At 43.0% G+C, this 72,089-nt stretch overlaps 2 protein-coding genes across 2 annotated transcripts; both read right to left on the bottom strand.

The window, feature by feature from the left end:
- Nucleotides 1-5,592: 5,592 nt before the first annotated feature.
- Nucleotides 5,593-18,588, bottom strand: ankef1a (ankyrin repeat and EF-hand domain containing 1a). Its single transcript, XM_069657633.1, has 10 exons — nucleotides 18,399-18,588; nucleotides 17,859-18,020; nucleotides 14,585-14,784; nucleotides 14,287-14,436; nucleotides 13,927-14,050; nucleotides 11,726-12,548; nucleotides 8,943-9,169; nucleotides 8,575-8,714; nucleotides 6,259-6,414; nucleotides 5,593-5,824 (listed from the first exon to the last, which is right to left on the bottom strand). The coding sequence occupies exons 1-10, from the start codon at nucleotides 18,586-18,588 to the stop codon at nucleotides 5,669-5,671; spliced, it is 2,328 nt and encodes a 775-aa protein (XP_069513734.1). The 3' UTR covers nucleotides 5,593-5,668.
- Nucleotides 18,589-20,483: 1,895 nt separating this feature from the next.
- emilin1a (elastin microfibril interfacer 1a) lies at nucleotides 20,484-49,169 on the bottom strand. The gene is made up of 12 exons (XM_069657576.1): nucleotides 48,758-49,169; nucleotides 33,291-33,407; nucleotides 31,136-31,341; nucleotides 29,981-30,080; nucleotides 29,756-29,864; nucleotides 29,476-29,661; nucleotides 26,979-28,256; nucleotides 24,562-24,976; nucleotides 24,076-24,201; nucleotides 23,934-23,951; nucleotides 23,702-23,836; nucleotides 20,484-22,219 (listed from the first exon to the last, which is right to left on the bottom strand). The coding sequence occupies exons 1-12, from the start codon at nucleotides 48,865-48,867 to the stop codon at nucleotides 21,900-21,902; spliced, it is 3,120 nt and encodes a 1,039-aa protein (XP_069513677.1). The 5' UTR covers nucleotides 48,868-49,169; the 3' UTR covers nucleotides 20,484-21,899.
- Nucleotides 49,170-72,089: the final 22,920 nt, after the last annotated feature.

The raw sequence follows: 72,089 nt of genomic DNA on the forward strand, positions 1-72,089 counted from the left end.
CTGCTGAGACAGTGATGATGAAAACCGAGTGGATCCCAGTTTCTTTAAGCAGGTCAAAGCAATCAAGAAAAACTGTAATACACTGTCCAGTGTCTAAATACGCATGCATGGAGAATACAGCCGTGTGATCCAGCAGCACTAATGAGGGAAGAAACATTTAAAGCCGACTTTTCTTTGATGGTCAGCACACAGAACTTTAATAAACATAAGATCCTGCCTGATCCTGACGACGATGCGTCTGCAGATTTAAAAACAGCCAATACGTTAAAAACAGGCTTCCAATAAAAAGGCCAGACCTACACCAGTCATTATGTAGGAGACAGTTTTACTGGTCTTGATGCAGAAATAGCAACATGTTGACATGCTGTTGTGTCAGTCTGTTGACTGTGAGACCTGCTCGAATGGTACAGATGCCCCAGGAACACAGAGATATGCAACAGCTGTTTAACCGATAGTATCAATAGGTCAACATTATATTGTCGGTTTATTATTAACATCCCTTGTTGAAACCATTGCTTTGATTAATCGATTGCCTGAGAATTAATCAGTAACTTCTCTCAGTGACCATTTGAAGTTTCACCTGTAAAATAGAACTCCAACTAAACAGCTCAGCCATAGATTCTACTTTTACACAGATATTAACGTCAGCTTTGATTAATGCTGAATGAGAGGCTCATATTAAGGTTGTGCATTTCAGAGGCCTTGAAATGGACTGTATTTTATAGTCTGGTGTTTTTAACGTTTTATCCATCCCTCTTATAAAAATGAGGGGGGAGAGAGAAAACGACAAACACATTTCAGTTTAATACCGTTCACTAAGACAGCCACTAGCTATGAGCTAAATAACATACATTAAAAAAACACCTCAAGTTTTAAGGAAGACTGGCCATTATATGCTTTGTAAAGGTAGAATATGTTGCAGAGCTGTTGCACTGGATAACATTCGATTGTATGAAGCCCTATGTGCAAAGGATAAGTGCAAAATCTTGTATTCGCATCATTTAAAAATACCTTCCACATTTGCCCACACACAGGTGTCCTGTTATAATAATAGTCCCGTAAAGTATCAGTTGTCTCCACGGCTTCTGCCTTTCCCTTAAGAATCAAGACTTACGGAGGCAGTGCAGCCAATTTAAAATAAACTGTTAAACAGTATTTTTGTTTCCAATTCAGGAGGCTCATCTTTACAGCACGCGGCTTCTCTGAGACAACAGGCTCGACTCCATCGGAGGAGTGAAATCTCCAAATGACTTGTTGGCTGACATGCGTGCGGCCTGTTAAGAGGAACCTTTGTGGATTCCTCAGCAGGCTCAAAAGTATAAATGTTGCAGCCTTGGCGTCATATCCAGGAGATAATGTCAGTTAATTTGTGTACCTCACTTATCCTGTGCAACACCACATGACACGCAGACAAGGTGGGGTAAGATCTAAACCACATGAGGTCCCCGGTTATTACTAGTCCCCTGCGAATCGTTCTTATGTGTACCTATTAAAGCAGCCAGGGAGTGTATTGAAACACACAGTACTGCCCGTGCATCACTGTGTGTGCATGCATGTGTATGTAATGTCTGTGTGTGTAATTATTGGATTATCTGCATGTTTGAGCACATCAGTGCGCATGCATATTTAACATAAGTAATGCTTTATTAGATTTAAATAATAACATACTTTAAGTGGTAAACAGTCATAATAAACTCAGTGTGTGTGTGTGTGTGTGTGTGTCCCAGTGGGTTGTTTTGGGAAGTGAAGGGTTGGAGAGCTGAGTGCTGAGTAAGCGGTGCAGGACCAGAGCTGGGAGACTGCAGTGCTGCTGGCAGCAACGCACACTGATCCGAGCTCAGACTGATACTCAGCAGAGAGGGGGAGGAGAGGGGAGGAGAGGAGACAAGAAGAGAGGAGAGGAGACAAGACGAGACGAGAAAAAAGGTTTCAAAGTTTAAAAAAAACAAAACATAACAGTTAGTACATTTTAGCACAACACACATGCAGTCCTACACACACAGACACATTCTGCAACGTTTTCCTTGATGATGCAGAGCAGAGTTATGAAACAAACAAAAACTACAAGGCCCACATACACATGGGTACAATACAAACACACCCACACCCACCTACACACACAGACCACTACAAGAGACATAATAATTATGTATTCGCAAAGGCAAACTACTCTCTGTGTACGCCACATAACTAATTAATGAGCATTCCTACACATAAAAAAGCCAAATACATCTTTATATTAATTAGACACACGCTTGCACAACAGGAATACCTCAAACCACGCACGCACACAAGCATGCATACTGCAAGACCATATAAGCTGGAGCCCACGCCCTGTCAGACACACTGCGTCATGGCCAGCAGTCACAGCCAGCAGCCTTGTTTACTCCCTCTAACCTGTGTGCCACTTATTGTGCTAGAAAAGCCCTCATCTTCTCCTCCCGCCCACTCCTCCGCTCCCATCTCATCCCTCCGCCGTGCTCCCTCCCCATCCTCTGAGTCACCCTCTGCTGCTCTTTCTGCACCCCACCCCCTCTCCTCTCCCATCTTCATGTCCTCTCGCCTTCCCGTCCCTCGCTGTCAGTCCTCTCCTTCCCCTCGTGTCTCTCGCCTCGTTATGAATGGCTCTGCCGGGCTCACATGGATGTTTCTTACTCTCTCCATTTCTCTTTCTGTGTGTTCATTGCATATGCACGTGTCTCCCTCTGCTTTTATCCCTCTCTCCTCCTCTGCCTCTTTCTCATCCATTGCCTCTGTCTTCACATCCTTGTCATCAATAGTATTATGACCATAAATATTAAAACAATCCCGGCCCTGTAAAACTAACCTCAAAGCCTGTACCCTCCCCCCCCCGCCTCTATATTTGATTATATAACTGCGTCCCCATGGACCTTGAGGACACTGCAATCTAATTTTATCTGGTGATGTTGGTGGTGATGAGGGGAGAGTGCATTAATGTAACATTTAACACAGAAAATGTCTCTTTTCCCAGATGATTCCTGATACGAACGTCAACTAAAATATGACCCAAAAACCGTCAGCCAGCTGCCCTGAGGCCGTTTATGTAATATGTTAATCAAGGCAAAACTAATGCACGGAGGAGAGAGGTGCTTTCTTAAAACGACATCCTCATTAATGTTGTATGTGAGATGCAGATTCCTGTTTCAAAGCCGCCTGAGTGTCTAACATGAGAACAGTAAACACATGGCTGCCATTTTGAAGTCTTTCTGTGCGAGGAAACTCGAGTGCTCCCTCCAAGTTTTTCTGTTCTCCCATCACACAGCAATAAACAACCAAACCCCTGCATTGCTAAGTTTGCCAAACAGCGCCACACGCTGGTCACAACGTGGAACTGCACGGAGCAGTTATTTTGTGCCAGCAGCTTGATGTTCAGCCGTCAGTCTTAGCGACATGAAGGACCACCAGTTGTGAAATGAAACACAAGAATAGTCAAAGGGGGGGGGGTAGTTACAACTGAACTGAATGTATCTCCGGCTGCATAAACAGAAAGTTTGTTATTTGATGATTACAAGTGTTTGTCATGGTGCACATCTAAAGAATGTTCCAGAGAAAGAAAGCTGGTAAACATAAAGGGAGCCACCAGTCAAATGTCTTCTCCTCTCTAATGAATGAACAAGTGTGGTTGTTTGTTTGTCTGTAAGGAGAAAGAAAGGAAGTGAGCGATCAAACGAATGTCTCGTCCTTTCTAATTAATGAAGTGTGCTTTTTTTGTGACTACACAAAGAATGAATGAACGAAAGAGTGGATCCAGGGAAGAAGGAAAGACCAAAACAAAGATATAAATAACAGAAAGAGGGGGGGAGGGAGGAGGCATATGAAGCAGTGCTGACAGAAAGGAAGGAAGAAGAAAACAGAGAAAGCAGCAAAGAGGGAAGATAAAATAGACAAATGAGAGGATGCATGGAACAAAGGAAAGAGAGAAAGAAACACTATGAGAGGGCAGCCTCTGTCTTTCCCTCTCCTCAGCAGCTTCCTCCTGACACTTCTAACAGACTCTCCTCGTCTCTCGCTGCAGCTCGAATCACTGCAGAGTCAGGGGAGGATTTCAACCAACTTTATGACTGCAGTCTGTACTTACACTACAGTTTCTGCCCCTGCACAGTAGAGCACATCTTCTTTGGATACTATAATAGGATATCGATCTATTGGTCTGTAAACTGCTTGGATTACTTGAATGAGTTGCACTAAGCAAGTGTAATGTTATGATATATGTTATAGATGACATGTTTTCCTTGCTGCAACCACTTTGTGTCCACTGAGTGCCAGTGTAAGCGACGGGGGCTGTGTGCAATGAAACATTTCAAAGATTATTTGCAGACGATATGAGGCCTCAGCAGTCTGAGTATACAGTGAGTGACTAATTTATGAAAGTGAGAATTGTTAACTTTTAACTTGAAAACTGTGTAGCTATGCGATTCACTTCGAGGACCGCATGATTTTAGACACCAGTTTTTGGGGGGTTTGAATCAGACCATAAGCAGAGTAAGTACAGCAGCCACTGACTCTTTATTTATGTGCAGTTCTTTATATTCAGAACATGTTCGGCGTAAGAGATACGTTACATTTTTTTCTTATGTGAACAGTTGCCAAGAGACACCAACAGCCCCTGTTGCTGTGCATAGTAGATATACAGTACTCAATAGTTTGTACCTGAGAATGATCTGTATTTAGTTTTTACGTACTTGCATGACTGTCATTTGTTTATTAAGACAGACTCTACCCATACTACATTGCTGCAGAAAAACTATACATGCACAACTGACATGTACTACCTACTAATGATTTTGATATTGAACATTGACTGTATAAAAAGATGGATGACATGACAGCTCCCTAAAAGTGAAGCCAAAACATGTTGAGCGCCCCCTGCTGACTGGCTGCAGTATAGGTCATAAAGCCCGCCTCCTCCATGTTAACAGATGGGACATGAGTCAAACTATAAAATCAAAATACACGCCCAATACATTTTTCTCAAACATGGTTTCTGTCATTATAGTTAGTTCTTATCATGCTGATTTACGTCCAAGTGTTCATTTTTCTGACAAGTTTATTTTTAATTAGTTATTTGATGCTAAAAAGGATGATTGACAGCTCTGTTGACAAATACGGCTCCTGCAGCTGATCTGTTCCTGATTAGCAGAGTAGAGGACGAACGGCGAGAGGAGACGTAACTAAAACAATCACTACAGTCACTGAAGTTTACATACCTGTGAATGTTAACCTCAGACCAACACAAGAAGCTGTTCTGCTGTTAAACACGCCGGCGTGCGGGATCTTTGCTGTTTTTTTCAGTAAGTTAAGTGTGTGTTTTTGTTAGCAGAAGTGGCTACGGTGGCTCCACCAGCCGATCTCTACCGCGCAGCTATGGCTCCAAACGACGTCACCATCGCAAGGGGGCTATTTTGGCATTAATTCCGTACAGTGAGAGCAGATGGAGACGCGACATTATAAACAAACTACATTAACAAAATACAAAAATAAAGGTTTAGTAACATGATGTCCAACTGTTAATTACATTTTCTGTTATAGAAAAATAGATTCAAAACAAATCCAGTGTGCATCATTGTGACAGGTGGCCAGCCAGCTCGGGTTACAGACTATGATCTAAAGTGTCTGAGTGTCTCTCTCTGCCTAACCTCCTCCGGGCCTAGTCTGTGGTTTTGGACAGCCCCAGCGTTTTCCTCTGAACGTTTTGGCTGAAAGGCATCATGAAGTCGTCCAAGTCCACCTCAAGAGATAAGAGCTCCTTCCGTCTCTCCATCTTTGACATTAGCTGGCTGGTGGTTGGCGGCTTCCCCCAAACCTGAAACAGACACACAGATCGCTGTGAAAGAGAACTTTAATTATTGATGAAGGTGGGTACAGTGCGAAACTGATGTGCAGTAGTGGGAATACAGGAGAAGTTTGCTAGAGTTGTTTGTTGAGAAGGCAGACTGCTCGAGCTGAGTTTACCGTGCGTAGTATGCTAATCAACGCTCCTCTGAATGTGATGGTTGTGCAATTACAGTTACGACAGCGCTCAATTCAAGTGTGTCTGTGGTTCATGTTTATCTTGGATGCAATACTTTTTGACAATAGTTTTGATCTTGTACAACAATACGATGCAGAAATTGGAAGGCCAGACTTTCTGCATACAGTACAGCAGCAAAACTCAATGGCATGCTGAAGCAGAAACTAATAGCAAGCAGATGCTAAAGTACATTTAGGCAACCTCCAGTGCATGGTGATGAGCCCTACTGTTTTTGGCACAAAGCTGATATCCACAGTGTTGGTGTTCCCCGTAGTGATCCTGGTGTTTTGCAGGATGACGCTCTTCGAATCCTTCTGGGGGGAGGTGTTTCCTGCTGTTGGGGTCGATGTCTCCGCATGAAGCGCAACTCCTGAAGCAACGCCCTGTAGGGGACACCAAGATTTAAAGAATGTACGCATTTTCATTGGCTGTCCAACGTCTTCAGGTGTCAGATTCACGTCAGTCAGGCGGAGAGAGGTTACGGATCAGACCTGAAGGGTTTAGCTTGCATCGCGTCAGCAGAGACATTAAGAATATTACACAAATAAAGAGAAGGAAATGAGTAAGAATGGAAAAATTGTAACATTTGTCAGTTTGAGGTTTTAAACTCTGGCCTTTCTGATTTTTTGAATAAATCATGCACTTGTTTATCAGACAGCATAAAGCAATGTTAATTACTTAAGACCATTAAAAGTACTGTGGTTTCAAAATTCAAATTTAGAGATGACATGAAAACTTCATAGAATCAGTTCAATCACAAGGCGTCGAGGATAGTGCTGTAGCCCGGTCTCCAATCTCTAAAAAAACACACACACACACACACACACAAATCTAAACGACTAAAAGTGCAGCTGAGACAATATTTACGATTACATGGTGCCGGTTGGACTGCCACTAAAGGTCCTGTGCCTCTCCTGTTGGATAATATAATCCCGTCCTGATTTTGGGTGTTTGATAAATGACGCAAAAAATGTGTCCATGTTTCCGCCATATGCTTTTTCTACTTTTACACTCTCAGAGCAACAGGTGTCTTTCTACTTTATAGCAGATGACATATTATTCAATCAAATATGATGGAAGGTAGTCCAAGAAATGCAGGTTCAGCCAATACAGACATCTCTCTATCACTACCCGTGCTTTACTTTGACATGCACACTTCCTTTTTCAGTCTCGGAAATGTGGCTGGTTTTGAACACTTTAGTTCAAGAAGTATTAAATGAACTTGGTCGATATCGGCCAATGCATATGGCCACCATTTTTACTTTTTTATTTAGAATTTAGATTTTATTTTTAGACTTTATTTAGAAGGCAGTTTTGCCTTTAATGGACAGAGACCTCTAAAGCTAGACAGGGAATGTAGGGGAGAGAGAGGGGGTTCATGCATCAGAGGGCCAGGTTCGGAATCACAAAGAGGACTCAGCCTTAAATGGTGCAAGCTCTACCATATGAGTTCCAAAAATATTTTCAGTTTTAAATAGTGAAGTAAAGTTTGTCTAAATCTGAGGCTCTTTTGTGTGCCCTTATAAAACCCCGTGACATGTAGCTTTTAAAGTAGACAAAAAGTTACAAAAGGTCTAACTAACATTCTTATATGAGGAACCCACCGTCTGTGACATCTGACGGAATGATGGCCATATTTGACATTTATCTAGTTTACAATGTGCCCTAACTACCAAAGTAGGACATTTACTTTGTTATGGTCTAAGGTTTGAAAAGTAGAGCATCAGAATCTCAGAATCACAGGTTCAAAGCCAGAAGCGAGCATTACATTGCAATGAATAGTGTTGCCGTTTGAGCATGCATCCATTATTTACAGCTGTTGACTCACAGTGGATGGAACCTGATAGGCCTATCAGTTTTTATAGTAGCGAGTGAATTTATGTACTTCTTTCAAGACTGTCATTATCCTTTCTCATTCGCTACAGACTCTTCAGCAGAAGCACAAACAGCCAGCGGGCTTGTCCCCAAAGTTTCCTCTTTTATGATACAAAATGCCAACTTAGTAGACAGCTTCACGCTGTATGTGTGTGCAATTTATTCTGTTCTTTCTTGCCCCCCAGAATTGCTGCTTGCTGCTTTATTGAGCTGTGGATATTCCTGAATGTGCTATGGCCCACCTGGGACTTTCAGAGTAGTAGCGACAAAATCAGTACATGTTGTCAGATTTAGGCCTGATTATAGGAAATGCAGATTGAAGCAGCAGCATGCTCTGGTTGTAACATAACACGTCTGGTCTAATTTGCTGACAAGTTGCTACCTTACAGTAATCAGATCTCTTTACGGGCTCGGGTTTCTCGAGCTGAAAGAAGAAGCTGAAGTAAACTGATGAAAACCACGGTGGGAGAATATTTTCAGTCAAATGTTGGTCGAGTTTTACTCTGCCACTGTGTTTCCATTTTAATGACTGGACTAGGAGTGGCAGCAGAAAGGACAGGGCCCGTGTGGAATGAAAGTGAAAGTTAAATTTTCATTTAACACAAATACTCAAACAGGAAAGATTTTAATCAGGTGGTAAATAGATTTTAATGAAGTTACTTGGGTACCTTGTCTTTAGGCTTTTTAGCTTTGTCCCCCTTTCCCTTTGCTGTCTCCTTTGGTTTTGGTAAAGAATCCAGTTTGTCTTTGACCAAGTCAATTACCCTGGAGTCTGCAAAAGCTCTGGCGATGTCAAGGCAGTTTTGTTCTGAGGGAAAGAAAATAGGGTCACAGTGTTAACCATAAATAAGAGACAGCTTGCCACCATCACTTCAGTGTTTTTGTTTGTAAATGAAGGTCAAAGATCAGTTCAATAAACAAATATAAGAAAATACCTGAAACCCTGTTACTAGAATACCTTAAAAATTCTCCAAATTAAATTTACATCAACATTAGTTTAAAAAAACCCAGCTCTGATATATTTCAGATGTCGAACCTTTCTTGTTCTCTGCGTTAACACTGGCACCCGCCTTGATGAGGAAGTCCACACAGGAGGGCCGAGAGCTCTCGATGGCCCTCATGAGGGGCGTCCCTCCACTGAGGGCCTTGGCATCTATGGTGGCCCCGGCCTCCAACAGGAGCTCAATAAGCTCCACTTGGCCAGCGTGAGCCGCATGGTGGAGAGGCGTCCAGGAGAACTGGTCACACACGTTCACGTCCGCCCTGCAGGAACAGGTATGAAATGGCGTGTTTCAATCATGCATTTGTCAGTACTTGTTTTTTGTTGTACACTTGATAACTACTATTATCTACTCTAAACAACTTTTCAGATTTTGCAAACAAATTTTATAGTAAATCAAATAAAGAGTAAGATTTGAAAGACTCTGCTTAGCGTTAATGACTATTCATGAATGTTGAACAAAAGGCTCAATTTTTAATTTGAAATAATTTTCTGAACTTTTAACCTAAAAATCTTAAATGCGTTTTTGTGTTAGCAATCACTCATTATCTTTCTATGTTCTTCAGAGTGAGCATATGGGTTTCATTGTAAGTGACAGCATTCCTGGGCATGAAAGATGTAGGCATTCTATCCAGCATCACTGTTTGTAACTTTATACCTCTGGCACCAGCCTCACTGTCTACTTTTACATTCCTTTGACCATATCAGAGTAGGGATGCACGATATTAGATTTTTTGCCGATATCCGATATGCCGATATTTTACAACTCATTTAGCCGATTACTGATACCGATATTTTTTTCCCGCACACCTAATTGCAGAGATCATCAACCCTCTTCTGTATTGGAATTAGCGTACAGTATAATGGTGATACTCTTATCACATTTGTTACAACGGTCGGGGTGACGGGTCTTGAGATGGTTAATCAAGTTTGTAGTGTTGAAAGACTTTGCCTTGGCTCCTCCTCGCATCACCGAAGCTGAGCAGTCATTGCAAATAGCAGTTTTGCTGTCTATTTCGGACACTTTGAAAAACTTCCACACCACGGACATTTTGGCTTCTAACTCTCTCATGCTGCAGGTAGACACAAGTGATGTCATCACGCTGCGCCGCGCAGGTCGGGCATTTAATCAAGTATGCAGCAGCCCATTATTTTATCGGTTAATTATACCGGCGGATATCGGCGTGTTGGCCGATATCCGATACCGATAACGTGCCGATAATCTTGTGCATTCCTATATCAGAGCTGTATACATTTACTGCTAATGCAAAACCAACCTGTCTTACTGCTGCTGCTTCATATGAAAAGTGTCAGACTGGCGAATGTTGGTCAGATTTTGTAATGAAGCACTCACATGAAAAAGGTATTGTCACTTAGGGTGCTCTCTGACAGTGGTGCTCTTGTGTTGAATTACGAACAAAAGGGCTACCATCCATAACCAGCTTTTTTAAACAGGAAGTAGTTTTTGAGCAGCATTATAATCATGTTTTGGCCATGTGAGTCGTAGTTAGTAGTATAATAGTGGAGTGTAAGCCCTGCGTGAGGCTTCACTTTGCCAGCGTGGAGATAAATATTTACACCCGTCACACCATCCAAACCTACGACTAGGCACATCTATGCTGACACATTCTACTGCAGTTAAAGGCGTCTGCGGTAGATGACTGTTGAGCCACATAAACAAAAAATTACTTACTCAGATAGTGAAAAAAGTATGCTTAAACATATTTTATCATGCAATTAAAAAAATGGCATGCTAGATCGGAAAACAAAACATCTGGCAGATGCAGAAACAGTCAAGCCGACACTAGCATCCCTGCATTGGCTGCCTGTTAAATACAGGATTGATTTTAAGGTTCTTTTAATTGTTTTTAAGGCCACACATGGGCTGGCACCCTCGTATATCTCAGAACTCCTTTGCCCTTACTCTACCACTAGGCCCCTCAGATCCTCAGAGCAACTGTTTTTTTAGCTGTTCCAAGATCAAGGCTAGTGGGTAAGGGAGACCGCGCCTTTGCAGTGGCAGCTCCAAAGCTTTGGAATAGCCTACCATTGTCCATCAGATGTTGCCCCTCCATTGACTCTTTTAAGATAAAACTCAAAACGTACATGTTTTCTATGGCCTTTGGTTGCTCTTAGTGTTTCTAGTGTTTTAGACACATATTATTGCTTTGTATTTTTTCTGTTGTTATATATTGTTGCTTTTGTTGTTTTGGTGTGCCGTTTATTTTAACTTGGACAGCACTTTGGTCAATCTCTGGTTGTTTTTAAATGTGCTATATAAATAAACTTGATTTGACTTAAGATTAAAAAGGAAAGTTTTCAACACGCTAGGAGTTTGAATGAATGTTGCTCTGTTTTAGGTCTCCACAAACTCCTCCTTAGCTGCTAAATGCTCCACTTTGTTTATAAATTAGTCACTAAATGCGTCTGTTTGCCATTTCATGCTGACCAGGTAGTGTACAGTGACAGCTGCTGCCCTCTGTGAGCAGCAACAACACCGTAAGAGCTGTAAGAATCAACCAAAATGCTACAGTTGCAGGCCAGACAGCGGCAATGATCTGATGGAAGCTATAAAGCTCTATAAAAAAAGCAGCAGATTCAGGCAATAAGACTCACTTGGATGGTTCATCACTAAGAACAAACCTTTTTAACACTGCTTTAAATACACAGTGTTGTCTGTCCGTTCCACTTAAGTGTGATAAATAATCGTAACTAAACTATAAGTAAACTGTCAATAAAAAGCATGTTTGTGTTGAAAGTGGTGAAATGAATGTTTCCAAGATGTAAAAGCCCCAAAAGATAAAACACTATTTTCTCACCCACGACTGAGGAGGTACTGAGCCACCTCGTAGTTGCCACTGGAGCAGGCCACCATCAGCGGGGTCTTGTAAAACTGATCTTTCGCATCCACAGGAACTCCCTGACTGAAAGCGAGGTCCAGCGACTCCAGGTCTCCGCTCTTCACACAGTAGTTGATATTGACGTAGATCTTCTCTGGCTTTTCCAAGTACCACCCTGAGTCGTTTATTATGGGATGTTCTGGCGGGTGATCTCGGTCAAATCGACGGGGGTCTGAGCAGTTGTAGTAAGTCTCAATCATAAAGTGGGGAGGTCCTCCATCTGGTCGCCGGGGCATGAGATCTGGGGGGAGTGTGCAAATGGGCAGTGGAAGGACAAACTTAGCCTTCTTTTTACCTCCTTTTCCTCCCTTTTCACCCCTTTTCTTCTTAGGCACATAAGAGGAGAGGAGGAATGGCTTCTTGATGTATTTGACACCTTTGATGAAATCATTAATGTTGACACAGCCCTCTCTGCCCTTGTCATGGACTGAGACGACTGTGTGGAGCTGGTCCAATTCAACTGGAGCTTTTAGATCTTCTAACACTGAAATAAACATTTCCGTGGTAACCGTTTCTGAATTGTCCCCAAAGGCTTGCCGTAATTCTTCCTCGTACTCATGAGACCAGTCATGGAGGGTCAGGGCCCAGAGGTCTGACAGAAGGCTGACACTGCTGGACTTTTTGCCTTTTCCCTGTTGCCTCTCTGCTTTCCGCAGCTCCTTGGCTGCTGCTTTGTGGCCAGCATCTTTGGCAATCTGACGCGCCAGGAAACCGTCCTGGTTCTTCAGTTTTGGGTTACAACCTGAACACAGAGCATTGTTTCAGGAGAAAGATAAACAAATGGTTGGTTAGTGGTCTGCGTTTTCTGATACATACTCTTCTATGACTTTCTTGTTTTTTGTGTGAAATACTGCACAATAAAGAAGAGACCAAAAGACTGGGGTCCGTTTCACAAAGCAGGTTCAACAAACTCTGAGTCTAACCCTGAACTCTGAGTCGATCTACTCTGAGATAGGAAACTCTGAGTTTTCGGTTCCAGAACAGCTGATCAGAGTTAGTTCAATCAACTCTGAGTAGGTTCACCCGGAGTTAAGTGCGTGCACGCTGACTGTAAAAAGTCAGCATTCATGGAGCCCCGACACCACGATTCACCATGGCAACGGTACACAAAAAGAGGTCCTCCTACGTCACACCAGCGGAGCTCGAAATCCTCATGCGGACGTTCAGCGAATACGAGCTTGTTTTTAGAAAAATAAAGTAACACGGCTGCAGCTGCAAAAGAGAGAGAAGCAGCGTGGGAAGAAACTGATGCTCGAGTAAATGCGCAAGTTTGAACTGGTCTATTTATTTAATACTTAATCACAATCGGAAGCTAAAATGTATATTAATTTAGGAGCAATCTAGCGGGAGAAAAACGTACATGGAAGCACTTCAATCATATTTTAAATATTAAACAGATTAAATATCATTCAGTGGCTGTTTTAATGTGCATTAGCTTTATCCCTAACATGATGCTGACTTCACATACATTATAATTCATGTTGATTAAACTGAATGTGTTAGTTTAAAAAAAAAATAATTCCAATAACTTACGGCGTCTTATTTGAGTGCTCTCGGCAGTGGTGGTGGAAAATCTAAAAATGATGACTTTGACACAGATTTGTCTTTTGATTTTTTTTATCATAATTATAAAAGACTTTTGCAAAGCGGTCAGAGCAGCACAGAGACGCAACGTTTCTTTTAATTCGGTAACCGCTCAAACACACGCGTGAGACGGGCTGCATGAACGAGGAAGTCGAATTGATAGAATATAAGAGAATATAAGAGAATATAAAACCGAATCGGTTTTATATTCTAGAAGGAGGAGACAGAGCGAAACTCTGAGTTTCCTGAAGAAAACCTGCTCGCGACCAGGTTAGGTTCATAGAGTCTGTTACTACGGTAACTGACCGAGAGCTTAAATTACCTCCCTTTGTGAAACGGAAAACTCAGAGTTTCCCTCATTTCAGGGTTAACAGACTCAGAGTTTTCAATAAACCTGCTTTGTGAAACGGACCCATGGGCCTGTCTCTACGTTGTGACCACAATCCTTTAGGGATTTTGATTAGTTACTACATAGCTATCCTTTCCTGCCTTTAAAAACTAAAAAAGCCTGTTATTGTTAGACACTCGCACAGCACCTCTCTGTGCCAGGAACTTGCAGCAGTTAGCATTGCCCATGGCTGCAGCGTAGTGTAGGGACGTGCAGTCTTCCAGGTTGATGACGCCCATGTCTGCTGAGTATGCTGACAGTGCCTGAATCACCTGGAAGACACCAAAACACCACAGAGCAACCCACTTAAATCCTTCATCTCAAATCTGTAATATGGATAGGGCCCAAATAAGACATTTAGAAAAAGAGAATCAGCTAACGCTTTGATCATATGGTCAAAACTTCATGCAAAAAGATTCTGGTAACAGCTCTCACGTTTAAACACAACTTCATAGTGATTGGTTATCTTTCAATGGTAAAAAAGTGACTGGGTGAGCTGATACATCACCTCAAAGAAGCCCCCCATGGCAGCATAGTGCACCGCTGTGAGGCGGTTTTGGTCCAGGGAATTAGGATTTCCCCCATTCTTAAGAATGGCTCTGACGAGCTGGAGCGAGCCGGCCCTAGCTGCACCCATCAAAGCTGTGAAGCCCGTTTTCTAAAGGGACAGAGCAGAGAGGGGAAAGGAGTCACACACAAAACAACACAACAAGCATCTCTTTCTGCATCATAATATTGTTTGCTCAGACAATTTACCACACATTTAGTAACACTACCTCAGTTTAGTCCCTTCAAGCAATTTGTACCTGATTTGTTGCATTAGGGTCTGCCCCTCCATCCAGCATGATGAGACACATGAGGGTGCGCCTCTCTGCTTTTTCACACATCAACTGGAAGACATGACTTCCCTGCGCTGACACATTGTTGACGTCTGCCTGGCTCTTTAATGCCACCTGCAGGCAGCGAGTGTGGCGCTTGGTGGGGTACATGCAGTAGAACAGCACACCTTTAGTAAGAGGAGGGGGGGTTACAAAAGATTAGGATAAGTTAATAAATGTTAAGTGATTGAATTGTGCGGGAGTGATACTTGATTTAAACTTGAGCTCTTGAGTTGCAACTGAAGAAAAAAGCTTGATAACGACATTATCAAAATAAATTTGATCGGTTCTGCCCTTGAAGCCGAGTGGTTGGGTTCCAACCAGATCATATTATATACTATGGTACCAGATCTCTGCGGCCTTTAAGGCTGCATTTAACTTATCTCCATCGGCCATATTGAGCCCAATCTGATTCTTGTTTTACAGTCGCTGTCACACACTGACCTATAAAGGTTTTATTCGACATCTCCAACTCTCTCATCCACTCCGCTGAGCTCTCTGTGTGTGTAAGAACAGAGGCTGTAGCCAGCCTGTGGCAAAACAACACACACTATAAACAGCAAAGAACATTATGTAAATGTTTATATATGTGGTCTACCTAGCTCATGTGCACTTGTTTCATTACAACTCAGTGTGAAGGTCTCTTGAACTTTTGCTGTCATCTATGGTGAATGGTGCTTTCCCATGCACTGGCATGGGAAGTGACAGACATTGTGAGGAGCCAACGGCAACCACAATCACCCCGGCATTGCAAATGCAACAAAAGCCCTGCCAATAAACAGCCGATTCCAGTATCTGTATTATCTAAAAAAGTAGAAGTGTTGGATCATAATCGAGTAACCGTATCGGTAGATAACTTTACATAACTTGGACCAGGATTGGGGGCCAAAAAACTTGATCAGGACGTCCCTGTATGGTATAACTAAAACCTCATGTCCCATGGAGTATCTGTGGGCTGGAGGGCTTTAAACAATGGCACGTCACAGTAATCAGGGGTGAGCGAGTTCTTGTCCCTTCCTTAAAACAGGCAAATGTGTGAGTATTGACACTGAGCCGACCGGGGAAAAGACTTGGCTGTGAGTGTTGAGACAGGGCCGAACCACTCCTTGGAGAGTGCAGGATCATATCAGGTTACTCAGCATGTAGCACGGGAGAGGATCACCATTAGTGGTTGATCTGTAATTAGGTGTACCCACACTGCCTGACACACACGTACACTCGCACGCGCCAAACTGTGCACACCAATACACACACAACATACAGTACATACATTATACAAAAGCACGCACACAAGCACGCACTAAAAAACTTTTCTGACTAATTCAACCTCCGCTTCTCTCCCTCCTCCCCTCTCTCGTTCACCCTCTTTTGAAAAGAGTACCGTCTGCAGTAATTGATGCCCCGGATCCACTGTAATTGGGGTCATTATCACAATTGGTTTAAAATGGTCCTGAATAAATGTGTAGTATCACTGATTGGAGTTGTCCAGGATACTGTCTCGCCATCAATATGTAAACAGAAGCAGCATGCATTTTTATGAGCTGTAAGACAAGGCAAGGCATTCAGAATGAACCCGCTGCTCTAACTTGAGATGGAAAACACCTCCGTTTGAGAAATCGACACTTCAAGCTCAAATGAGAATCCGTTAGTGGAAGGGAAGTTGTTCCATTATCCTCTCCTCATTAAAGCCACATACATTATTTAAACTGTAGGTACAAGCTTTATATAAGACTTTTACTTATGGATTAAAATGTATTGTCTGTCTGATATTCGAAACAATATAACAGGAGAAACACTAGTTGCTTTAAATCAGTTTAATAATGCCTTTTGGTATTTAGAGGTAGACTAATGCTCTCTTAAGCATTTAAGGTGGATTCACAGGAAAACATACATATATATTAGGGATGCACGATATTATCGGCACGTTATCGGTATCGGCCGATATTGGCTTAAAAACGAACTATTGGATATCGGCCAACACGCTGATATCCGCCGATATAATTAACCGATAAAATAATGGGCTGCTGCATACTTGATTAAATGCCCGACCTCGGCGCAATGTCCCCGGCGCGAAGAAGACCTGCGCAGCGCGGCGCAGCGTAATGACGTCACGTGTGTCTACCTGCAGCATGAGAGAGTTAGAAGCCAAAATGTCCGTGGTGTGGAAGTTTTTCAAAGTGTCCGAAATAGATAGCAAAACTGCTATTTGCAATGACTGCTCAGCTTCGGTGATGCGAGGAGGAGCCAAGGCAAAGTCTTTCAACACTACAAACTTGATTAACCATCTCAAGACCCGTCACCCCGACCGTTGTTACAAATGTGATAAGAGTATCACCATTATACTGTACGCTAATTCCAATACAGAAGAGAGTTGATGATCTCTGCAATTAGGTGTGCGGGGAAAAAATATCGGTATCTGTATCGGTAATCGGCTAAATGAGTTGTAAAATATCGGATATCGGCAAAAAATCCAATATCGTGCATCCCTAATATATATAGGATTATGACCTTATACAAAGCACTAAACTTAAGTCTATTATACAAGTTCCTACAAATGATGATTTAATTATTAGTTCATCATTAAGACAAACTTATGTCAAAAATAAAGTGCCACATGCAGCTCACAGAAATGTCTTCAAATTGCTTTTAACAGCTTATAACTGTCAGTCCAAAATTCAAAAGTACCCACGTTAGTAGTTTCTTTTGCAACATTGTCATCGACTTTATTCTGACGATTATTGAATGTATATATAATTTAATATCTGCAATTATAAGCACCACCTATTTTTTAAACTTACTGCATGTCCTTATTGTCTGCTGCCTTGTCTCTCTGAGTCTTTTCACCTTATTTGAGTGAAATGGAAATGGCCATAGCGCAGAATGCTGCGGATATTTTTGAATGACTCCTTTTCCTGAAACCGTTTTGAATTACTGTCTCAATCTGAATCAATTTCTCCTTAATCTATAAACATGTCCCTTATCGTTTTTACCCGCTTGCCATACAGTTGTAAACATATTTGACAGTGGCATAATTTGGCATCTCTATGCCTCCTATTGTAATCAGGTCTTCCATCTCAGTAAATTTAAATGATTTAAAGTATCAAATCTTAACAAATTCTGCTCTTCTGTAACCAAGAATCTGCCCAAGTTTAGTTTTTTTGGCCCAAGCGATATGCAAATGGGATTGCTTGCTACTGCTCACCTTTGCCCTCGGTGTCCTGGAGCCTCAGGTTAGCATGGTTCTGGACCAGCAATTCAACTATGACATCATTGCCAATCTCAGCAGCCAACATGGCTGCTGTGCGGCCTTTCTTGTCCTGGAGATCGGGGTGTGCTCCCTGTGAGAGAAGGAAGCTGACCAGGTCTGTAAGAAGTCAGGGAGAGTATGCAAACTGTCAGAGGGATGAAGTAACTCTGAGACAATACTTTGGTTTGCAGGACATTCTCCTGAACTGCCTGATTTGTGTTGCTAAAGCACAAAAAATGGGACAACTGTTCCGTGTGAATGCTCTCTTACTGTACAGAGGGGAAAAAACAAAAAACGTATGATTTTGGAAGTTGTGAACACATAAATCTAACTGCTTAACCTTAAACTGGATGTTTACTGCATTCAAGATACGTAAAAATGCTTGTGTCAAATGGTGGCCACTACCAAATAAGACTTTATTTCGAGAGAATCAGAGTGCTACAGCAGGCCGGTGAAGCCCCTATAACCTGTCAGAGTACAGAGAAGACCCATCACCCTGATTGTTTGCTGAAACTGCAACGTGAAGCACCCCAGTTCCGTCTTTTGGCTCAGTGAGATTGATGAGATTTTCCACTCCGAGATTCACCATCTTCTCTATTTGCCCCTTATCCCCTTCACGGACGCACTGCAGCAGGCGGTAGATCTGAAGGACCTGCAGGCGGCCCTCTGCTTCTCTGCCACTCATTATGGGGTTTGACAAGGGCTGATGGGAAAAAAAGAAAATGGAGATACTGCATGATTAACTCAGTTGGGACACAGCTTGTGTGAAAAATATGCAGGTATTCATTCTAATGACCAACAGTGATGTGTGGCACTTGTGTGGCTTTTTTTGAAAAGTCAGTTATGCAATTCTGGTAGGTTTTTAATGTTTAGGTGTTATGTTGTTAAAGCAATCAATAATATAAAATCAACATGGTCAGAGCACGAACGTTGTTGGTTTTGACACCGCGAGTTATTACTGTGGACAGCCAGAGTACGGAAGCTTTACACAGAACAAAACTTTATTTGTTTTTACTCCGAAAGCAGTAAAGTTCAACCTCAGTATGGGACAAATTCACTGAAGATTACAAAAAATGTAGCATAAAGTAAGCTAAGTTACTTCTCGATACTGCTCATATCAAGAGAACAGCTGTGTGCTCATTATTTTAAATTATACCGTGACATATTAAATAATCGCGTATGACACATTGCTCTTTCACTTTTGACCCCTTGGCCAGTTTCGACTGAATTTAAAAACATGAAGAATTATCCCAAATAAATCATCAAAATGCGGTAAATTGAGCATTTAACGCTAAAACAATAGACCCACATTAAAAGGCAACGTGGACTGATCATTTTTACCCACCTGCACACCTCGGTTGAAGGGATACCGTTAGCTAGCCGTTTCCTTGTTTGGCACGCGCTCCTTACGTTACCGGTCTGGGAAACATTGAAGTCCTTGCACTTTGTTGTTTACATTCACATCACGCTTAGATAGCGAGGACAGTCACATATATCCCGAGTTTCTTCACAGTCGCTTTAACTTTTTTTCAAAGCACAACTTTTCACTTTGTGTGAGCCAGGGGAAGGAAACAAACTCAGCTCCATGGCAACGGAACGCGTGAAAATCCCAGGAAGGACCCACTGAGCTTTGGCGGTGTCTGATGCTGCTTTCAAGTACTGTTGGTAAATCCGTAAATATGACGCTAACGGCTCCAAACATGTGTGCAGCGAGGAAACATGTACTTTACCGTTTCGCACATCATATTTTGATAATCCAACTAAACTGCACGATAAAAATAGAGTAGATACATTTAAAATGTATAAAGTAATCACTTACTTACTTGCTTAATACTTGCCACACTTTAATCCTGAAACTTAACATTCCAACATCAATAAGAAGTGAGTTCCCTTAGGTTGTATTATTATTATTATTTAATTATTATTCTTTTTTAACCCCTTTCAGCCCCTTAGATTGCTGGTCCCCCCGGGATCCACACAAAACTACTAGCGTGAACATGGTACATTACATCCCATCTTACCATGCATCCTTACATTCTTAAGTACCCTAGGTAGAATTACCGCTTCTTTGCCCTTGACCGCCAGTGCTTAGATCATCTTACACAGTCTTGGAGAAGACTTTGTTTGTTTGAGTGACAGTGGAAGGACAGCTATTGATTGCAGAATGGCTTAAAATGAGACCTGCAATCTCCATTGATAAGTAATGAATGCACAAAGAATGGATGTACTTTTTCCTTCAGATAAGTCTTGAAGGTTCTTCAACAGCAACTACACAGCTAAGAGGGTAATGATACTGAACACAAGGTGTCACTGCAGTGCAGCATAAGATATGGAGATTTCAACTTGTTCCTTGACGTCTTCAGTTAATTTTAACCCAGGAAGATAAGAGCCGAGAGAGGTTTAAGTAGGAGCCAGGAACAAAAGTCAACACAGCTGTGTGTATTTGTGAAAGCCAAAAAGTGCCAGTTTAAATAAGTGCAAGTCCAAAAGCAGGCTAAACAGTGGCTACAAACTGGCACATGCTCGCTCATTTCATGAAGGAACACAATCCAGATAAAAGTGAGACTGTTGAAACGCGGCTGTGTAAAACTTGGTTTCTGTATTTGAGGCATACTTGTGGCAAATCATACAAAACATATACAGTACCTGGCAAGGTGAAGTGGTAACTCATAAAAATCTTAAACAGGAAAAACTGCTGAAAAATATTTACATTCCTTCAAGGTTCTACAATGCATAAAAACATATAAAATACAGTTCCACACTGAACACAGAGGAAAGACGTGTTAAACACCTATGCATTGTGAGGAAACCTTCATTTGCTGGTATAAATTCATGTATTACTTCCACAATAATGTAAATATAATGCAGTATGAGGACCATCTGCTGTATCGTCACTGCAAAAAAAATGTGCAATGTTCCTTTTAAGATCCATTTAATAAAATCTACAAGCTTGATATCATGCACGTATAGAGACATTTTAATTAGACTTCTAGAGGCAGGAGGTGTGTGTATTCATGTGAGAGGTGCGATATGTAAAAGGGGTAAGTGTAGCTTCATTATTGGCTATTTTTAGCTCTGAGTAAAAATTCCATTGTACGATGGACTGATAGTAAGAGTTTATAAACTTAAGTTCTTGATCCACCATGAAGTTTAGATGTCCCATATTAGGGAAGAGGAAAAAAATCCCCATTCTTCCCCGTGGCCATCCTCCAGCCTGCCTTGTGATTCTGGGCATAGCTAATGTCCTAAAATGGTCTTATTATTTTGATGTCGTATGATTTATAAAATCCTGTGGTTTTTTTCGACTGATCTGTCAGTGACTTCATTTGTGCGTTTCCTTCTCCTAAAGCAGAGTGGTTTGGACCGTGACCCCTGCATCGCTGGGATTTATTTTTTTTGGCATCCAGCAATTGTGTTTCTGGGAATTTGCTTGGTGGTCAAAGTGAAACAGAAGCACGAACAACAAAAGTAGGAAGAAATGAAACTTCATCAGAAATAGAAAATGAGCAATAACCTCTGAACACTCGATATGCTGTGGGTAGATAGCGCACAAAAGAAACTAAAAGCCCACATCCTTAATCATTTTTCGTAGCACAGAATATCCTTTTGTTAACACAAGAGAGATCTGAAGGATGGTTTAATCAGTCAAGAATTCAAGTTTAGAGCACAGCATGATATATGGAATTATTAGATAAACCTGCAGTGGCGTTTGTACTAGAATAAAAAACAGCATGGCTTTTTGCAGAATTTGTTTCTTTAAAGCTGTGAAACACGCAAACATGTTACTGTGGTTGAAAAGGAGCTGTTTCCCTTCCTTATTAGCACATAAAGTAAAATATAAAATATATCTCTCCTCGCTGAATGAATCCAGTCCAGTTATTTCAGTCTCTCTGACTGTTCCGTCGGCAGCTCCGTCTCTCACAGTCCAGCAAACAAAGTAGATGTTCACATGCTGAAAGTGTCACCAGAGACTTATTACAACGAGTCCTCATCCAATCATACGGTCTCGTACAGCAGCATCCCACTGAAGAGGGTCAAGGGTTCAGACGAGTAGGCCAGTTTGCCAGTGACAAGGTCGATACACACAGTGTCCCCCGCCTCCATGGGCAGGATGATGTTGAAGACGGCCAGAGCTCCAGGGATTTGTTTTGCCTCCGCCATGGGCTTCTCCAGGCCTTCAGGCTGATACCCGGCTGAGTCCACTCGCACCACGCCTGTGTTGGACTTGGACAGCACTGCCTCGATCTTCATGTTCTTGTGGCCTGTAAGGATGCCGCTGAAGAAGTACTTCCCACTCACAGGAGCTGTGAAGTAACCTGGAGGATGGAGGATGGTCACAACAAGAATTAAGTATGGATACAACCTTACTTTAAGGGGGAGGTCAAACTAAAAACATGCCTATTGTCTCCATCTATGAAATATTCATAATTTCTGCTATGACGACAAAAAAATACAGGTGAGAGGAATTATTATTGTGGTGCTCACATCCTTTATATACACTGGCCTGGTCTTGTGCCCATTTACAAAGTTAACCAATCAGAGCTTTGTAGGCGGGACTAAGAATGGGGATGCTGTTTTACCACAATGCTTGTGATTGACGCAGCTCGACAAGCTTTTCAAGTTAGGCAGAGAAATAACTCATAAAGCATTATATTTATAATAAGTGTTAAAGTGATCGTTCTGATTTTTGGAAACCAAGTTGTATGAAATACTCCCTAGTAGTGTGGTGGATGCAAAGCTATTAGCTCACTCAGCGAGTCCCGTCGTTGTAGTTCTGTCCGGTTCTGAACATAGAATAAGTAGCTCCAGTGAGATGCCAGGGTCATGACACCAAGTTTTACCCAACAAAAACATCACACAGGCAATGGTGATCCATTTCAACACAAAATCATGGTCCTAGGATTTCATATACTGCGCCCTTTTTTTGGCACTATTTTCTCTCCTGGCAAATCCAGTATCACTACGCCTGCTGCAGGCCGGTTTCTCAGGTAAGCCGACCTAGTAGCTGTTTCACGTTGATTCTGACTGATTCGCGTCATCGTTGAAGTAAACATGTTGGACTTTGAAAGTGATGAGGAAGATTTATCTTTAACAACAGATCCAACGGGACCTCTAAGGGCTCTATCAGTGTCAGGAAAACCTGGAAATACGTTCGGTGGAATTTTTCTTTATTACTACAGCCAGGTAAATCACAAATTGGCACCATTTAGACATGTACTTTCCTCTGTGACAACAAACTTCATCTCACGTTACCAATTCCAGCGTGTTCTCTTCGAAACAGCTGATCGAACCGGCCTGCCGCAGGCGTAATGATACTGGATTTGTCAGGAGAGAAAATAGTGCCAAAAGAACAGCACAGTATATGAAATCCTAGGACGATGATTTTGTGTTGAAAATGGATCAGCATTGCCTGTTTTTGTAGGGTAAAACTTTTTGGTGTCATGACCCTGGCATCTCACCGGAACTACTTATTCTATGTTCAGAACCAGACAGAGCTCCGACCACAGGACCTGCTGAGTGAGCTAATAGCTTGGTGTCCAAAAATCCAAACTATCCCTTTAAGTTGACTGCTACTGGCAATAGCTAATGCATATTCTGTGTCAAATGCAAAAGGCGTTCACAGGCCTGATACCTGCCCTCTACCAAGAAAAAAATACAACTAATTAATAATAACAAAAAACATGAGTATGATGTGACTAAATCTAAAAAAAATAAGGGTTAACTCTGATGATGTACAAAAAGAGAGTGTCGGTCTTGGCAGAGCTCTATTCAAATGACTGCAGCTGATATAAACTCACCTGTTTTGGGGTTGTAGACGTTATTCTCGTTGACAAAGACATTGTTGAACACTATCGTTCCTGCGCTTCTCATCGGGCGAGTCAGTGCAGCAGAGAAGGAGAGGCGCGGCACGTGGGCGTCAGACCCTGCAGGACCTGATCGTGGAGGAGAGGTGAAAAGTAGAAGTTAATATGACATAAAGATCAAAGGGTAATGGAGCGATTTGACCTGCCGTTTAGTAAGAACACGTACCCTGTTCGCCTCTGAGACCTGAAAAATAAGATGAAGGGCAAAAATTATACAACAGTTTATTATTATTCTAATGAAAGCAGACAGCAGATGTAGTTAAAGAAAGATCTGAGATAGAGTTATTAATATTAAACACTGTCTTTACCTGGGGGTCCAGCCACTCCCTGCCTGCCCTCTCTGCCTGGAGGTCCCACCCTCCCTTGCGGTCCAAGAAGTCCCGGGGGTCCGCGCTCGCCTCTGTCTCCGCGGGGGCCCGTAAGACCAGGTGGACCTGGATCCAGAATCATATTTAATGAGACTTCACAGCTGGAAAACACACTCCTGAAGATCCTCTTTACCAGTAATAGGCTCTCTTGGGAGATTCTAAAAAACACGCACAGTAAGCCAAGAAAGCAAAAACATCTAATCTGGTGTGACTCGAGATGCGCCGTTCACCCTCATGTTTACTTAAACTCCTTTTGGAGAAGGATTGCAGACTTTATAGGCTCTTTAAGTGAGTGCTTCTCAGAACTACAGCCTGGATTCTTTCTTTGGTCTATTTTTCCTTCACCCTGACCTTGCCTCCCTTTCGTCTGAGAGCTATCTCTTATCCAAAAGTCAGATCCCATGCCCTCCGTCCTCTGCGACTCACCCATGAAGTCCTGCTCCATGAAACTGTGGAACTCCTTGGCCAAGTCCACCACTGAAGAGTTCAGTCTGTGTATGTCCGAGTGGACGTTCACCAGCTGTACGTTCTGGATATTGTCGATAAGATCTCCTTGAGAAGTTACCGTGACATTGAGTCCATTAACGCAGCTCCACAGCCCAGACACGTGTCTGTTCAGACCCTCTTTGATCCTCTCCAGGCTGTCTGAAAAAGAGTCGAAGCGTCCGCACACTCCCTCCAGCTTGGAGAGTCTTCGGTCCAGGCCATCGCTGGAGCGCCGGCACTCCCCAACCTCCGTCACAAAGTTGCTCCTTATAACCTGGATCTCTTTGCCCAGACTGCCGAATCTAATCTTTGAATCATCCACGTGCTCCGTCAGCTCCTTCTGCAAATCGTCCACCTTTTAGAGAACGTAGAGACTCGTTAATGTGTGTATGTTGGAAGAGTTCCTTCTGAAAAGGTTGTTATATAAATATACTTTTTTTCCCACCTTTGCTCTCATTTATTTTCACATGGTATCTTGTACACACAAAAATATGTAAGCATATAATCTAAACCGTGTCTGTCAAGAACTCAAATGTTTATAATATAGCTCAAATATTTTTCTAACTATAATAATATTATGTGAAAACACTGCTGCCAAGATAATCATGGGGCATGTTTGACTGACAATGAAGTCCGTGAAGAAAAATTATGTTTCAGTATGTACAGTTTAATAGAACAACAAACTCACATCAGCGTTCAATCACCGTTCTTGTTATCGTAATCATTGTTTGATCTTCTGCTCAGTTCTGAGGGGAGGGTTCTTTGTATCACGGTACAGTGCTTCTCAACCTGGGGCTTGGGAGCCCAAAAGAGGCCACAGGATGAAAGGTGTTCGGGTCAAATCTGACCGTTTTACAACTTTCATCAATCATAAATATTGTGTTTTACATTTGATTGCCTCGAGGTCTTACGATATCCTCCACACGAGGCATTTGAACATATAAAATTGCTGATCACCACTTTCATTAAATTTTGAGTAGTTTAGTTTAGCTTTGTAGCACCTGTGACCGCCAAAGGAAATGAATGTGTAACACGAGATTATGTTCATCCATCAGATGGAAAACATCCACTTTCACACCCACATATAGCCCCTCATGAACCACACATTTCAGACTGAACCAGTTTTGAACCAGAAGAAGAGATGGAGGAGGATGTCTCAGACATGGAAGACAACATTGATAGATTTGGAATACATTTTAAATGTCTATTCTTTATATATTCACTGCAGTTATTCATGTTAACCTCTAGTCTGAGACATTAATTACAGCATAAAAAGGTATTCAATAAAATTTGGTGATGATTAATGTTTTTTGTGTTAATGTGAGAGCAGTTAAAACAGACTGGTAACTGTCATGAGTCATTCTAGTTTAGTTATGTTGCTTTTCATTTAGAGGATTTCCTGTTTTACTTTGTAGTCCTGTCAGTCCTGAGTTTGGTTTCTAGAGTTTCCTGTTTTATTTTGTAGTTCTTGCCCCTTGTATGTCATGTCTTGTTTTACTTCCTTCCTTTGTTCTGTTTCCCGCCTTTCCGATTGTGTGCCCTGCCCTCATTGTGTTCACCTGTGTTAATTAGTCTCACCTGTCCCTGATTACCCTGTGTGTATCTCTGTGTTCCTACCCTTCTGTGCCAGTTCATTTGAGTCTTTGTCCGTGACCTTCCTGCTGTGAATTTGTTCCTCGTGTGTCTACTTTGGATCATCTTCGTGCCTCCCCTGAGTAAGTGTTTTGGAGTTTGCCTTTTTCTCTTTTTGATTGTACTTTCATTTTGCTCCGCCATTTTGGATTTTGTTTTATTTAATAAATCATATAGTCTGCACCTGGGTTCTCCACCTTTTTGGTTAAACCTCAAACCGTGACAGGGAACTCCAAAGTGAGGGGGTAGAAACGAACACCACAGGAGGTTTCTGACATCATGAAACATTATCCAAAGCTAATTATTTTCTCTAATTTCAGCTTTTTTAAACATAATAGCAGCTTGGCTTTATGCACTGTGGTCCGTCAGTCCACCACTTTGACACACAGTGAATTATATCAACAACTACTGGATTGATTCCCATGAAATTTTGCACAGGTGTTCACGGCACCATGGGGATGAATCCTACTGACTTTGGTGATCCCCCGTGAAGCCATCATGTTCCTCAAAAGAACTAAATAGTCTGGTATCAGTTTCAGGTAAAAAATGTTCTGAATAGAGTTTTGTTCAGTTCATACATGCTCTATTGAAAGACCAATATGATTGAACAGCTAACTATGCTAACTGAAAAATACAAATTAGCACTCGCTCTCTGGGCCTCGTGAGAAAAATCTTAAAAGGAAATCTTGCAAAGTTTAAGGGGTGTGGCTATCGTGCTCTCTTACCTCAGACATGATGTTATCCTTGCTGTTGGTCAGGTCAGTGAGGGTGTTCCCGTGCCTCTGCACAGTCCTTCCCAGGCCCTTCAGCGTGTCATTGATGGAGTTGAATGTGACAACGACCTTAGCCAGCTCTCCTTGGATAGACTTCAGATCCCCTCCTAACCTTCCGGTGTGGACGCCATGACCGTCCAGGCGCTTCTTTATGTCATTTATGTTGACTTTACACTGCCCGGTGCACTCCTCCACCTCCTCTCTGAGCCGTCCTACCTCCTCCTGCAGGTTGGAGCACACCTGAGAACAGGCAGATTCTCCTGACTCGACCTTTCTCCGCAGATCTGTCAGTTCAGTCTGGCACTTGCCGAGGCCGACGTTGGTGGAGTTGGTGAGCGAGCGCAAGTCGTCCTCTACGCTGCTGCAAATGGAACAGTCCTCTAAGTCACGGCCCAACGTTTCAACCTCTGTGGCAATGCGGTTGAAATTCTCCCCGTTCTCCCCTGTGAAATCTTTTATCTTTTTGACATCGTTTGTTAAGTCGATCACTCTGTCGACCAGCGAGTCTCCAGAAACAGACAAATCTTTTAACCTCGTGTTAAATTTCTGAATCTCCTCTTCGTTGGACACAACTCTCCACTGCAGGGTTTTCACAGTGTCATCAGTCTTACGGCCTCTTCCGTTCGGCCCGCAGGTCTCATTGCACATGTTTGCAGTCGATGTTAGCCTTCTGTCCAGGAAGGTTGTTATGTTCTCTAACTGACTTAACCGCCGGCTGTGGTCGGTGACTGTATCTCCCAGAACAGACACATCCAGCTCTATCTTGCCAATCTTGAAGCTGTGGTCGTCCAGCCGACTGAGGACCATGTTGCGCAGCTGTGTGACGTCTCTCTGGACGCTGTCCTTCAAATTGTTCCCGGTGTTAGTACACCTCTGCTCTGTCTTCCTCACCGTGCTATTCACCCTCTTCTCCAATTCTCTCAGTCGGCCATTCAACCTGTCCTCCGTCACTCTTCCCTTTCCTCCGCCTGTCCCGGCTAGCTCTTTATCCAGCCGCCCTTTAATAGTGTCGCATTTGTTAGATGTGGAGGTGACTCGGACCTCCACGTCAGACAGCCTCTTCTCCAGCTTAGTGACGGTGTTGCAGCAGGCCCGGGAGCGTTCGGTCTCGCTGCGGGAGATGTCTAGGCTCTGCCTCAGGTGCTGGTCCATGGAGCTGAGCAGCTTCTCCAGGGCTTGGATGCGCTCCCTGTCCTCTTGCTGCTGGCGCCTCAGGTCCTCCACACCTGCCTAACAGAAAGAGGGATTACACGAATGTTACGTTTGTCCAAAGCGACATACATCTGAGAGTTAAAACGACACAAGCAACGATCAAGACAGGACGGAACAAAGTCAGTAAGCAGCTTCAAGTAAGACCGGACATTGGTGCCAACAGGCAGTGCACAGTTCATGAAAGAGCGGGGTCTTTAGCTTCTTAAAGGTGAAAGGGACTCTGCGGACCGAATGGAGTTTGGTAGCTCGTTCCACCACCTGGGGACGACTGAGGAGGAGAGTCTAGTTAGCGACTCAGGGCCCTGTTGTGATGGGAGCACCAGGCGCCTTTCATTGGCAGAGCGTAGCGGGCGGGACGGAGTGTAGACCTGGATGAGGGCATTCAGCTAGGCAGGAGCCGTTTTTGTTGCTGTTTTGTAAACGAGCGACAGGGTTTGAATTTGATGCGAGCGGCAACTGAGAGCCAGCGGAGGGATATGAGCAGTGGAGTGACGTGTGCTGTTTTGGGTTGATTGAAGTCGCGCTGCAGAGCTTTGAATGTGCATGCAGGAAGGCCTGCCAGTAGGGAGCTGCAGTAGTCAATGCGTGATATCAGTGCGTTTTGAATGTTTTGTGATGTTTCTGCATTATTTCTTTTGAAAGTAATTTGTATATTTCCCTCTACATGTGAAGCAAATACATTCAAAGATATATCAATATGTTTCAGTTCCACTTGATACCTTCCAATAATACAAAGGAAAGATTTACAAAAGGGATGATACAGGATCTCTTCAGCTCTTATATTTACTTTATAAATACTGCAATACAACTGTGAGTAAACGGGGCAGAGGGGTATATGTGCCCAGGGGACGAAGATTGTGGTTAAACAGCAAATAAAAACTAAATTCATACAGAAATTGTTGCTCTTATGTTCAATCCTTCATTTCTTCCAAACGGCTGGATAATAGTGTTTGGACCATAGGAGGCATGTAGCCTTTTTATTCTGTGTTGATGTAGCGGTTTATATTGGAATGCAGTTTTCTGCATAGCTGTCTGCAGGTGGTTCATATTTTTCTCTCTGCTTTGGGCGGCGGAAATCACTTACAGAATTCCACACGGAGCAAAGAAAATCCATTTTACAGCTACGCAAACCGCAACTAGAAATGACATATGATGACATCCTTATATAGCGAGAACAAAGGAGAGTCATGTTTGTGCCTGAGGCTCGCAGATCTGATTTAAACATACTGAGCTTTACCTGGCAGGAGGAGCAGGACAAAGACACCCTCCTCTCCAGCTCCGTCAGTATCTCTTCCTTCAGAGTATTCAGCTGGTTCCCCCCGTGTCCTCCTCCTCCTCCTCCTCCTCTGGCCACTCCGTCCAGTTCATTGCCCCCTCCATTCACAAGGTGGTTGTTGATGTTCAGCAGGGTCTGGTCATGGACCTGAACAAGAAAATGTCCACTTACAGTAAAACGCTCTATCCTTGCATTTGAATTCTAAACATAAAGGCTGTGAAAACAAACGCATGATGTTAACCTGTGTCTGGTTGTACAGATGGTCCAGCTTGGTCTGGATGCTGTTGATGGTTTCCTTCATGTGTGGCTGAGCTGAATCAGCAGGGACAATGGCCCCGTTCAGACCAGGCCTACGCAGGAGAAGGGTCAAAGGTTATTTTGTTAAAAAGACGAACCTGATAGATAATTATAACATCAACATCATCACGAAAGACTGAAAACGTTACTGAAAACGACATTCACGTACAGCCTCTGGTTAATGCCGTGAATGGTGGTCTGCATGTTGTTGAGGTCTTTGCTCATGCCGCGGATTGTTTCCTCCAGCTGTCTGATCCTCTCAGTGTCACCTGGAGACAAAGACAAGCAAAGAAGGACAATTTTTGTGTTTAATTTTATATATTTTAATTTTATTTATTGCCAAGGACTGTATGTAAGAAGTGGACCTGGCCTCTGGGTTGGAAAATGAAGCAAAAGCTGAGGCTCTAATTGAATAAAAGTGTGTGAGAAAATGACCCCACTATTCACTTGATTTATTGGCTGACCGCCAGGGTCAGCCCTACACAGGGGTCTGTATGTGACTGATTGACTGACTGACTGAGTGAGTGAGTGACGGTACTTTCACAACCGTAGAGAGAGAGAGTTGCGACATGGCAATGATGGATCATGGAGCATATTGGACCTCCACTGCCGCGACTCTCTGTCTATACAGGTTTGTTCGGGAGTAGGCGGGGCTGCTCCTCCGCGGCTCATCCGCAGCGCACACCTGCTTTCAAACACGTTGTCATCGGCCTCATAAGGACAGTACATTGCCCACAAAAGCGCACATTGACCTGATGCGGTCAGCCACATGCTATGTTTTGACCTGGTCTTGTTGGATCAAAAAACATCCTCCTCATGAGTTTATGGTCTAAATTGCGTGTTTCAAGTCTTCTTCAATACCGCGTGGTGGTAAGTTTGTCCCACGTAGAGTAATATAGATTGCTGTACAGCATGGCTGCCTTGTGATTAACAAGTTGGTGCCATGTTGGCTTGTCAAACAGCATGCAACCTTTCGTTCAAATACGGTCACTTCTGTCTCCAAAATACCAAGATTGGGCTTCAAATGGTAATCCACAGACCAATCGGTACGTCACAGTGGCAGGGTCCACTTTTTATATAGAGTCTTTGTTTACTGCTGGCAATATACAAACTCAAAGTATGGGACATGTACAGGTATGTGTAAGGGCCAAACTTCATCAGCAACCTACAAGTTAGGAGGACCTACGAAACCTGCTATATTAAAGTTTTATACGTTTATTAGTTTTGGTAGTTTTGCGTTCATTTATTAATAAACTATAAAGATTCACAGTGGGATATGTAAAAACCCTAAAACGCATCAAAACATTTCATAGAGCCTTCTTACCATCTCGACCTTCTCCTCTCTGCCCGCCGCCATTGTTGTAGCCCGTCTGCGTGACGCGGGGTCGCCCTCCATTGACCTGAGTGTCTGCGGCTCCCCTCTGCCCATCTTGGCAGTCTTCCCCAGAGTAACCGTGACAACACTTCCACTCCATTTCTGTCACCATTTTGTAAGCTACCTTGTACCTCGGCCTTCTGTATGTCCGGTAGCTGAGGAGGAAATGGGACTTTCAGATTAAATACGTCATGTAGTTTTATTTGTTCTGACGTGATAGGACTTGAAAGCTGACATAGAGACACAGAGACACAGAGAGGCGTGAACCTTATTACCCAGTGAATAATCTCTATTTACAGATTTCCAGGAAGGCAAGTGTTCTGGTTTCCGTTTGAACTACGCTTGTAGTCCGAGTAATATTGACCAATCACGAATCGGCAGGCTGCGGCGTACGCAGGAAAAACAGTCCGTAAGGACAGGAAAAGCAGGCGGAACGTAATCCGCCGTAATGCCATCCCGGCTCCCATCAGCGTGATCTGACGACGATCTAGCTTCTTATTAATATCTATAAACAGACATCTGCATGCTAACAGCTAACAATCTGTTCTAGATTTAAAATTGAACTTGAGATTAATTCCCTTGACGCTGTGTCACGAAAGCCGTTCAGATTTCCCGACTTCCTCGAATGCATCAGATCGCTCCGACCTCCGTCCAACAAACGAGCATTTTAAGTTTTCTTCTCCTCTTGAGGACAGACCTGACAAAGCTTGAATTTTTACTTCTTACAAATCTGCATCACGATGTTGAAATTTGGGCAAAGGTAAGACCCGTTAATAACAAGTCAATCACAAGTTTCTGTTTCTGTAACAATGCAGCACGCGGAAAAGGAAGTCTTGACTGGAAGTCGATTAATCGCTTACCGCCCAGCACGTTCACCGGTGTCCCCATGGGCTGTATCGTCTCAGACTATAGCTGATGGGATCTGAGATTGCCCAGTGAAGGACCCATGAACTCATGACTGCTGTGCACTGTTTATATTTATGTGCACTGAGTCATTAGATGCCTGTAAATGGCTGAAACCATCTGCTGATGATGGAGGGCTTTGGAACTCAAAATGTTATTCCTTTCCCATATTCCAAAAGACATCCACTGCATTTATCTTAATGTCCTGACTGCAGATTATTCCAATGGATATACTATATGTGCGGTTTTATGATGAATGTGTCATAATGCTCTGCAAATGAAAAGACTCACTGTTACGGTAGCTGCAATAAATAGACCAGAATAGGCCGGAAGTCTCAGTAAAGATTTACGGCAGCGTCACAGGCACATTAACAAGCCCTGACTGTGAAAGTTCTGCACGTCGCGCTGCTTTTTGCCAGCCCGCAAACATCACGGTAGGTATCGCTGAGGCCTTTTTCTGTGCCATAGAAAAGACTTCATCCTCCAGCTCCCCGCTTTTCGAGAGCGTGAGAAAAAGGAATCCGACGTACTCTCGGAGGAAAAACAAAAACAAGGCTCGCAGAGATGGCTGGAGGAGGAGTGTGTCGAGTTAGGGAAAATGTAAGAAGGGAGGAGAGTCATAAAAGAAAGAAAGACGGAGTAAGAAGAAGAGATTGTTTTTACAGGACAGGAGACTAGACTGCGGTGCCTGGAACCCCTGTCGGCTTCATTCTTAGCATAGCCCAGGTTTAGGCCAAGGCCCCTGGCAGGCACGGGGATCAAACAGCCAGGCCAGGGTCAAAACCGGTGAGAGCTTCAAAAGAGGTAAAACATCAGGAGCGCTTGATTGATGCTGTTTTGCGAGCATAACATCCACATTTGGAAAAGATATTCAACCGCAATCCAACAGTTGTAACATCAAATATCCTCAGGTCTGTGCCAGGCAAAGTGAATCACCACCACAGTGATGTGTGGGTGTTTTAAAACAGCAGAATAGTGGGTTGTAGTGATGCTCTGTCTGCACACATGCCACAACCGGACCAGACTCCCCTGATATAAAACAGACAGACAATGAAAGCAGCCTTTTACATTCCATATCTAAAGACAGGAAAGGATGGATAGAGGATACGAACGTCTGTGGAATCCAAGGACAGGAAGTTGGAGTGACTAAATTGAAGCATCAGAGGAGACAGAAAATCCCAAAGATGAGACGGATACTCACGCAACTCGAGGACACTGGCCCCAGGTGCAGCGTTGATAGTCTGGTTTGATGTACGTCTCCACTCCATCCTCCATCACACAGCTAACCGTGCGTGTCACCACATAAGCGCACCAGTTCCTGTAAAAATGACACACACAAGCAGGAAGTGACTGATGAATGACTTTGTGATGACTGGCAGTTTGCAGTAAGTTCGGAGTCAGGCGTTGACACAAACACAGCAGGCTTCTTACACACTCAGTTTACAGTCCGCTGCTGCTCTTTGTCTCCAGGCGAAGAGAAGAAAGACTTCTGAAAATAAGAATCTAAATTCATGTCACTTGTTGAATGTTTGGCTCCGCTGCGAGGTCTGAGATACATATCTCAAACCCTGGACTGATTATTTTTCTGTACAACTTTCAAGAGAAATTGTTCCCTTGCATAAATGTCAGATCAGTTCAGGATAACTGCATGATTTCAACAATGGCAACCATTGTATGCCTCCCAAACTCAACACCAACCAACCCACAGAAAGACACACACACTCGCTCACATGGCCTCGTAGGGTTTATACTGCATATCCATGAGAACATCTTACATTCATTCCACGAACAATATGACGCTGAGATCAAAATGTCTTGCCTTCGGATTTGTGCAACTCCATATCAATCTTCAGATTGTTAAAAAGCTTACAGGAAATGTAATAAAGGCGTGTATCTGGAATAGGCCGCTGAGATACATTAATAAGTTGAATATTTTGGGAAATATGATTCTTTGCTGAGGATTGATATCAATCTTATCAGTCTGTTTTAAAGCATAGAGCAGTTGTTTCAAGTCTTTCTCACTAGAGTTTTCACCTGTGCATATGCACATTGAAAAGATATTGGTATCTGTAATTACTATGGTGATTATAGGTTAGTAATTAGCTAAATGGATTGGGTATTTACCAAAGTTATCGTCTTTTTAGCATAAAATTCCTATTTATGTTTCCCCCATTAGTCCTAAGCTATCCATCCATCCATTATCTATACTGCGTATCCTGTTCAAGGTCGCGGGAGCCTATCCCGACTGTCATTGGGCGAGAGTCGGGGTACACCCTGGACTGATCGCCAGTCAATCACAGGGCTGACTTTTATACCCCTTTCCCACCTAAATTTAGCATGTTGATGCAGGTTTTTCAGACCAGGGAAGACCCGTTTATAGATGCCGATTGTCTTTTTTCCCATTGCCAGTGAAGTATACTCCTTTCGGTCTCTTTTCTGCTGCGTCACCGTCTGACGTCACAAACTCGCCCCAAACAGGGTTAGTAAACAGTGACGATGTTACAGTGGTTAGGTCTTTATTGTATCTATTACTTATTCAGTCTGTTTATTAAACTCGGCGCCGACAAATTTGGAACGATGTTCGAGCGCTGCTCGGACGGAGACGGGCGGAATTTGTAGCTGAGATGACGCGGAGTCGCAGAAGTTACCGACGGAGCATAGCATCGTGCCAGAAAAGTTGCGGAGATTAGCGTGTGGACACAGGTTTTGTGTTCCCATCAATGCCGATCGGAGCCGAGGTGATAATTACCCGGGTCTACAGCAGAGTCATTTGACCCGAGTCTGAATGCAGATTGTTTCCCGAAAAAGCCAGATGATAGCTGGTTTTTGACCAGTGGGAAAGCGGCTATCAAGACAGACAACTTTCACACTCACACCCACGGGCAGTTTTGAGGCCCCAGTGAGCATGTCTTTGGACTCTGGGAGGAAGCCTAAGTACCCGGCGGGAACCCACGCATGCATGGGGAGAGCATGCAATCAGAAAGGAGAACACACAGAAAGACCCACTTCGTCCCAACCGGGGTTCGAACAAGGAACCTTCTAGCCGCAAGATGACAGCACTAACCACTGCACCACCGTGCAGCCCAGTGCGAAGCTAAAGGGGAGGGATTTAACAACAACAGCGAGAAGTAGAGTCAGGACTGAGTTTAGTAAAGCTGAGCAAAAGGACTAAAAGACTAGCTGGGTTTTAACCTTCAACATTTGAAGAAACACAGCTCTGCTTTAGAAAATGATTGCAGTGTATGTGTTTTCCAGCTCCTGAGAAAACCCTTTGTGAGCCAACTAAATGTTTCATCGTCACTCGTTTGACTTTGGCTCTCCTGATAGCTGATTTGTCTTCTGTGATCTTTTTTCAGCTAATGAAAGCCGCCTTTGAAAAACGGCCCTTCAAACAACACTGGACGCTTGAGCGCGCCGATAGCTCATCTTAAAGTCTCTGCGCAGCTGGAAAACCGATACACGGAGAGAAAAGTGTAGCGCTGCTCCGCTAATTCTTTGTGCGTTTGGCACAAGTAGCGAATGTGTTGCTGTTTTATACATCCAGACTCACTGAACAACATTAGCAGTTATATGGAGTCGTGTTTCTGGCCGTTTGGCAGATAGAAGTGGAATATTCTTTCCTTTGAAGTCCCCTTTTTTGCCCTCCACCAAATCCTTTGAGAACTATCTCGGCTGTAGCTGCTTAACGTGCTAGCAGCTCGTCTCTTACCCTGTCTGTCCCTGTAGAAATGATCTGTTGACGTACAGTGGAGTTTTTTGGAGCTTGATAACAGAAGCCTGAAGTAGGAGCAACTTTTTATGATACATTTAAACCCTTGTTGACAAAAAACATTGATTATAGCAGCTTTAAGGTTAATGTACAGGTTTAAACTTAATCCTATCTTAAACCTTAACTCAAGTAGAAAATAACCCAGGAAGTAAATTGTCCTCATACTCTAATCACTAAAATTCAAAGGGACTGAATTACACGAGACACGCTCTCCCACATACTCCCCCACGTCTACATGCTTCTCAATTTGTCCTTATCCCCTCTGACCTCCTTGACCCTTAGATATCTTTCATCGCGACCACCGCAGATAGATTTAAGACACAGACGTCCCTCAGTTGCTTTCTATCATCATTTTCCTATTACCCAGAATCCTCATCCACTGCTGTTCCTGCGGTGGTTATTATGGCCAATTAGTGTCACTCTTGCATTCATCTGAGAGGAGCTACGGAGGGTTTACAGATAAAAGTCTGAGCATACAAGGACTTCCTTCATGGTGAGAAGTCAATCAGCAGTCTGTCTGTCTATGTCTTTTATGTCTGTCACTCCTTCTCTTGCTCTTCACGTCGCTTTCCTTTTTTGGCCCTCCTCGCCTGTGTGGAATTCCTTCTTTCCATCTCACTCTTGCTGTCTCTTTTGATTCATCCCTCTCCGTCCGTGTCCATCTCTGTTTAGTATCTCCTTCTTATCCCTTCAGCTTGTTTTCGTCTCGTCCTCTGTGCGACTACACCTCTCCCCTGTTCCCCCTTATACCGCAATCCTCCCCTTCATTCCAGCGCTGGTCTGACTGACAGAAAGAGTTTATCATGTTTCAAGCCTCCCCTGCCCCTGATGACCTCTTCCTCGTGACCTCCTGTTCCTGTTGCTACTGTACGTGGGAAAGAATCACCAGGAATATTCAAAGGGTTGGTTGACCTCAATTACAGACATATTAATGAACATATTTCCTCTATTATAGCTTGTGGTGTTTAGCCATACAGATATATTCTACCCATAGACTGTATAAAAAGCTGGACGACATGACAGCTCCCTTAAAGTGAAGCCAAACCCTCTCTATCGCCCCCTGCTGACTGGCTGCAGTATAGGTCATAAAGCCCGCCTCCTCCATGTTAATAGATGGGACATGAGTCAAACTATAAAATCAAAATACACGCCAAATAAACGTTTCTCAAACATGGTTTCTTTCATTATAGTTAGTTCTTATCATGCTGATTTACGTCCAAGTGTTCATTTTTCTGACAAGTTTATTTTCAATTCGTTATTTGATGCTGTAAAAAGGATGATTGACAGCTCTGTTGACCAATACGGCTCCTGCAGCCGATCTGTTCCTGATTAGCAGAGTAGAGGACGAACGGTGAGAGGAAACGTAACGGGCGTGCGGGATCTTTGCTGTTTTTTCGGTAAGATAAGGGTGTGTTGCGGTTAGCAGAAGTGGCTACGGCGGCGCCACCCGCCGATCTCTACTGCGCAGACTCTGGCTCCAAATGACATCACCATCGCAAGATGGCAGCGCCTATCATGGCGGCTATTTTGGTATCAATTCTGTACAATGAGAGCAGATGGAGACGCGTCGTCCATCTATATGTAAAGTCATTGATTCTACCCTACAATGAAGAAAAATATTAGTTTGAAGGTGAAAGGAATAGATCAGTCACAGTCACAGTCAGGTTACAAACAATGGAGGAATAAAAAATAAAACGATAAAGAGATTCTGGGGGCTGCACGGTGGTGCAGTAGTTAGTGCTGTTGCTTGGTTTGAATCCCGGTTCGGACATAGTGGGCCTTTCTGTGTGGAGTTTGCATGTTCTCCCCGTGCATGCGTGGGTTCCCTCCAGGTACTGCGGCTTCCTCACACAGTCTTTTTACACTGCGGGTCTGCCTCATGCCACCTTTTACATTGGACCACGCAATGCCGACGTAAAGCCACCCCAGTGTGCGTTTTTAAAGAGCGTTCTGCAAATGTGCGCAAGGTGTAAACAAACAGCACGTGCTTCAAATACACACACACTGCGCTCTTCCGCCCTGCCGGCTCTGCTGTTTACACAGACTTCCTCCAACGCATACATAGAAAACGTAAGACGTAACAGAGGCGTAATAATCCCGCCTTGAACTGGCAGTGTAAAAAGGGCTTATGTGTCACCCCTGTGATTGACTGGCGACCAGTCCAGGGGACCCCACCTCTCGCTCAGTGACAGCTGGGATCAGCTCCAGCCCCCCGCGGCCCTGAACAGAATTAGCGGTAAAGATAATGGATGGAAGAATATAAGTCGGTATCAGATTTTAGCCCCAAAAAAGTATGTTTGTAAGTACATTGTTGATCATTTGGATGAAATAATTAAGGATAAAAAGGAACAAGTTTCACTGCATTGCACATTATTAGCTTGTGAAGATACTTTTGAGAAATGTTCTCATTTTGTACATTCACAGGATATCATGTTGCTCTACACTGACCACAAATAAATAGTCATGGTGGAGGGATCAGTTCAGCCTGGAGTCATCAGCACCGAGCTGAAGTCAACCAGTGTTCTTACATCTGAAGACTTCTGTAACGCCGTTCCCAAAGATTTGTGGCTTGTCAGGGTAATCCATACGGGCTCGTCTATTTATACACATGCTTGTATTACAATTTTCTATTCTGTGTATTGTGACATTGCCTTTAGTGTTTCTATCAGAGCTTTGAGTGCTGGTGATCCAGTGGAACTACCACCATTCATCTAGCATCAGCCAACGCAAGTCCATCCAAACACAGCTGTCTCTCCCCTCATGTGTCTCCAGAGTCTTGCGGTTCTTCACAGTGATGCTTATTTCATTAAGCCCTGTGATGGGTTATTTTGTGATGTGGCTCGTTGTTCTCATGTGTACGTTGGACTGAAAGTTCTTGAACAACAACGTAACATCTCCATCAGGAGTTGGACCGGCACAGAAGGCATGGGGAACGTGTAAAATGAGACAGTGGTGATAAATCAAAAACAGCTCCGTCTCTTCCCCCACGTATAGTCCCACTGTGTTGCTTTTAGTCACTGTGATTCAGTGGGCCAGCTCTGCCAATCTATTATCCTGACTTACTGACTCTCAGGGTCACAGACGCAGCAGATAAAGCATGAAGTTGGCAACGTTCACGCACCATCACCCCTGATGGAGAACAGACGCTGGGTCTCATAAATAAACATAACCATCACTCTTCTTTTCACTTGTGAGCAGACACAGATGTGGACGCGTACACACACTCGCACTAACATATGCAAACATACAAATCTCTCCGTCTCTGCAGCTTCCACACACCCACACGTACTGTGCACAGCGCCCTCCCTGCTGGTGTGTTTTCCATCTTTCCAGCATGGGTTTCTCACTCCACTGAAACACATAAGAGAAGTCTTTATACTTGAGTCAGGATGACTAAGTGTTAGCGTAGCAGTGAAAGAGTGTGTGTATGCTCGTGCTTGGGCGGACGCCCTTCACAAAAGAGTGTACAGTGTATTAGTTGTATGCGCCCATGCATGTGTGCCTGCATGCCTGTTTCCTGTTGCATGGCTGAAACCTTCCACTCCCCTCGCTCTCTCACTGTGAAGTTAAGACTTTCTAACAGTAATCCAATAAAGAGCCATTAATCAAAATGGCTGCAGAGAAATAGCTCATATGAAAGTTTAATAACCACATTTGGCAACTTTTCGTTTACATTTAAAGACAAACACACAACACATGCATTCATTCAGTCATTAGAGATTAACACAGCCAGGCACGGACACTGAAAAACGAAAACACACACAAATATTGAGAACATAAGTACTTATTTATGCACTTTGAAACTGTGTGTGTGTTTGCGTTTGGTTCCAGCATTTTCAGCAGCTAATCTCCATGTTTCCTCATCAATATAAACATCACAGGAAAACGCTGCAGACAAAGAGTCCAGCTCCTACAGAATATGTAAACAGATTGATCAGATGACTTTAAAATAGGGATAGGCCGATTATCGGGGCCGATATTCGGCATATTGACGCATATCGGCATCTGCCTTTTTTTATTTTTTTTTATTTTATAATCTGACGGCTGATAAGAGTTCATTTCTTTGCAAATTTTATTTAACTTTGTTTTATTTACTTAATAAAACTTCAGGAAGTTATTTATTTATTTAAATTTTCAGTTAACTTTATAAGAGATGCTGCTGACCCTGGGAACTCCCTGCGCTTTTTGTTTGTTTGTTTAATAAACATACGCTTAAAGGCATTTAAACAAAATGTTGGAGTTTGTATTATTCAAAATTTTGACGCCAATATTTTCACTTTTACTGCAAATGAATATCGGCTCCAAATATCGGTTATCGGCCTCCTTGATTACTAATAATCGGTATCGGTATCGGCCCTGAAAAAACCATATCGGTCTATCGCTACTTTAAAACCACAAGAAGGGAGGGAGAGCTACCAGTAAATGGTGAAAGGACTTTGCTTATATCGTGCTTTTCTTGTCTTCCAACCACTCAATGTGCTTTTACACTACATGTCACATTCATCCTTTCACACACACATTAACACACTAGGGATGTGCACTTTAACCGGTTAACTGTTAAGAATGTTAACCGGTTATTACTACCAGTTAAACGGTTACATACAATGTTGTCTTTTTTTAATATACATATGTATTTGGGAAACACATGTTTTGTTGTCATTAGCTGAGTTGAGCCTGAGAGGAGAGCAAAATGATCTTCGTTGCATATCTCTGCTCCTGGGACATCACGGGACCTTCTGAGCGGGTATTCTCCGCGGCGGGTGAACAGAGTGCGTATCAGACTAACCCCACACAGCATGTCGACATGCGGCTATTTCCGCACCAAAACCAGTAATACTGTCTCCTACATAATAAGGACTGGTGTAGGTCTGGCCTTTTAATTTGAAGTTTCCGCAGCCTGTTGTTAATGTGTTGACTGTTTTTGAGCAGAAATGAAACTTACAGCAGGTAATTCAATTATTTAAATCTGCAGACACGTCATCGTCAGGATCAGACTGGATCTGTTTATTAAAGTTCTGTGTGCTGACCATCAAAGAAAGGTCGGCTGTAAATGTTTATTTACTTATTTTTGTGGCTGGATCACACGGCTGTATTCTCCAGTGTGTGCGTAATGGACGCTGGACAGTGTATTAAAATCTGTGGGCACCCTTGCCGGTGCCAGAGGTAGTTATGTCTGAGGAGTGTCTGCGAGGATTAAAGAGCGCGCATGAGGGAGAGCTTGTTGTCCGTCTCCAGCTGTTCTTTCTAAAAATGATCTTTAATAATAAAAGTGCATCTTGATCTGGTCGGTTAACTGGTAAAAAAAATCCAAATGCACATCCCGGGAGCAATTTGGGGTCTTTCAGTGTCTTGCTAATGGACACTTCGACATGCGACTGTAGCAGTCAGGGATCAAACCCCCAACCTTCTGATTGAGAGACGACCCACTCTACCAGTGAGCCACAGTAATGACCCGTTAGTAGACTGGTCATTACAGATTAATGCTGTGCAACAAAATATTGTTGAAGCCCACAAAACCCGACTGAATATTGGATTAATGTTTCGTCATATTCGGGGAAGTCTCGTGTTTTTCATTGAACAATGTGTGTGAGAAGTTGTTTGCTGCGTTTCATCAAAGATAAGCGGTTCATTGATTCACGAGAATCAACCAAACAAAAGAGTTCTCTAACACCATGTTTGGGTTTAACATGTGGAAAGACTCAAAGATGAGGTCTGCCTGGTTGGTTTGGCAAATCCACATCTGGTTAACTTAACCATTACAATAAAGTGCAGCTGGGGTGAAGTCTATAAAGGATGCAGTACATTCAGAAATACTGGAATGAATCCTGCATCCATTTAAATCTTGGGGTTGAATAAATGAAACCTTATAAAGCGGAAATGACTTTAAACAATGCTGTAAACAAGTAAACAAACATATTTTGATGTTGTGTTTCTAACCTTAAACCACTGTGTTTATCTTTGAGGCCTTTTAAAGTGTGCTGAATGCATTTATTACCCTGTAAAACTTTTGAAAAGCTGTCCTTAAAGCCATAAACGCTGCATTGTTTTCATCCATGTTTGTTAGCTCAAGCTCCTCCTCTGACCTCCCTTTGCTGGAACAGTGCTACAAGGCCATCAACTGTCAATCAGCTGAGCTGTGTTTAACAATCTGCAAATGTGTTAGCGAACGGCAGATATGTAGCACAATTGATTTGGAGTTATGTTTTGTAGCCTACTCTCTGCCCACACCTGGGGTCCGTTTCACAAAGCAGGTTCAACAAACTCTGAGTCTAACCCTGAACTCTGAGTCGATCTACTCTGAGATAGGAAACTCTGAGTTTTCGGTTCCAGAACAGCTGATCAGAGTTAGTTCAATCAACTCTGAGTAGGTTCAGCCGGAGTTAAGTGCGTGCACGCTGACTGTAAAAAGCCAGCATTATTGGAGCCCCGATACCACGATTCACCATGGCAACGGTACACAAAAAGAGGTCCCGAAATCCTCATGCGGACGTTCAGCGAATACGAGCATGTTTTTAGAAAAACAAAGTAACACGGCTGCAGCTGCAAAAGAGAGAGAAGCGGCATGGGAAGAAACCGCTGCTCGAGTAGATTTGCAAGTTTGAACTGGTCTATTTATTTAATACTTAATCACGACCGGAAGCTAAAATGTATATTAATTTAGGAGCAATCCAGCGGGAGAAAAACGTACATGGAAGCACTTCAATCATATTTTAAATATTAAACAGATTAAATATCATTCAGTGGCTGTTTTAATGTGCATCAGCTTTATCCCCAACATGATGCTGACTTCACATACATTATAATTCATGTTGATTAAACTGAATGTGTTAGTTTAAAAAAATAAATCCAATAACTTACGGCGTCTTATTTGAGTGCTCTCGGCAGTGGTGGTGGAAAATCTAAAAATGATGACTTTGACACAGATTTGTCTTTTGATTTTTTTTATCATAAATATAAAAGACTTTTGCAAAGGGGTCAGAGCAGCACAGAGACGCAACGTTTTTTTAAAAATTTGTAACCGCTCAAACACACGCGTGAGACGGGCTGAATGAATGAGGAAGTTGAATGAGGGTTTTATATTCTAGAGGGAGGAGACAGAGCGAAACTCTGAGTTTCCTGAAGAAAACCTGCTCGGGACCAGGTTAGGTTCATAGAGTCTGTTACTACGGTAACTGACCGAGAGCTTAAGTTACCTCTCTCTGTGAAACAGGCTAGAGTTACCCCTCTTTCTCTGGTTTGAGTTACCTCCCTTTGTGAAACGGAAAACTCAGAGTTTCCCTCATTTCAGGGTTAACAGACTCAGAGTTTTCAATAAACCTGCTTTGTGAAACGGACCCCTGAGGGCTCTGACTCTGCCGTCTCTTGCTTGGTGCTGAGCAGGTAGTGTGCTGTGGGGTTTTAAGAGCGTTTTGCTGAAAACAGCGAACCAAAACGGTAAAGTGTCGGGCCGTAAAAACGAAAACAATGAGCTTAGATATGCTGTAAAGCTCTGTATGGATAAGGGAAACTGCAGGGTCCAGTGATTACTCTCTGTTTTCAGCACCACAAGTGATAACAGTTTTAATGGAGACGCAGAATGTTAACAACACCTTTAGTGAAACGTGCGCTCAAGGAGACTGACTGATCCTCCACGGTTTCATTGCACACATTTTTAAAGCATACCAGACAAACAAGCACAGGAAACAAGCGTAAAAATGCACATTGTCCTTCACCTGCAGACACATAACTACAATGTTTTCACTTCCTCTCTGCCCACTGAGCACTAAACTCTCATTGTACTTGTTTGTTTATTGATCTATAACTCAGCGTGAGTGGAACTTCTGCACCTGCCTGAGCATCTTTCTTCCTTCCCAGTAAATTTCACCTCCTCGTTAAACCGCACACAGACACTCAGGAAGCTGCGGTCTGACATCTCAACTCACACATGCCAGGTTCGCTTCATTCAGCGGCATCTCCGCATGAGCCCTGCGGAGGAGAATTGTGTGTATAGCCGGAATAGTCTGTGACAAAAGTGACATAGAGAGCAAGTGGGAGGAAGGAGGAGTGAAAGAAAGAGAGAGAAAGAAAACGGGGTTCAATGCTTAAACAAAGAAAACACTTGGCGGCGTCCATTGTTAAGGGATCTTTCATTTAACTTCAAGGGACGGCTTCGACAGCGGCCTGAATGAGTGGATGAAAAGGGGTGTGGCTAATGTTTGAACTGTGACCCAGAGGTCAAGCACCCCTCCACCGGCCTAGTAAAGGTATACCCCTGTACACACACCGAGAAAAGCACACAGACTGTCACAAACGACAGCCTACACACTCGAGTGCACTCACTCATGCTCGAGTGAACGCGCCGACAGACAAACACACACAAAAGGCCGACACACATTCTTCCAGTCTCTCCTGAAAATGCCGTTTTACTCACACACACCATTTTCCCTTTGGACACGTTCCAACATCAAGGGACAGTGCGACTGTGTAAACTTCTCTCTGATTGTTTAGCCTGGCGGTCACGAAGATATACGGAGAATGTCTATGATACTGCTTTAGCATGAATGCTCAGACACGTCAGGCCAGAGGTCTGCACCGGGGTTCTTTTGTGGCTTGAATTTTAACCTTTTATGGAGCGTAAACTTAAGTTCCCGCAAAGCCTTTTAGAATTGCAGTTGCCCAAAATAGTACAGACCGTGTAAGCAGGTAAAATCAAGCTGGTTGTGGAACAGTACATGTACCAAACTGTAAGTTCAGTGGTTACGTGTCTTCTCATGTTGTCCGTTGATTTTTTCAAGATGAGAGATTCAAAAGTTTGTCGAGGGAAGGGATCCAAATGCCGACAGAATTCTTTAAGTTCATCTAAACAAGGTGAATGAAAGGTTTCTCCAGTGAATCGCTTGCTGGGAACTGTGGTCATTAGTTTACAATGGCTCTGACTGGAAAGGGTCCCTTTTCCCACATTAGCATGACCATAAATAATGAGATTTGTTTACCTCTCTAATTAGCAGAAAGCAGAAAATCACACAGATGAAGTGAATTTGGATTCCTTCCAAGATCCAAAGGAAGCGGACAATCCTGTTGCTTGGCGACATAGTGGCGCATCTTGGAATGCTATTAATCGCGGTGACCGGGGGTTTTTCACTGTATTACAGTGCATTGTGGGATATAAAGCTTTTCCACAATGCACCTTGAAATTAAAAGAGGTTAAGAAGCGAGACGAGCACCTACAGTCATGCAGGTGGCCCATGAGGCTGCACACACAAGCTACCTGAGCTTAAGGCATAGGATGCATGATATTGGATATTTTGCTGATATCCGATACGCCGATATTTTTCTTTTTTTTAAGATTATTTTTGGGCTTTTTATGCTTTTATTTTAGAGAGAGGACAGTGGATAGTGGCAGAAATGGGGGAAGAGACAGCGGGGACGACACGCGGCAAAGGGCCGAGGGCCGTAGCCCTTGTATTTGGTCACCGATTGAGATAAACCGGTACCATATGCCGATATTTTCCAACCCTTTTTGCTGGTTGCCGATTTGGATACCGAAATATTAGGCATGTTTTTTCCACCTAATTGCAGAGAACATCAAGTCTCCCCTGTAGTGGAAGTGATATCATGCCTACTCTTATGTAGTGTAGCAGAAATAACATAATACATTGCTTTTAAAAATGTTCACTGGGCAATGTTAGAAAACTACTTAAACGTAGGTAACGAAGGGAATCATCAAGCATTTAGGCGTAAGCAAAGCGTCGTTTTATCAGCGGAAAATATCAGCAGAAAAATGAAACATCTGCCGAAGCCGATATGTCATTTTCAAGCCATAATCTGTACATACCGATAATGTGCCGACAATATCGTGCATCCCTAACGCATACATCAACATGCTAACAATAACATTCTAACTGTTGGAGCAAATTCAGGCACTGTGGGTAGCCATGTCAGTCTATTGACGACCGTGTGGTGACAACACAGGATCAAAAGAGCTTACAGCTGAAGCATGTCATCTACACTGGAGCGATGTGTACACAACAAACTAAAACCGAAGCCAATTAGTCAGTCCTCCTCTCTGTAACGCTTTGACTGACGGGAGTGATAATTGTTTAACACCTAAAACACAAAGTAATAGAGCCACTACTTCACCTGATGATGGCAGCTGTTGTAAATGTCACAGCAATCCAGCTAACAGTTGTCAAAACAACAGTCACTTCCTGTTTCATCTGAGGTGAGATTTTGGATCGGGATACATACAAAATCACACGCATCGAAGGCGCTCTCTTTGTGCATCATCTCGGCATAAAGCTTGATTTCCTGATGAATGCAGGACGGGATCACGGTTAGGAAGCGGTCTCACAGTGAAGTTGTTGGATGGGGTCGAGGTCAGGGCTCTGTGCAAGTTCTTCCACATCAAACCGGGAAAAACCCATACATTATTGGGCCTGCCTTTGTCTATGGGGGCATTGTAACACTGAACCGGAATGGGCCTTGACCAAACTGTTGCAATGAAGTCGGAAGCACTGTTGGATTACATGCCAATGTTTTGTATTAGCTTTAATGGGCTAATTGCTCAACAAGAAGATGTCAGAGTTGTCACCTCTTTGGCTCTCCTGTTCTCCCTGTTACACTGCACATAGCAGAAGGACAGTAGTGTGTGTGTGTGTGTGTGCATCTGTCTCTCTTTAAGGCCCCTGTAAGGAGCCCTCTGCTAATGTAAAGAAGACAGTGGCATGTCTGTGTCTAATACTTGCTCCCCTCCAGCGTCTTGTCCTTCAAACTGTACGTGAGCCTCAAGTCCACCTGCATATAACCCCAAACACGCGGCTCCTTCCCTCTTCCTCTGTCACCGCCTGGAGCTGACGGGGGTGACGTGCAGCCCAGACGTTTTGGCAGTAGATGTGTCGGGCCGCTCTCGAGTCCTCCTGAGCCCCAACGAAAAGACCCCTGCTGGATGTCTTCGGTTCGTTCGACAGCCTTTACCACTTATGGAATACTTCACACATCTGTCAAAACAGATCAATTGAGTTCAAACAGATGTCAGAGGGGCAAACCGCGCTGCCACGGGCCAGCACATTCTTCTCCCCGATGCGTCACGATGTAAGTGTGTGTGGTTTGATTGTGTGTGTTTGTCACAGGCCAGTCATGCTGACTCCTTCATAGCCTACTGGTTTCAGCAGGGGGAAGGCGTTTTAAGGACCCAGGCCCTCTCTTCTCTTCTCTTCTGTTATCGAGTTGCTCCCCTGACTCTCTCGCTCTTTCATCCTCGCTTGTCACGCCTGCTCGGTTTCTCTCGCTTCTCCACAGATTTCTTTTACTTGCTTTTCTCTCATCCAATTTTCGTCATCATTATTTTTTGTCTTATGTATCTACCTTTTTTCTTCTCACTGACCTCGCCCTCTCCAAAGATATTCTATATTTCTTTTTGGCGTAGCCTTCTCTTGACTTTTTACTCAATAGTTTCTTCTCTTCCTCCACGTTTTACCCAGCGTCCTCCTCTCTGTTCGCCTCCCACTTTCTCCCATCCACAGTAGCCCACAGTTCAGCTTCACCGTACAGTGAAGAGGTCAACCATCCACACGTTGGGACTCGGGCAGCAGTGGCAGCTCTGATGTGGAGAGAAACCTGATAGAAGCTAATATTGCAGGAGCTCAACTCCCAGAAGTCTGGCTTGCCTTGCGTACACACGTGCGCACACGCTAACTACAAACACATGCAGGCATGCTGCAGGCAGACACACACCACATGTGAGAGGTAGACTCTCTCCTTCATTTACTCAGCCGGTCCCGTTGTGACCCCTTTTTTCATGCACACACACGATTACACAATCAAGTTTCTCATTCATTCAATTACACAGCAACTACTGTTCTTATAGAGGAGGGGGTCACTCACATATTGAGGGGGTTGCTCACTTACATGCTAGTAAGACCACAAAAACATGTATGATGTGGTCCACCCTCAACATTTAAAGTCTGTTGAAATGATGTCAGAAAATTCAGCATCCCTGCAACGCATCACTTCCCGTGCAGAGCACCGCGATTCACCTTTACGTGACTCGAAGATGCTGCTTGTCAGGATGATGAATTCCACTCGAGCAGGGCTGAGGCTGGGGGTGCTTTCAAAAAACATTCTGCGCCCCCTGAGAACTTTGGGGCCCTGAAACAGTAAATATCTAGAAGCCCTGTAAACCCCATCCAGCTCTCAGCCCCCTGAATCATCACACCCCTCCACCCACCCCCAATCAGGGAGGGTCCAACAGGGTAAATGATGAAATTATCAATAATGTATTTAAACCGAAAATAATGTACTTGTGCAAAGGTAGCACAGATGATATTTTGACATTTTCGTACTATAGAGGCATTCAGGGACGGTCACTAAGGAAATGATGCCCAGTGTTGTGCCCCATGTGGGAGGCTGACTTTGTCATTCTTTAGTTCATTAAGGTAAATATGATTTGTCATCAGAGTCACAGGTATTAGGACTACAAATTCAGATCATTTTCTTATCAGTTAATCTGTCAATATTTTTTTAATAAATAGTTTTGATCACAAATTTTCCAGAGAACATCTCCAAACCCTCTTTTCTGTTCATCTTAATCTCAATTCAGTAAATGTGAGGACAGCAGCAAATCACATCAGAAAGCGATACTTACAATCAAAGGCCTAATCAATTAATCGCTCAGTCATTTCATATTTGTTCCATGGCACTCTGGAAGCCCTCTGACGGACCCCCTACGGTCCCCAGACCTCACTTTGGTAACACATAACCAGGTTATTTGACCCTCGCCATCATCACGCTTAAATACACACTTTTTCTAATGAGAGTTTTGAACTGCTGCTCTTCTCTTTTCCATGAACAAACTCAGAAACTTCATTAACGAGCCACAGGTGATAACTACGCACGAGTCATTTCGCTCCTGTTGCTCCTACCTGTGTCTGCTAGCTGCTCTCTGTCCCGTCTGGATGCTGGACTCCGAATACCCAAGACCCCAACTAACCCGGGCCAACATGAAGGTGAGCAGGTAGAACACCGTCTCCATCCTCAGGTCCAGTGCGGCTTCAAGTCAAATAAATGTCATTTAGTTCCAAAGTTAATCGAATAAAAAGTCTCCCGGTCACAGTGAATCTTTCAGTGACGTGCTGTCGGTAAATGACGATGGTGAGCCATGACTTCACAGGGTGAGAAAGTCCCGCAGACGTCCCATAGTCCAGTCAAGTGCATTTCAGAGGGTTAACTGAAGAGACGGAGTCTGACTGCTTCTGCTGACGAGCGGAGTAACATGAGGAAAGTTTCCTGTCCGAGCTCCAAGAGCAGTCATGCCCGCTCCGCGCAGGGTCTCTCTCTCTCTCTCTCTCTCTCTCTCTCCCCCCCGCTCTACCCCTGCTCTCCCTCTCTCCGTAGGTCTGTATCCCTCTCCCCTCTTCTGCCCTCATGTTCGTTTCCTCTCTGTGTCTCAAGACTCAATTTAGCTCGACTCATTTCGGTTCCATTCAACTGCAACTACACAATCGGCATTATCATGTAATTTTCGACCTTGCCAAAGCAAATCCCCATAAAAAAAACAACCGAGAAGTCCAAAAGAAACAAGGAATGCTCAGAAACCTATAAATCCTCATCATTGGAGTTCAAAACCAGATGGAGCTTTAACCATTCTTCTGATTCAGCCTTTTCAAAATCAAGTATTCTATTTTTAGAGAATATTTTATGTCAGAATATTTAGGCCTATCTTTCATATTTGAGACCACCACCTGGGTGCAAATGTCTCCACCTCGACAACTGTGAAAAACAGAATTTAAATGTATAATAAGTAGGAATTTTTCCTTGCATTTTGGCAACATCACATTCAAACTGTGCCCCTCCTCCTGGGCTCTTCCTCACCAGAAGCTCACTCTCACTCTCTCGTGCGAGAACACGCCCACACCAGCATCGCTGTTACCTACGCGCTAGCATGCTAACCTCCAGTTACCGTCGCGCTAGCATGCTAACCTCCAGTTACCGTTGCGCTAGCATGCTAACCGCCGGTTAGCTTGTCCTACCCGGTTTGAGGCACCTAACTGTCCAACATAAAGGTCAACTCTGCATCGCTCTTTCGCCATGTTCTGAATGTCTGTGATTGAAAACGTCCCGTGCAAAGCAAAACAACAGAATAGATGCAGAGGGAAGGGTCTCACAAGGGTCTGCACACACACTCACCAACACACATGTATAGAGGCCCATAAGTGATGATTTATATTATATTAGATTTGTAAAAGTCTATATTTTATTTTTCTACGAAAATCCTACTTGTTATACCTTTAAATAAATCTTTGTTAAAAAACATACGTTACATATTTTAAATAATATTATATATTTTGACCAATATGTGCATGTTTCAGCACGACTGAAAACACAGTTCTGCTAGTGAGCAAACAATGTCAATGCAAGGTAAGACATCATAGAGCTCTCCATTCATCACGTGATCTTCTGCAGGTCACATTCCGGGACTTCTCACCTATGTTAGCTTTAAACGAGACCTGTAACTTATTATACACAGCGACCACCATAGATGTAAATTGCAATAACAGAATAACAGCACTCTGTATGTCTTTCATTTCCTACCATTCTTGATTAAGATGCTTTAAAGACGTTTACCTCGACTTCACTGACTGAAAATGTTACTACACTTGGCTACAAAACAGCCATAAAGTCAAATGATCTGGCTTAGTCATTTTAGGTCCAGGGCGTTCTCTTTGGCGGGAGCACACTACCCAGATATCCAGACAGTGTCGCATGTGTGACGTCCACGGTTGGCTCCGGTTGTAACTCTTGATTTTCCTCGCTGACGGGCGCTTTCCTTTTTAGACAGTTTGCCTTCATCTGAGCGTCCAATTTGTTCCTTTTTCTTTGGATTTTCACTTATTTTTGAAGTTGTATCTGTAGTCATCCATCTTTTCTTTGTTTGTTCAGCCATAGTAGATTACTGTTTACTCGCAACACTTGCAGAGAGCGGAAAAGCAGCCGCTTAGCTCCGCCTACCCTCTCTGGCAGATGGTGTTATCTTATTCACTCCTGTTTCAACTTTCTTTATCACCATTTCATGTTGGCGAAATTTTTCTCTACAATCTCAAGAACTTCCTTTTTTGAGTCGGCATTAGTTAATAATTCAGCAAAGAGAAAACTACAATGTCTTGAAGTGCAGGGCTGAGCAGCAGCTTATTTACATTCAGCAAACACAGGAGGGAGGAAGCGTTCGCATGTGTGTCTGTGGATAGCGATGGCTCCCTTTCATCCCTCATAATCACAGTCAATCTTAATCAGTCTGTCTGCCCTGTTTCCCTTTTGATCATATGGCAGATTTCAATCTGAGAAGTGGATGAAATCTTAACAGCCCAACTTGGGACACACACACTCAGCACGTAGTAGTAACTGCTTATCTGCTGGCTGTTGTCGAGGTGTGATTGATGCTGCTGTTCTCCCACAGCAGAGACACAGTTTGACTCCGCGCCATGATTAACATTGCACTCCATTTCCACTTCCACCTCTTAACTGTCATTATCTGTATCCACATTTAGCATACATGCGAAGAAGTCAAAAATAGACGTGCAATCTCGGTGGTTCCCCTGTTCAAAGATACATCACCCAAAGTCAGTTTAAATTCCAAGTCAGCACAGTTTATTTTCTGTGAGTTAAGAGAAGTTACAGCAGAGAAAACTTTTGTAGGAGGTTATTTTCTTTTCCTTCAGTGCCCCCTTTTCCTCCTGCTTTAACTTCTACATTTTCTCTCTTTGGACGCTGCGCATCTCCTACAGTGCTGCCACAGTGGAATGCCCAGCTCAGCAATCCTCCCATCGGTCCACTAATGAGATCAGCTCTCCCAGCTGCCCTGTCACAGACTCTGTGACTCCCCACTTAGAGCATAGCCAGGCTTACTGAGGAGGATGAGTCCATTAAAAACAGTAACTTCTCCACGCATGATGTAAACCAGATACCTGACAGCAAGGTATCTAATTGTAGTATTTATGAACCGACACCAAGACAATCAAGTCAACTGTTTATTGACTGAAAATATAGTGCCACTTCTTGAGGTGAACTATTTTTGTCTTGGTTTTTATGCACTTTAGCTTGTAACTTCCATCGTTATAAATCAAGCTGACAGTTAGAGGAGTCTGGCCTCCACACAAAGTTAGCCACGGCCCGCTAGGACTCTTGTAAAGCAGGATCCAAGCACAGACCTTTTTTGAGCCCATGCAAAACAATGTATTAACATGCCTGCCAAACAGAAGTTGGATCATATTAAGCAGCTTGGGAAGAGGTGACCTCTGTTTGGTGATAGGAGTCCCACTGTACTTTGTCCAAAAGGCTTACGGCTCATTAACTGCAGCTATAGATTGCAACCTGGCTACTGTTCCTTACAAATGTACCGTGGCTGGTGTGAGATGCTGGCCAGGCTGCAGCGTCAGTGATAAGACCCAGAATATATGAGAGGCCTCACAAACCTCAAGATGCATGACACAAAGCAGATATAAGAGGAACTCTAATGGGGGCGAGTTGAAAGAAGGAGTGAAGGCTGTGAAGAAGGATGGCATACATCTTGTTAGAGCTCAAAAATTATTACTCACATCCCCCCGATAAATCTTGGAACAGCTATTTATCATGACAGATTCGCTTAGACACAGTCACACCCTTCAGCCAAATTCCTTCCCTAAATTACTTCCTTCTCTGGAGCCAAAACTTTCCAGGATTAATCTGTAACATTTCCAGAATCACATGTGGAAATTAGCACCACTTTGAGCGTTATGGTCCTGTGTGTCATTCAGAGACAGGTGCCGCCAGCTTATCTGCTGCACACTTCAAACAAACTTAAGTTCATTCAACCGCTGGGTGCTGTGCATATTTCTTCATCCCGGAGGCAGCTGATAGTGTGTGGAGGACTTCTTGAAAGTTTTTTTATGATTAATGGATTTCAGTTCCTTTTTCTGCAGAAACAGGAACATGATAGCTCCTATAATAAGACTGCAGTGAGGGTAGGAAATCACCCATTGTGAATGAACAAATAGTTGAAATGAATAAATGAACAGCAACACAGAACCTAGTTAACCATTTACTTCTCCAGACATGAAGACTATATCAACTCTGAAGAATAGTGAGCGGTCCGTTATGATCAGTATGACAGGTGTCATTTCACACGACACAATGAAAATGTACATTACATTATACTGGATTGTTTGCAGGATGTAGTGCACGTCATTAACACTACCTGTTTGTTTCATTGTGGGTGTTTTATACGATGGAGTATTAGGGCCAGAATGAAGAAAAAAAAGTCAGAGATTACAAGAAAAAAGACGGAATTTTACGAGAATAAAGTCATAAAAGAAGAAAGTCGTAATTTTATGAGAATAAAGTCGTAGTATTACGAGAAAAAAGTCGTAGTATTACGAGAATAACGTCGTAATATAACAAGAATAAAGTCATAATATAACATAAAATAAAGTCATAATATTACGAGAATAAAGTCGTAATATAACGAGAATAAAGTCGTAATATATACGGAGAATAAAGTTGTAGTATTACGAGAATAAAGTCGTAATTTCAGACGGAGCCGGAGCTGTTTATTGAGCACACCCAGTAGCATGGAAGCCTAGCATACATGTACCTCATAAGAACACGCAAGATCTCCTGCCTAATGCACAAGCACACTAAACAGCTATACATCAATACATTAGTATAGGATTCATAAATACGAAATACTTTTGGAACATCAGCACCACTTTATCATAACTATCAGGACTCTGAAAAGTGATTTTATTTGAAAATAATTTGTGATTTCAGTCATTGGTGACTGGCTGCTCTTCTGATATTACCCTTCAAAATAAGATACAGGCTAACCATAGCTTAAAATTACGACTTTGTTCTAGTAATATTACAACTTTTTTCTTGTAAAATTCCGACTTTATTCTAGTAATATTCTGATTTTTTTCCTCGGAAAATGGCGTCTTTTTTCTTGTAATCTTGATTTTTTTTCCTTAAACGTGGCCCTGATACTCCATCGTAGTTTTGAGCCACTGTTTTTTGGCGAGAAAAATAATACTAAAACATCCATATTGAGGATGGATGAAAAGTTATTGGATCATCAAACTGTTTTTGAGATGGGGGCATAAATGTGAGCACCGAATTTAAAGTCCATCCAGTAGTTGGAGATATTTCAGTCAAAACTACAAATCAGGAACCTCATCAAAAATAAGTGAAGGGCTGAAAGTCAGCAGGATTTGTCTTCTTGGGACCATAATGTCCTTATATAATGAACACACACTAAAAGTATTTTAGTTAAACTAAAGTAGTGGACTGACTGACCTACTGACAGTCTGTCATTGCCAACCACAGAGCCAAGCTGTTAGCATGGACACAGTAAATACGGCTCTAACACAATAAAAAAGTCAGCCTTTTTTGAATGATGTTCCATGTTGGTATTATTTCATGTTTCTCAGCATCTTCACAGCTTGACCCTCCTCTGGTCCCAAACCCGTGATAACCTTCGTGTTAAAGACACCCAAGGGCCCGTGGCCAGTGGGAGCTTTCTACCATTTGACAGGCTGACAGACTTAAATCTTTCGCTTCTTGTGTTGCTAGCTTTTTCCTCCTGCGGATGCTGCAGTTTGAAACTTGCTGATGAGTTTCTTCTGCTTCTCACAGTTTGCCTCGATTCACTGGAATCTCTGGCGTTCGCTCGGTTTATGTGGTTGCACTGTGAGGCTGCGTTCAAAGAATGCGACTGGACGGCTTTTCTTTCCTTTTCCTGTGGTTCTCGATTAATTGCATCGTCCTAAAAGGGCCAACTTGAGTAGTGGGATGTACTTGGATTGACCCTGTCAGCTGTGTGGCGTTCGTTTGGCTGGTGTACTGGACTCTTGACCAAAGCCACCAAAGCCCTTGGGAAGATTAACATTCCTGTGAGGGGGAGGAGGAGGAGGAGGAGGAGGGCAATGTTTCTTCCCATTATAAATAGCGAGGATTAAGCCATACACAACAAAACAAACAACAAGGCCGCCTGTTGGGGAAACACACAATTTGTGTTGATGAGGGCACCATTCCTGTAAACAAGCCTGAATAGTGTGCTCTTTCAATAACTTACATTTTTCTGCCTTTGTATTGTTCCCCGTTCATTTCTATCTACTCCCCCTGCTTCCTGTATGGCCTTTATCTCGACTCCGTGTGTGTGTGTGTGTGGCGTTTGACCGGCGCATGTTTCTGATGCTTTGCGGCTGCCATGTTGACATTCTCAGAGGCTTGGCCTGCATTTCACATTTGTGCAGGTCAGGGTGTTTTGTTTGCTTTAACTATTATGGGAGACCCCCAGTTGTTATTTCGCACTTTGGAGGAACCTTTTAAATGCCTCCACTGGTGTGGTATGCTCTGCTGCACAGAAAAGACTCGAGCTCAGGGGGAGGTCTCTTTAGAGTGTAATTCTGTCAGGCTACAGTTGAGCTCTGGACTCACTGACTGGTTTTATTCTTCTGAGGCTTTAGACGCCCAGGCCACATGTAAATACAGCCTTCATTCATAAGTCACACTCTGCCGTGTGTGCGCAGCAAACATACAGTAGTCCTATGCAAACCCAGGTACCTTACACACAGAGTACCTTTATTTTTCCAGACTTTACACACGCAGCAGGAGTCACTGTTTTTGAAACGTATCTTGACTCTTTTATAGTGACTTCACTTTAAAGCTTTGTCCGACAATGAAGAACAGTAAATGTGACTGTGCTGAGCGTGTTTTAAATAAGAGTGTTAATCATAACATAACCATGAGTCAGAAGCTGCACTTTCATATAAAGAATGGCACATTAAAGCTCCTGTGAGGAACTTTCAGTTTGTGTTGATTTTGGCGCCCCCTGTGGACAAAGCTGTACCTCTTATCTCTTTGCTGATTTTGTCCTGTACATGCTTAAAATCTCATCCTGCTTTCTCTAACAGTCATATGCATCACTCACTTTAAATGTTTGCCCTGGAAAATGTAAACAAAGGCAGCGTGCAGTTAATCGCTTCATCTGACACCTACCCCCCCGCCAGCGGTTTCAGGTAGGGATGCACGATATTGGTTTTTTTGCCGATATCCGATATGCCGATATTTTACAACTCATTTAGCCGATTACCGATACCGATACCGATATTTTTTTCCCCGCACACCTAATTGCAGAGATCATTAACTCTCTTCTGTATTGGAATTAGCGTACAGTATAATGGCGACACTCTTATCACATTTGTTACAACGGTCGGGGTGACGGGTCTTGAGATGGTTAATCAAGTTTGTAGTGTTGAAAGACTTTGCCTTGGCTCCTCCTCGCATCACCGAAGCTGAGCAGTCATTGCAAATAGCAGTTTTGCGATCTATTTCGGACACTTTGAAAAATCAATCAAGTATGCAGCAGCCCATTATTTTATCGATTAATTATATCGGCGGATATCGGCGTGTTGGCCGATATCCGATAGTTCATTTTTAAGCCAATATCGGCTGATACCGATAATGTGCCGATAATATCGTGCATCCCTAGTTTCAGGCATTAAAAATAACAATATAGAAATAATCAATCTTCAATCAATCGCTGATGGTCTGGTTTGCTTTTTTAGCTCATATAGAGTCATCAGACTTAATTTCAGCCTGTTTCATAACCATCAAAAAACTCCTCACAGGAGCTTTAACATTCAACAATAAGTAGTGTAAACACGTTCAATCTCACAGTGAGCCTCCCTCAAAGCACACCAGTTCATTAACCCTTTTAGTACAAACTTCACTGACTCACGTCCGTGCCGGGAGAGGAATTCTTAATGACGTAGAGACATGCGGAGAACGGGAGCATGACTTATATCCCACGGTCATAATCCATAACTTGAGTTGTGTTCTTGGACCGAGATCAAGGTTTTACTGCACCATTACTCCGATGAATGTTTCAGTTCTCTTATCCTGCTGAATTCTACGCTAGTAGTCAGGAATTTTCCAGTAATGGTAATAAAACAAATGATGAATTTCCCTGCTTAATCAGATTCCTGGGAAAAGCTATTAGGGGCTTTTTTAAGCCATATCAAGGCCTCAGCATAAGAGGTTAAAGACTGTTGGTCTGTTTGGGGCACAACAACAAGCTGTAAACACAACACTGACATATTATCAGCTTAGAAAGTTGATGTGAAAAACAGCAATGGCCTTATTTACACATAAAACAGGTATAGAGCAACATAAGCATTCATTTAGTGTTACAGGAAACCTGACAAAGGAAGCTTCAAAGAGTAATCTTAAAGGACTTAAAGGATTTATGTTCCTGATAATGTTTGATATGGTGTCCACCACCTCTGCCAACACTGCGTACACACAGTCTCTGCAGAATTCAAGGAACAGACAAACCTCCTCCACAGATTCCTCGTGATTACAACCCCCTCTGCTAGCCTTGTAGTCACACCATTTAAAAACTGCTTTGGTTGTGTTGACTATTTAAGAATAGTGGCTCAGTGGTCGGTCGTCTTTCAATTGGAAGGTTGGTGGTTCGATCCCGAGCTCCTTCAGTCTACATGTTGAAGTGTCCTTGGACCAGACACTGAGCCCCAAATTGCTCCCAGTGTGAATCTGATGACTGATTGACAGTCTGCCATCAGTGTGTGAATGTGTGTGAATGTGACATGTGGTGTAAAAGCGCTTTGAGTGATCACAAGACTAGAAAAGTGCTATATAAGAACAGTCCAGTAACAATCAGTCTATAGCTCTCTGAATCCATTGTATCAAGGCTAACACTTGGTGTAGTTTCAATGTAGGCTAATTGTCCAGTTGTGCAGCCATTTTGCTTCACTTCTTAAGAATTATAACTTCACTTTTTTTCCACTTGATTGCTCTTAAGTTGAGGACCAAATCACTTGAACATATAATTAATGCTGTGCCGTATTCAGCAGCTAGCCGCTAACTTGTCTGTAGCATCTTGGAAAATTATATTAGGATAAATACACACACAAAAAATAGAGGAAATTGTATTTGGGTCACCATCTGACTCTCATGATGCCCCTATAATTATTCATAACGAAAAATAAGGCAGGTTTCTTATTATAAATACTTGTGTGTAATGATTGACCGTCTGTTATCCTGGAAAGACCACACTGAATTTGTCTGCAAAAGAGCAAAACAAATCATTCATTTCGTTCGCCGACTTAGATCCTTTGGGGCGAGTAAACAGATTGTCCGTTTGTTTTTGACTTCTGTGATTGAAGTGTGTCCTACAGTACTGTAACACCACATGGCACAAGTGTCTGTCCACTGTGTTGTAGTCTAAACTACTCCACCAATGGAAAATCTGCTGGAAAAGGTTGTAGGACAATCACAACAACATGTTAAGGCTGGCAAACAACATTGTGTCCACGCTTTGAATAGTCAGTACGAACTATAACCATCAAACTGGAGATACAGGGTCCCAGGTTATAAGGTTAAAACAGGTGGGTGCTGCTTACTGTCCCCATGGCGTCACCCCAGCTAGTCCAATTCAGTCATCTTGATGTCTCGGCCGCGGTTGTTTTTTGCGAGTTAAATTCTAGTATTGTTTTATTTGTATGTCAGCATTAAAGCTCCTGTGGGGAACTTTCAGTTGGTGTTGATTTTGGCGCCCCCTGTGGACAAAGTCGTACCTCTTATCTCTTTGCTGATTTTGTCCTGGACATGCTTAAAATTTCATCCTTCTTTCTTTAACAGTCATATGTATCACTCACTTTTAATGTTTGCCCTGGAAAATGTAAACAAAGTCAGCGTGCAGTTAATCGCTTCGTCTGACACCTACCCCCCCGCCAGCAGTTTCAGGCATTAAAAATAACTATATAGAAATAATCAACGTTGTCGCTGATGGTCTGGTTTGCTTCTGTAGCTCATATAGAGTCATCAGAAATAATTTCAGTCTGTTTCATAACCAGCGAAAAACTCCTCACAGGAGCTTTAATTTAACAGGCATTGTTGTGTTTTGTCACCATACCTGCATGTTAGCTCTTTAAATAGCATCTAATCAGCCAATTGGTGAATTTTCCTTTTATATAAACTGTATAACTTTTATTAACTGAGCATTTGCTTTGTTCCATCTTTATTTTTGTGTATGTCTATATGAGCGTTTTTTTTTTCACATCTTAGAGATATAATATTCAAGTGAAGTCATTGTTTTACTTTGATTGGAAGCTTGGAAGGTCCAACACTCACACAGGCATGTTTCCGTTTATTTTCCCAAGATAGCGTCTCACCACTATCACATGAAGAAATAAATAGCCAGGCCTAGGTCTTGGCCCTTTCTATCTGTTCTGCACTGTTTGAAATGGTGTCCCAGAGATGCCGGGCGCGGTGCAGGGGAAACAATTTCAGTCATTACGCCTGTCCCTTATCATAACGGATGTTTGTCCAACAACAACTGCATCGGCTTAGCCCTTCTGAGGATGAGGAAGGTCTTTTTCATTCAATAGCCTTTAAATGCTCCTCTCCACAAATCATACAGATTGTCTCATATTGTCCTGGCATCGGAGAAGTCTGGGATTTTTAGGGGAATCATGAAGCACAAATGGAAAATAGACGCAAGGTTTAAGCTATCAATTTACTCTTAAGTGCTGCGTGCGGCTATTAAAGCTGTAACATGGCTTACTTTACCAAGAAGCATTCCTATTCTGTTCCACTTTTTTATTGCGGATAATTGCCGATGCGTGCACTTTGTGAGCTACTTAATAGCTGCCAGTGATGGCACGGCGAACGAATGATGTGATGACTTTTGATGAAACCGACCTCCTGTGTGGGCTTTGTTTGAAGAGGCTGCGCTCGTAAACAAACCACGAGGGAGTTGCAGCAGGATGTTTATGGGGATGTGAGGTAGAATGAATTAGGAACTGCAGGGGTTTAAGCGCTCAGACACACACATATACGCACCCTCATTCACACGTATGCAAAAAGGCACACCATGCAACACTACACATTCTGTATTTTCTCCTGCACAGCAATCAAATCAAGTAAAAGTAGAAACCACTGCTTAACTTCAGAAAACCACTTTTTTATTCAGTAAAACAACCTTAACAGCTTTTATTTATTTGTGCGTGCTCTGCTGCCGTGCTATAAAAGTCTTTTTCTCACACTAACTGTGGGGGAGGCCATATGGGGAGGTTTTGCAACAGAGAAACAGACAGAGATGGAGACCGAAGACAGAGAAGAGGAAGAGTCCATCGGTCCAGGAAACATCTGCAAAGTTTTAACCCTAAACCTGAACCAGAGGTCCAGCACCGTGACACACACCATCGAAACACATGAATAAAAACAACAGATTTGCACAATTTCTGCATTTACAAGCGTTCTGCTTGTTGTGTAATGTGTACCATGTGTCCACAGCAATTACATGCATCTTGTGGCAGCTGCTTTGTCGTAGTGTTGCTCTCCCATGGGAAAAAAACTGTTGTAAACTAAGTATTCTTTGTTAACTCTGCTCAGCTTATTTTATGTTTTGGTGCATGTTCAGTGCGCCGGCCCCTTGTTTGAACTCTAATTCTGAGGCTGGTGCTCCTGGGACAACTTTAGTCTCAACTCGGAACAGCAGCTATTTAAGGGTAGTGACATTTACGCTGTTCTTTACTAAGACGGACTGTTTATTTGTGTTTTATGTGTGATACTGATGAATGGAGATGCAGGGTCAAAAGATAAGGTATTGAACAAGAAAAGATAAAACTGGTTATTCCCTGTCAGCGCTGCACTTACTCTTTAAAGGTATAATAAGTAGGATTTTTCCTGCATTTTGTCAACAACACATTCAAACTGGGCCCCTCCTCCTGGGCTCTTCGTCACCAGAAGCTCACTCTCACTCTCTCGTGCGAGAACACGCCCACCCCGCCGAGCTAACACCGACAGCATCACGGTTAGCTTTCCACTAGCATGCTAACCGCCGTTACCGTTGAGCTAGCATGCTAACCGCTGGTTAGCTTTGCGCTTAGCTTGTCCAACCCGGTTTGAGGCACCTACCTGTCCAACAGAAAGAAGGCCAACTCTGCATCGCTCTTTGGCCATGTTCGCCGGTCTGAATGGGGCCCAGATGCTTATTTGAACCACTCCCACACTCACCTATACGCTGTGATTGGCTCAGGGAACCACAACAGCACCCCTCCTGAAAACGTCCCGTGCAAAGCAAAACAACAGAATAAATGCAGAGGGAAGGGTCTCACAAGGGTCTGCACACACACTCACCAACACACATGTATAGAGGCCCATAAGTGCTGATTTATATTATATTTGTAAAAGTCTATATTTTATTTTGCTGGGAAAATCCTACTTATTATACCTTTAAAGATGGGTGTCAGAGACCTTCCTTTTTGCTCAATCAGACGATGTGTCTGTCCTGCAGAAGTGTCCAAGAGGCAAAGACAGTAATCATTATAATCATTATTTTATGCAATAACCTGTTTCTAGAAGAGTACCTAGAAAATGTCCACTTTACTGCTTTGTGCTCTATATTGCTGACTGATTTAACACAGCTGTTTTCCAGCTATATTAGGTTCATGAAAACATTTACAATGTTGTTCCAAAATCTGGTGTCAGGTGGTTCTTTCTCAGGGAAAAAAAAATCCCCAAAGGAAGCCATATGTTTTATGTTTCCAGCAGCAAAAACAGTGGCCTGTACGGGATAATCATGAGAATATAGCAGAGTATTATGGCTACGGTAGCTGGAAAAGAGGAAAGAAAACAAAAAGGGCAAAAGATATGCAAGATAATGACATATTCAATATCCCTGTTTTTACACAATAGAGGTGATTTTACAGAGATGTCTCCAGAAGTGAATTAATCCTGCATAATCCCATTTTAATATGTCAAAATGTAATACTACATGATCCACAACCCCGGCCTCGCTGCCAAACACCCTAGAAGGGAATATCCAGCCTTGGGAATAAGGGTCTTCTGGGGTCAAACTCATGCTTAACTGTATACGGCCAAACCTGACCGCTCAACTGATTCCCTCATGAGCCAGCAAGCCTGGCTGCTGCCAGAACAGGGGCTTTAATGTGAGTAAGAGTTAAAAAAGCAAAAGGCCCCGGTGCTGAAAGCCTCCCTTTGTCTGGGTGTGTGTATGAACGTGTGTGTGTGTGTGAGAGAGAAAGACAGAGGAAAAGGGGGAGCGAACACGTTTAAATGCGTTGATTCTTTTTGACTTTGCATGTTTGTTTGTGTCTTATAAACCACCGCGTTCACCACCCGTCGCCTTCAGCTGCAGAGGTAGCAGTGTAACAGTGAGACCCCATCCAAAGCAAACACCGCAGTACCTCTGTTTCACTTTGGATTCCCGCTACTTGGAATTTTTGTTTTCTAAAAGGCGCTCTTTGTCCACTCTGACGTGTATTGATCTGGTGAGGCACGTGGGAGTCCACCCTCACTTAAAGCTGGCCCAGGAGGACTGTTTAGCTGAAACAGATACCACCACCTGAATATGCACACCGACGATTAGCAGCAAAGTTGATTATTGGCCCTCACAGACCTGCCACTAAGACCTTTCCTTGCTCCCGTCACCTCCACCCTCCTTCCTGCAAATGTTCCCTGGAAGCAAGAGGCCCAGTTTGTGACCAGTGAAATGTAAATTACAGCCATTGCAACAACGTATTTTTAATGAAGCGCTTTGATGCGAATGAACTCAACAAAACTCATTTCAGCTTTGAAAGTCACAAGCAGCAGTCTGGAAAAGTTTGACACTCCTTATTAAAGTAGGGTTTTTATACACCAGTAGTAAGATGAACCTTACGCTTTTTCCCCTCTCACGCCTCCACCTAAACGGCGAGACCAGCGATCGCAACCCACACATGCCAGCATACAAAGCCCAGCATTCATACATTCGTCCGCCATCCTCAACGCCCACTGCTCTGACAGCATACAGAGAGCGGCGGCCAACAGGATGGGGAGAAACGTGGAGCTGATATTTCAAGGAACATGAATAGCGCCGAATGAATAGTCCCCTCAACACACCGTCAGTTTTTAGTGTTGAGCTCTGAAGGGGGAGTGTTTGAGGACAACGCAGCAGTGTTTCAAGCCCCACTACTTTTAATTTTCAAGAAAAGCAAAGGTGTAACTGCTGCTACAGTGTGAAGCACTGAAGAAAAAGTTGTTTATACTGTAAAGATTAGTGTGGAAAAGTATATAAAATCAAGTCTCTTCAGCTTCTGAATTGAGTGCTTTGAATAGTATAAAGTAAAGTAGCTGTAGTGGAAAGTCCCGGCACTCCTATTCTCATGACAGAGGCCAATTTGACCATGAGAAATGTTATCTTTGACTAGCATGATTAGCCCTGCTGTGAAGCCCACACCAAGCCCCTCCCTAGAACGGCCAATGTCCAATCCTACGTTAACAACCGTAACTAGGCGCGGGAGGCCTGTCAAGCTTTCAGTTGCCGTGACGGTGTGCATATGGAAAGATGTCCTCAAAGTTTAGAGGGGGGTGTCATATTTTTAGCTTTTCCTTTGCCAAAAACTCGAGAGGAGAGATGTCGGACGTGGATTATAAATTGTGGAAGCCCTCAATCGCAGCTTAATCCATCGAAGATCAACAAAAACCTTTGTTTGCTCCAAGTTAAGATGCTAACTAAGTTGGCTAGGTTAGCATGTTAGCAAACAAAGACGGTTGAATGTTAATTAAAAGTTAATCCAGATCCAGTGTGTGGATCAAGCCCACGATATGCGAGCAGTATCCTGACGCGCTTTAAACAAAATGAAAAAGTGGGATGATTTATCTTTGCTAGCAACGGGCTAAAACATATCAGATAATGAAAGTTATAGGGAGTCATAACTAAACATTAGCTTAAAATAAAACAATATATTGACTTACCCTGCTGTGCAAGAATATTGTTGTTCCCTGGGGTGCTTGACGCTCGCATTGGGACTGGTGATCTTTTGATTTTTACATCCTCTTCATTCTCAACACTCTACCGACAAATGATATTCTGGATGTAGCTTTCAAATGCGTACTGTCATCCTTTCTGTCCACTTCTCTCTGATATTTGATAACTATTTTTCCAGAAATTTGCTATTATTTCCCTTAACATCTCTCACTGTTATAGTTGAAAATGCCATAAAATGTACATGCCGATGCGAAAGCTTGACAGGCGTAGCAACAGTAACCGAGGGGGGCGGGCCTTAGCGAAGGATCAATTGTACAGAATTCCACAAAATTCAGAGAGCCACTCTTTCTCCCCCATGAGATGTGAACATCCACCAGCTCTCGCAGCAAAACTCCTGTCAGCTACAACCACCAATCAAATGTAATTCTGTGGGAGTAACAGTGGTAAACTAGCTCAAACACCAGCTAATGATTTAGCCACTAGCATAGTATGTATAACTTTGATATTTTGGTGTTTGCTAACCCTTAACTCCCTCCAGGGCCTGAGCGCCACCCACTTGCCCATATATATTCACTACTGACATATTGACTGCCAAAATGTCACACTTGAGACCTTAAAATCGTCATAAACCCCTTCATGCCTCCTTATTGTGTCATGCAGTATAAGTGAGCTTGGGAATGTTGGTACCTGGATGCCTAGAACCCTGAGATAAATAGATACACTCCTGACCTAGCTAGCTAGGTTAGCCTGCTGGTTGTAATTAGATCCCTATGTAGAGTGTTAAAACAGCCGATCCAGAGGGCGGCTTCTGAGTTACTCTTATAGAGAAGAGAAGTCAGCATTAAAGTCGCAGTGACAAAAATAACTGAATGAATCAATTTCTGTGAATTCAGTGGCATGAGCTCATTTTTCTTTGAAATTGAAACATTTGAAATGCCTGTGTGACAAAGCTCTAACAGCCAGACTGAAAGATACCACACTTCAGTAAGTGTGCCAAGAACACTGACCAGTGCAGAGCGCTGTGTGTGCCAGCTTTGTGGGAGGGCCAGCCACCTTGACCTCAGCAACAAGCCAGAGATACGCAGGCCTCACAGATCTGTGGGCACGATTTCCTTTTATCTCTGAGAACCGGCAGGAAGGAACAGTGGGAGTCATCAAGGACTGTTCTCAGGCCATGCCATGACATCAGCACCTCTGAATGACACTGGTTACACTTCAAATAAACTTATCTGAAGAGGTTCAAGTGAAAATGGTAAGAATAGTTTAATGGTACACAAACTGGTAAACTGTACTTCACATGATTTATTAATGCTCAGTGACTTTGTTTCTCTTTTAACTGCTATGCCTTAATTTGTCCATCGCTGTCACGCTGTGCCATTCTCTTCATGCCTCCCTGGGTTGTGGGAAATATACACAGTCAGAACCTCCTCCATTAAGCCTCCAGGCTTAATGTTATGGTAAAACATTCCTTTGACATTACCTTATTTCTTCTTTCTAATTTCACTCTGTACTTTGGGAATCTCCCTTTTCACGGGCAGCAGCACAGGGGCCAGAGGACGAATGTCTGCCAAGGCTGAAGCACTGGACCCTTGTGTGTGTGTGTGTGTGTGTGTGTGTTTGTGTGTCTGCCTGTGCGTAGGTGTATAAAAGTGTGTGTGCTGTAGAGATGTCTTTTTATGTTGTGTGCCTTGTGTCCAAATATTTGGAAAACAACTTTGTGTTTGTAATGAATTGCTTAAAAAAGATGAGTTTAAAAAATGTCTGTGCATGATGTGAAGCACAATTTTCTATAAAGAGCAAAGAGGTGAGGTATAATTACCTGGTTCTCTGCCTGTACAGTATCAGTGACAGAAACCTCTGCGGTTCCAGGGGCCCGGTGGCCGTGCAGATTAGCAGCAGGTGGCCAAACGACTGTTTGGGGAGCCGAAAGGAATCCAGCCAACATGTTTACTTGACCTTGGCCTGCCATCAATTGCCCATGACCTACAGTGAGACTGTTTGCAGAGGAATTTAATCTGCTCAAGAGCTTTATTAACTTCTTCCACCAGGGCTGCTTCTGAGACATGAGACACCAGAAGTGTCACCGTCAGTTGTGTTGAGCTCCCATTCTTGAAATGTTGTGTGCATTAAATGAAGCTCAAACTTATCCATGACACGTACAGAGCAGTTGTATTACAATAGCATAACATTAAGTTTTGGGTTAATTTTGTTTGACACTTTATAGAATTTTTGGCTTGTATACAGAAACCTGTTTTTCATGTCTGACCTTTGCTGAAATTTCAACATCATGATGCAGATTTGTAAGAAGTAAAAATTCAAGCTTTGTCAGGTCTGTTCTCAAGAGGAGAAGAAAACTTTTAAAATGCTCGTTTGTTGAACGGAGGTCGGATCGATCATTTCTGATGCATTCAAGGAAGTCGGGAAACCTGAACGCTGAACGGCTTTTGTGCCAATCCGTTTATCTCAAGTTGAACTTTAGAGCTAGAACAGATTGTTAGCCGTTAGCATGCAGATGTCTGTCTATAGAGATTAATAAGAAGCTAAATCGTCGTCAGATCACGCTGATGGGAGCCGGGATGTCATTACGGCGGATTACGTTCCGCCTGCTTTTGCTCTCCTCACGGACTGTTTTTCCTGCATACGCCGCAGCCTGCTGATACGTGATTGGTCAATATTACTTTGACTACACGTTCAAACAGAACACTTGCCTTCCTGGAAATCCACGTCCCTGCCTACCTAGAGATTAATAGGGACTTGGCTTGGGGACCAGAGGGTGGCCGGTTCAAGTCCCGATACGGACCAAGTGTGGAATTGGTAGCTGGAGAGGTGAGAGCTCCTTTCCTGGGCTCTGTCGAGGTGTCCTTGAGCAAGGCCTCACTGCTCGGGGCGCATCTGACATCTCTCCATTAGTGCATGTGTGTGGAGTCCTGTTTGTGCATGTGTGTAGAGTCCTGTTTGTGCATGTGTGTATTTCGGGCCAATGTTTGTAAAAACAGTGAAAATTTAATTTCCCCTCGGGGATAAATTAAGTATCGCTTCTTCTTCTACAGTTGAATTTGGTTGCAGTGTGGTCTAAACTATTATGAATTCATGCTTGTTGGGGTCACTGTGTTATGTCTGTGTTTGATCTTCATATCTTGTCTCTGATGCTGCAGCTGTGGGTAATTGAAAGCATCATGGGGTCTTCAGAGTCGGACTTTAATATACCCGAGGAGCTCATTTTGAAACTGAGCAAACTGCTTGTGTCAGACTGTTTGTCATAGTGTTGACCTCAGGGGGTGGAGCCACGGATTCCAGCCAACTCCTACTGCTGACTCACCCCCGATCGTAGACTAGACATGTCTCAGCTGAGCTAAACAGAGAGAGCGATAAGATCACAAGTCAATGCAATGTTTATCTCCTTTCAAATAAATGTGATCTGTGAGGAAAATTAAGAGTTTTGTTTTATCTCTCGTATTAAATGTAAACCGTGGTGGCTTTCGTCGGTCTAGGATAACCGACAGACATAAATCAGAGTGTGACATTGCAAGTTAAACTTATAATACTAGAAGTCACAGCTGAACCTCTTCTGTGTTTCTATTTAAGAGTGCAGCCCCAGTAGCTGCGTCTCCCTGCTGCGCTGAGACGAGGAGTCCCGCTGGTCTGGGATCAGAAGCTGTTGGCTGCTGAGGTCAGCCACAACACTGAGGGGCTGTCACGTACGTTTAGCCTGGAGACTAAATGGAAGGAGACAGAAGGTAGTTTACCACACACACATAACAGAAGTAATAGCGCCAACAAAGCACAGCTACCGCAGACCTGAAGAAACAGACCTGACAGACACTGTAACCGACACTTTACACACGCAGCAGCACATTTCACACTCTGCACTTCCAGGCCTCTCCCTAATAAAAACCTGGGTTTTAATGCAACCTCCCTGTAGTGCAGTATACACTTCTCCAGAGCTGCCACGGTGACAGTTTGACAGATAGTATTTTCCTATTTTTTGGGCAATGGCCACTTGATAGTTATGGCTGCTGTCAGGTAAGGACCTTAAATCTTAAATGAGCCAATTTTTTATGAACGAGAACAGTCGTCTTTGCAGATGTGCTTCAATCTTATGGGATAAAATTCAAAAAGCATTTGTATGTAGAAATTAGGACTTATAAGTAAAGGAAACTTTTACAGATGACTTGAGACCCAGGTAATCATCGCCTCGGCTCCGATCGGCATTGATGGGAACATAAAACCCGTATCGACACGCTAATCTCCTACCCCTCTCCGGCACGATGCTATGCTCCGTCGCTAACTTCTGCGACTCGTTGTCATCTCAGATACAAACTCCGCCCGTCTCCGTCCGAGCAGCGCTCGAACAACGTTCCAAGTTTGATAAACAGACTGAATGAGTAATAGAGACAATAAAGACCCAACCACCGTAACATCTTCACTGTTTACTAACCCTGTTGTGGGCGCATTTGTGACGTCAGACGGTGACGCAGCAGAAAAGAGACCGACAGGAGTATACTTCACTGGCAATGGGAACAGAGACAATCAGCATCTATAAGCGGGTCTTCCCGGGTCTAAAAAACCTGCGTCAACACGTTAAATTTAGGTGTGAAAGGGGTATATGTGTCAGCTCTGTGATTGGCTGGTGATCAGTCCAGGGTGTTCCCCGCCTGTCCCCCAATGACAGCTTGGATAGGCTCCAGCCCCCGCGACCCTGAACAGTAGTACATTTAAGAACAGTGAACCAAAATGTTCAAGCACTCCACAGGGGATCGTTCAAATTAACATGGCAGAAGGACACGTTCTGATATGATATCAAATGTGGGAAAAAAAACATATAGAGGGAAACTCATCCAATATAAAATAGTACACAGATATCACTGGACACCAACTAGACTCTAAAAGATGAAAATCGCTGCTGGAAGTGTAAGTACGAACGTTACAAATTATCTGGGAGTGCACCATGGTGCATCCTTTCTGGTGTAAGAGTTTGCAGATATTGGGTAGTTGGCTTGGTGCCACTCTGCCCATACATCCACGGCTTTGTCTCCTTGGGGACAGGAGACAGTTGGGCTTATTACAGCTGCAAAACTGGAAGAACCCTATGTGTCCCACTGCGAAGGAATGGACTGCTAGATGATTAAGATCTCATCATATGAGCACAAGAATTAACGCCGGTGGGAGGTCAAAGGAGATATGGGGTCAATTCTGGTTTACAATAGAATGATAATGTAAATGTGTATTTTTCAGCTTATTTAATGTTAATGAATGGCTGTCAACTTCATAAATGTCCTGTGCTGTATATGCACCAAGATATGCTGCACTGCTTAAAAATGTTTTAAAAAATGAATTGCTTTTGTGAACTACACAGGACGGCCCTGTTGACCTCTTGCTTCAAAGCTCTTGTGAGCGTTTAAAGCGCATAGTGAGATCACAAGATGTAAAACTGGACGGCAGGCAGGATGGGGAACTCTACAGGCACGCTGCAGCGGCTCTGTGAAATTGTAAAGGGGCATGGTAGTGCTTTGAACTAAATGCTAACATCAGCAGGCTAACACGCGTACAATAACACTTTGACACGCTCATGTTTGTGTGTAATGTTTACTATGTTCACATCTTAGGTGTGATCTGTAGTTCTACATTATGGGTTATAAGAAAGCTACTGTTTTTGGGATACGACGGCTGTGGAGATACACAGGAGAAGACCTGTCATATGTCAGCAAGCTCTTCTTCTCCACCAACTTTCTAAGATCGATGATAAGGAAGACATCATTTTTCAGTGCCGCACATCCAACAAATCACTCTCTCATAAAAGTGAATAAATGAACATGAAGACAGCAATTTTATAGTAGCAGCCTCATATTCAGCCATGAGACGAGAATAAACAGAATAATAAGTAAGCTTGATGTAACTCCAGTGTTACATATTTCAGAATCCACATAAGCTCTATATATCAAAGTGAATGAGATGTTCAATAATAGTGCGGAATATCATTAAAGAGCGGCAACACACCCATTTAAATCTGATACTATAGGCTTTAAAAGAAAACCTACAGTATTGGCTGTAGAGTTCTTTCTGTGGTGCTTGATTACAGTCAGTGGATCCTCAAATTCAGCTACATGTTCTGGACACCACGAACAGATGATTAATCTACCTGATGCATTGGTGACAAAATGAAAGTCATATTTAGGTTGTAGTCCAAACTTGGACATGCTTTTGTGTCTATAAAGTCAAGAAATCATTGATGTGATTAGATGGTAAATGGACTGCCCTTCTATAGAACCTTTCTAGTCCTCATTTATAGACAACAATCACACACTTAAGAAACAGCTTCAGGAGAAATTGCGAGCTTAATATCTTGTTCAAGGACTCTTCGACAAGTGGGACGGCAAGCCCTGGTCGGCCTTAATGTTATAATCTCAAAGATCTCAGCTTCATTCTCTTTGGCGGCACCTATGGCGATAAAAACGGTAATTGCAGGAGAACACTTCCCAGATATCCAGACAGTGTTGCATGTGTGACGTCCACGGTTGGCTCCGGTTGTAACTCTTGATTTTCCTCGCTGACGGTCGCTTTCCTTTTTAGACTGTCTGCCTTCATCTGAGCGTCGAACTTGTTTCTTTTTCTTTGTATTTCACTTCTTGTTGAAGTTGTATCTGTAGTCATCGATCTTTTCTTTGTTTATTCAGCCATAGTAGATTATTGTTTACATGCAACACTTGCAGAGAGCGGGAAAGCAGCCGCTTAGCTCCGCCTACCCTCTCTGGCAGACCAACCACTGCTGGGTGATGGAAAACGCGTCACTTACTGGGCGCTGCTTGTGATTTTATTCACACCCAGTCTGTAATAATACTATTTACTGCAAATGCAAAGGCTTTCATCAGTGGGCCACAGGCTCAATCACCATTGTGTTACCTCATTCGGCGATAGATAGAGACTTAACAGACATTTATTTAAATGAAAATCTTCAAGTTTATTACTTTAACTATGAGCTTTATTAAAACTTATCTTTTAAGCCTTACTCTGAAAAGTACAGAAGGTGTCCTGAACCTGAATCTGAACTGCTGGAGCTCCAGAACTAACTAACAGTAAGTGTTTTTATAGGACGACCCCACACCTACTAAATTACAAAACATCTGATGACCTTTTGTATCACACAAAACCCAAAAATGTCGACCTTCGTAGCAGCGTACAAAAAAAAATCAGGGGAATACAAAAGTCTTTGGAGCTCATTTTCTGGGGACCATGTGGGCAATCTTTCCAACAGTCGTTCAGAGTCAAGAAAATAAAAAGATAACTAAATAATAATAATATCTTAATCATGAATCTTAGATTATTTATATTGGTAGTTTTTGGTTGTTAATGTTGCAGTCTCTCTTCACCTCATTGAAATGATCTGTGCTTGCTTTTAAGTTGCTCTAAATGCAGCTGATTATGGGCGTATACTGTTTAAGTACTTAACCAACCACAGTTAGCCTCGACGTCTGTCAACCAATCATCCCCCTGCTGTCAAACTTTAAAGCTGTTCTCTCTTCCGCAGACAGTTTGTCGTTTCAGCTCGATCATTGCGACCCTCCTGTCCAAGTCCAGCTCCTCAGCTCATCCTGTCTTCACCATCATCACCACCACCAGTGTCTAGACTCATTTCTCTCCAAAGTTGTAGTTAGAATTTTGTTCAATCTTAATGAAGTCTCTCCTGATTGAAATACATAAAACTGTCATGTTCGTACGATTATCCATCTCTCACATTATCCCGGGTGTCTGAGCTCAACGCTTTATTCTTATAACTCTCACACATGGACACACACGTTGTCCTATCTGGAGTATTGCTTCTGCTCTAACTGATTGTTCCAAACGTCCTGACACATTTTAAGGCCTGGTGAAAGGAGGCATCGAGTGAAAATGAAGTTATCAGCCTTCAAAAACAAAAAGGAGTGAGGCAGATATGATGAGCCTCTTTGAAATTCTTGGGAGGAGTGGCAGGGTGAGTATGGAACTGATTCAAACCAGACAGGGGCCGTTTGCCAATACTTCTAGTGTTTTTTCCGGTGGTCCTCGGAGCACCAGATGGGAAGAGCATTTCAGAATATATCAGGTAAATGATTTTCAAATTCGTATACATTTTGGAACTTCTAGACTATAATGCAGAGATGTGGACTTGAGACTTGGTGACTTGGACTCGAGTCACTGTTTTGATGACTTGACAAAAAATAAATGACTTGAGACATGACTTGAGGCATGATGACTTGGATGACTTGCGTGTGTTCATGAGTTTGAATGTTAGCTGTTAAATACAAAATGATCAAATTCAATGTTGTCAACTTTCTGTCTAACTATCAAGTACATATGCAGCGCAAAATGAGAATCATGATTGGACGACTCAAACAGCTATGTGATGGATGACTGGCTGTCAGTGAAACTCCTCGCTATGGCAACACGCAACA

This window comes from Semicossyphus pulcher, unplaced genomic scaffold, assembly GCF_022749685.1.
Source record: "Semicossyphus pulcher isolate SPU_LCO1_2020_fin unplaced genomic scaffold, fSemPul1.0.p SCAF_11, whole genome shotgun sequence".
In the NCBI taxonomy this organism is placed as follows: domain Eukaryota; kingdom Metazoa; phylum Chordata; class Actinopteri; order Labriformes; family Labridae; genus Semicossyphus; species Semicossyphus pulcher.

Excerpts from the sequence above, each read along its gene's own strand:
- ankef1a (XM_069657633.1), bottom strand. The coding sequence starts at position 18,588 with ATGAGTGGCAGAGAAGCAGAGGGCCGCCTGCAGGTCCTTCAGATCTAC. Across the intron at positions 8,715-8,942 it reads TAACGCAGAGAACAAGAAAG|AACAAAACTGCCTTGACATC; the intron begins GTTCGACATCTG and ends TCTTTCCCTCAG. Across the intron at positions 5,825-6,258 it reads TCAGCTTTGTGCCAAAAACA|GTTTGGGGGAAGCCGCCAAC; the intron begins GTAGGGCTCATC and ends TGTCTGTTTCAG.
- emilin1a (XM_069657576.1), bottom strand. The coding sequence starts at position 48,867 with ATGGAGACGGTGTTCTACCTGCTCACCTTCATGTTGGCCCGGGTTAGT. Across the intron at positions 28,257-29,475 it reads TGTCCTGCTCCTCCTGCCAG|GCAGGTGTGGAGGACCTGAG; the intron begins GTAAAGCTCAGT and ends TCTTTCTGTTAG. Across the intron at positions 22,220-23,701 it reads CGTCTACAACCCCAAAACAG|GTTACTTCACAGCTCCTGTG; the intron begins GTGAGTTTATAT and ends TCCATCCTCCAG.